The 72,089-nt window shown below is 36.4% G+C and overlaps 1 non-coding gene and 1 pseudogene across 1 annotated transcript; both read left to right on the plus strand.

Annotated features, from left to right (window-relative positions):
* The first annotated feature begins 23,513 nt into the window (after positions 1–23,513).
* Positions 23,514–47,672, plus strand: LOC143682675 (uncharacterized; annotated as a pseudogene).
* On the plus strand, positions 41,073–41,143 carry TRNAE-UUC (transfer RNA glutamic acid (anticodon UUC)). The gene has a single exon. It is a non-coding gene; the product is annotated as a tRNA-Glu (tRNA).
* Positions 47,673–72,089: the final 24,417 nt, after the last annotated feature.

The following is a 72,089-nucleotide window of genomic DNA, read 5'->3' on the forward strand; positions in this document are numbered from 1 at the left end:
GGATGGGGCCACTGTGGCTCAGCAGGCAGAGTTCTCACCTGCCATGCCAGAGACCCAAGTTCATTTCCTGGTGCCTGTCCATGCAAAAAAAAAAAGTACGAAAAAACATATAAAGATGGTCTAGGAGAGGATAAAGATTGTACCTACCTCTACCTGAATCCTCATTTGTCCATTAAGACAAGCTGGTTCCCTGCCCCTCACTGAATCTCAGCTACCCTCATTGTAACTGAGAATAGAGGTCCGTTTGAACATCAGGTGTCAGGGCCAAGTTTTATGAGTGAACACATCTGCAGAGAAATATAATCTGAGTGCCATGATTCCCAGTTGTCTAAAAGCCTTTGGGGCTGTCCTGATCGAAGCCATCATAAAAGAGTCACATGTGATTAGGTCTGTGGTACTCGTAGAAGTGTAAGCATAAACAGCACTCAAATTCCTGAAGAACTCAGGTACTTGACAGAGGAAGTAGTAAGTGATGAGGATATTTCTTGTTCCTGGGGACTAGGCACTAGAATGTTCTGTTTCCAAAATTTCTCTGGGAGAAGATGGCAGAGGGAGTGGCAGAGAGCAGAAGTGAATGGACCAAGTTTCTCCAGTCTTTTTACAATTTGGTAAAGCCTTGTGATTGAATATACAAAAGAATGGAAACCATATTTTATAATATATATATTTTTAAAATACTTATGCTTTTAACTAGATGATTTATAAATTTAACAAAAAATATTTATTGAGCACCAGACATCGGAGATACAAAAATGAACAAAATAGACATATTTCTTGCTTTCATTTAGTTTGCTTCTAGTTGACTGAAATAAAAAAATAGACACACACACACACACACACACACACACACACACACACAATGGTGGCAAGTTGCATAATGGTGGTGATTGGGAGCAACAGAACTGGGGTTAGGAGGCCCGTGTTGGTGGCTGTGATTACTTTGTGAGCAGAGATCTAAATGAAAGCAGGGAGCAACGCCTGCAAAGGTCTGGGAGGGGTGTGTTTCAGGCAGAGGTAATAGTTGGTGCAAAGGACCTGCGGTTGCAGTGAGCCCGAGGAAGAACAAACACTAAAATTTTAACCCCAAAGTCGTTAGCTAAATGTTTAATAAAGTACTCCAGGTAGTTTCTCTCAGCACCCAACAGAATGAAAAGACCTGCGTTTACATACATAGATGATCGCTTTGGAGGTGATACCACCGAATACTGAATGGGCAACCAAATAATACATTTCATGATACTCTCCTAGGGGCTTTGTAGTAAGCTAAGGCTTGTCTGGGGGGAATATCCTATGTGTGCACACACTGTGCAATCTAGATGCCCCTTCTTTATGCGTCTGTATTCAAGGACTAAGTCCTAAAAGGACAAGGTAATTTGCTTTTAAGGGTATTTGTTACAACACCCTGCAGATGTGGGCACTTAGTAGTTGTGTGCTGAGAATGACAATTAAAAAATGACAAATTTATTGGGTGGAAAGAACTTACTGATCAACTTCTGGAATGACTGGCCAGTTTCTTTTGTTTTAATGTGTATTTTCTTTCTTTGTTAATTTTGATCTTTTGGATCAGTGGGTTCTGTCATGCATTTAGTTAAACAATGAAGGCTTCATTAAAATAACACATTCAATCTTCCTGGAATATGCACATCTGTTTTAGGAGGAGCCCTAAGGGGTCCAGAACTCCCTGCCACATTTTCTGTGTCCTTGGTGTGGTCGATTGTCAGAGAACTGCAGGAGAAGCTGCAAAAGCTTCCCCACAGTGCAGGGTGTCTTGGATGTATTCTGGATGTGCATGCATGTCTTACAAATATTTTCTGAAGGTTCTCATTATATTTCTCAGAAAAAAATACCCCGACAGGCACTTGGCTTACCCCTAAGTCTTGATTCTCTCTCATTGAATCTTGCTGTGATGCATGTGGTTTAAAGAAAAAAATAAGAAAAAAGAACTGGAAAAAAAGTCCAATGTCAGCAAATTCTGAGAGTTGCATGCTAATCAGAGTGCTCTGCCTGCTTTCCAGGTTTACTTTATGTCCTCTGAGTGCTTGAAACATTTCCAAGGATACTGTCACTTTTTCACAATGTATGTTTATGATGGCAGCTCCTGTGATGATGAGTTATATTCTGTTCTCTATACTACTTGAATAGAAAGTGGTAGATTCTGTTGAGCTCTTTCAGGGAATCTAAGAGAGAAAAATAAGAGACTAGAAAATCCTTGCCCTAAAGAGTAAGGATTCAAAAAGAAAGAAACAAAAAGTAGTTTCAATACTGCGAGAGATGGGTCATCAGTCTTTGCTAATACTAAAAAGTAGTATTATATATGAGAGAAATAAATGTAAATGTAAATAACTTTAGAGAAAGTTATTTCAATCAGCTTGGACTTTGGACAACTAAATATCTGATTGTATTTTTTAAAAATAAAAGCACACTAAAACAAAATAAAGTGATACATAGAGAAAATACAATGCAGACTAACTATTCATTATATATATATATAAAAAAACAGCTTCAATATTTTACTAAACCTTCCCATGTAAAGGTCTTTACTGGCATAGACTGAGAAATTTGACCCCACTTTATTGAAACGACAATGCCATATGTGCAAGACTTACTGAACAAGGTGCAAAGTTTAAAGATTTAGACTCTATAGATTTTTAAGCTGTGGGAATATCTGGCATAGGTTATTGTATTTGGAATTCTTAAAGAGATTCCAAAAGCAGGGAAACCCAGTTTAAGGCAAGCAGATCGCTATCTATACTCAAGGAACAGTGTCAAAGGGGGAGAAAAGGGTAACAGGCGTCCGTGGATGGGACTTGACTTAAGATGGTAAATTTAGTTTTCAAAATGACAGTAGCAAAATAGGAATACAGTATTCCTATACTGGGAATGTTACCTGATGATGGCATTTCCCTTAGCCAGAAGTCTCAATAATATTTATTTCTACTTACTTACATTTGCCACAAGCTTGTCAGAGTATATGGACATTAAGAAAGCTCTGACTCGAAGAAAGGGATAGGAAAAGGATAGTGATTTGGGACCAGTGATCCACCTGGAGATGAGGAGTACGGAGCGTAAAGAGATACACACGCAGCTCTCAGTGGCAGTTTATGCTTGTTGGTTGAGTCAGGTGGTTTAGGAGAAAAAATTTTGGATATATTTGGTGAATATTTCTTTATGATAGGAAATTCCAGTTTGATAGCTGGATAAGATGCTTAATGCATATTTGAACAAATGGATAAAGAACACTGTATGAAAAATAATTTATTCTTTTTAGAAAATAACCCTAAGTCTTTTGCAATTAAAGTTTCTCCCAGTGAAGAAGACAATAATTCAATCAAACACCAGGCCACAGATGACCCAAGATTTAGACTTGGGTTATCAGATTTCAATTGGCATACTTGACTACATCATCAGAAACATCACACAATCTTTTGGGTCAGTTTGAGTCATCCAACCTTATTCTGAGAGTGTCAACCATAGTACATTAGTATAGCCATAATACTGATGGTTCAAGAATATAATATAGCACATACAAATTTTCAAATAGTTCAATTAGTTTAATCATTGTCTTTCAGACCCTATTTCCCCTATTCCTAATGATTCCTGATTATAATGAAATCATGATTTCCCTTGGGAAGAAATTTTCTATATTTTAAGGTGCTTTAGTTTGTGATAGTTATGAGATTATTTTAGACAAATAGTTATGTTTTACTTTCCTCAGCTGCTTAAAGCATAAAATGGCTTGACTTAAACAAAGAGGATTTATTAGCTTACAAATTGAGGCTGAGAAAATATCCAAATCAAGACATCATCAAGGTGATGCTTTCTTCCAGAAGATGGGCCGTTGGTGATCCTGGCTCCTCTGCCACATGGCAAGGCACAAGGCAGTGCCTGCTGGTCTCTCCTTCTCTTCCGGGTTTTGTGCTATCAGCTTCTGTGGATCTCTCTCTCTCTCTCTCTCTCTCTCTCCATCCATTTATAAAGGAATCCAGTTTGGGTATTAAGACCACTCTGGGCCATGACTACTGCAGAAATCACATCAAAAGGACCTACTTACAATAGGTTTATCTGCACAATAATGGATTAGCCTTAAGAACATATTCTGGGGTATATATAGTTCCAAACCACCAAAAGATATTATGTTTTGCCCTTAAGTTAGGAGAATTTTATGGAGAAGGCATCCATTCTAGCATGGGGAAATGTATTTGGTTTTTCTGTTTCAGTTATATTTTATAAATATGTTACAAATATCTAAGGTAGGAAGGGATGAAAAGAAGATAGGAGTTATGCAATGCTTTTGCTTCCTTTGTGATCTTCTTATACATTTGCTGAATTAGGGTGAGTTTAGCCAGAGTAATTTTGGACCCAGCACTGTTGATTAAGTCCCGTCCATCCTCTGCACAGTGACTGCCATAATAAGAGAACACATAGAGTCACAGGGTGTGGTTCTAGGTGCTATAATGTAAACTATTCTTGTGTGTGTGTGTGTGTTTGTGTGTGTGTGTTCTCCCTTTACTCCAAGAGTATTTGGGGAAGGATAGTCATTAATATAAGGGTGGCTAGAAGATAAAATTTTATAAGGGAAATTAGCAGCTAGCTTAGCAAAAACTCATTAATATCGGGAAGTAATCATTTGTCAGTTTGGTACTAGACGGCATGGTACATTTTGAGAAAGAATGTTAATTTTAGTTCCTAATTTGGCTGCTGCCAAGACTTAAATTCAATTTCAAAAATATTCACTGACTGTATCTTATGCACCAATAAATGAAGTTGATAGTCTCGCTCTAAAGACATCAGAATGTTCACCTGCCCAAGGAAGAACAAATTGCATCAATGGAAATAATAATGCAATCACTTTACATTTATACAGTGTTTGAATTTTCAGTATATTTATTATGATAGGATACTATCCAGATTTATATAGTGAGCAACCAGCTTTCTCAAATTTCATGTTTGGATTGGTTTCACATTTTTAAAGTAATTAAAATGTGCAGGTAAGTTTGAAATCCTATGTTGAACACCCAAACACTCTCTTCTCTCCCCTTAGAGGTAACCAATATCTTGGCGTTGTTGACTGTCACATTTTACACTACATTTAGATATGTGTGTTGATAAACTTCAGTGTTGTTTTACTTATATTAAAATTTGTGAAAAAAATTTGCGTTATCACACTGCACATTACACCCCCTAAATGGTGTTCTTCACAGCATTCTGTGCGAATTGTTTATCTTATTACACGACTAATCATTTTAGCAGGTTATATAGTATTTTATTGTGTAAACATTCAACAATTTATTTTTCTCGTCTCTTACTATCCACTTTTAGACCATTTATAATAACAGCACTGTAGCAAAAGATCTTATGTGTGCCAAAATTTTTTAGGAAGATAGACAGATAGAGAGATAACTAGATATAGGAAACAGGTGGATAGATAGATGGATAGATAGATGGATGATGGATAGATGGATGGATGGATAGATAGATGGATGGATAAATAGGTGGGATTCCTTGGTGTGAATCCAATCACAATGCCGCTTCCCAACACGAGCACATGTACACTGATACTATAAGCTCCTCCATTAGAACAAGAAGCCCCAGACAGTGGTGGTTGCTCTTCTAGCTTTGACCCCTAAATGAGAAGACAAGAGGAGCTCAGCAGGACTGTAGCCAATCAGCATATCTCACACAGCATGAGCAAGGAATACATGCCTGTTGCAGCCGCTGAGATTCTGGGATTATTTGTGGCTGCATCTTCCAAGCCAAATTTTAGTGCATAACTTCTAAATATGAACAAGTAGTCAAAGTTCCCCAACACACCAAAAGTGAGGATGCATTAGGCATTCTCATTAATGTTAAGATCCCCACAGGATATTATTTTTTTTTCAGGAGGTACTTAAATTTATACACAACTAAGATTTTTTTTTAATCATCATATTAGTTGTGCGAATGATATGTTACTATACTAGGTGGGGTCTTATAAAGTATGTCAGAATTTGGGGACAAATTAAATACTTCCAAAGTGGAGTAACATGATCCTCTGCCACAGTTAATAATCAGAGTGGATTAGACCGGTGATCTCTCACAGCTCAGCCCTCTTGTTCCTGTCTGGACTGTGGCTCCTAGATCTGCTATTTAACAGTCATTCTGGGAGCCTGTCTCCATAATTATCCTGGAAACTATTTTCACTTTTCAACACTGTAGAAAAAATCCACATCTCTCTATCTCTTGGTTTTATTTCTGATCTTTGTTCAACTTTCTGGGTTATTTCCTCATTTTCATCTTCTAACACTTTAACACTATTTAAAAAAAAAAACTCTGCTCTCATATTTCATGTCTAAAGCTCTTTGTGGTCTGATTCTTATTTTTTTCTTTTCTTACATTCGTTCTGTTCTTATTTCAAGAAGGCAACATTTTGACATATTTCTATGGATATTATAGGTTTTTTTATAAATAAGATTTCCTCTGCTTATTTTTAATCTCTGTTTTCTGAAGTTCTCTTTTATATAGTTGGCCTATTTATTCTCTTTTTAAATTATGTTAGAAATTTTCCTCAGATATTGTGCTGGTTTGAAACCATTATGTACCTCAGAAAAGCAGAAAAGCCATGTTCTTTTTTAGGGAGGTCCATGGGCTAGGAATCGAACCTAGGTCTCTGTTTGCAGGCGAACATTCTACCAGTGAACTGTACGTGCACACTGAAAAGCCATGTTCTTTTAATTCTAATCCACTCTTGTAGGGCAAGCCTATGTGGGTGGGATCTTTTGATTAGTTTGTTTCCATAGAGGTGGATAGACCTTCACCTCTTGGACAACTGATTTTTCTTAAGGCTACTTAATTGTGAAGAAATAGTCTCTTTAAACAACGATGTTAGGAGAACTAGATTTCTATATGCAAAAAAATGAAAGAGGACCCCTATCTCACCCATATACAAAATACACTCAAATTGGATCAAAGACCAAAATATAAGTACAAGGACTATAAAACATTTAGTAGAAACTATAGAAAACTACCTCCAGTTTCCTATATTAGTCAATGGTTTTTTAGACTTTATACGCAAGCATACTACAACAGAAACAAAATAGATAAATGATACCTAATCAAAATTAAAAATTTTTATGCATGAGAGGACTTTATCATGATAATGAAAAGGCAACCTACTCTTTGAGAGAAAGTATTTGGAAACCACATATCAGATAAGTTTTAAAATTCAGAATATACAGAGAAATCTTATAACTCAACAACAAAAAGATGATCAAATTTACAAATGGGCAAAAGACTCGAATAGACATTATTCCAAAAAGATATGCAAATGACCAAAAAACATATGAAAAGATGCTCAACATCATTAGCTATTAGGAAAATGCAAATCAAAACCAAGAGATATGATTTCCTATCCTCTGGAATGGCTACTATTAAAAAAAAAATTACAAGTATTGCAGAGGATGTGGAGAAATAGAACAACTCATTCATTTCTGCTGGGAATGTAAAATGGTGCAGCTGCTGTGGAAGACAGTTTGGCAGTTTCTCAGAAAGCTGAGAATAGAATTACCATATGATCCAGCAATCCCTTTATTGGGTTTATACCCAGAAGAACTGAAAGCAGGGATTTGAACAGATATTGAGCACTGATGTTCACAGCAGCATTAATCACAATTGCCCAACGATGGAAGCAACTCAAATGTCCTTCAACTGATGAATGGATAAAGAAAATTGTGGTGTGTATTTATGTATATATATATATATACACATTGGAATATTATTCTGCATTAAAAGGAATGAAGTACTGATTCGTGCAACAACATGGATGAACTTTGAAGGCATTACGTTTAATGAAATAAGCCAGAAACAAAAGAACAAATATTGTATGATTCATTGATATGAATTAATTAGAATAAGGAAACTCATAGAGTTAGAAACTGGAATATAGTTTACCACAGGCAATATTGGTATAGGGAATATGGAATTATCTTTAGATGGTAAAGCATTTATGTCTGGTTGATTGTAAAGTTATACAAATGGATAATGGTATTGGTAGCAAACTATTGTGAGTATAATTAACACCTTTGAATTATATATGTGAATACAATTAAAATTAGAATAAAAATTCAAACATAAAACAGAGGACTGTGCTTTATCATGAACTCTAATGTAAAGAATTGACTATATGGATAATAGTACAGCTAATAGAAAAAAGTATAGTTACATAGTGATATTATTTACTATATAATTAATGGTACAATTATAAAAATGTTCTTTAATGAATTATACCAAATGCACAACACTAATGTAATGTGTTAATAGTAGGGTGGTATATGGGGGAAAATGCACCCTAATGTAAACTGTGGATTATAGCTCAAAGTATAATTATAATATTCTTTCATTATTTGTAACAAAGGTGCCACACTTAATACAAAGTGTTAATAACCAGGGGAGGAGGTATATGGGAATGCTGTATTTTCTACATGATAATTCTGTAAATCTAAAATTCTCTAATTTTAAAAAAACAAAAAAATCAATAGCTTAATTGAGATTATTATTATTGATTTGTATTTTATTTATATAAAATATTACATATTTATTTATTATTTATTATTTTACTTTATTTTTAATATTCTCTTCCTTCTGTGGGCACCAGTCTGAATTCACTCACAGCATATCCTGAGGTATCTCCTTCTGAGTTTGGTGCCTACTATTGCTCAGCTGTCTCAGCTGTGCTTTATTGTTTTTAATTTTATTTTATTATTATTTTTATTTTTTGCAGGCTTGCATGGGCCAGGAATGGAGCCTGGGTCTCCCACATTGTGGATGGGCATTCTGCCACTGAACTACCTGTGCACCCCTGCCTACCTTATAATACACCTTCAAGTAGAATAGTACCCTCTACATACGACTTGGTCTTTGGTTTGGCAGGAAATTACTGACAAACCAAGTGAAAAGGGAACCTTTAGTATAAAACCAAGTAAATACAAAACTTTAGCTGAGTGAAGGAAACCAACTTGTAAAATAACCTTATTGAGATAATCAACTGCCCCAAACACAACAGAAAATCACAAAGCACATGAAAATCCAGAAAGAAATGGCCAGACAGGAAAAACATAATACAGAACAACTATTCAAGGAGATTTATAGAGAAATAAACTATATCAGGAAGACACTAGAAGAGCATAAAAAAGAATTCAAAAGATTAAATAGAAAATGGCATATCTCACAGAGATGAAAGGTATAGTAGACCAAATTTAAAATAAACTAGACACACACAATAGCAGATTCAAAGAAGAATAGCAGATTCAAAGAAGGAAGGGTAAGTGAGTTAGAAGAAAGAATAATTGAACTAGAGTACACAAAAGAAGAAATAACAACAAAGATTGAAAAAATGGAACTGGATCTTATAGAAATGTTGGACAATAAAAGGCATGCAAATATGAGTCATTGGTATTCTAGAAGGAGAAGAGAAGAGAAGAGAAAAGGGCCAGGAGATTTAGTTGAAAATATAACCAGGGGAAACTTCCCAACCTTTATAAAATATATAAATGTACAAATCAAAGATGCCCAATGAATCCCAAATAGAATGAGTCCAAACAGGCCTATTTCAAGACACATACTAATCAAACAGTCAAATGTTGAAGAGAAGCAGAAAGTCCTGAATGCAGCATGAGAAAAATGATCCACTACATACAAGGAAAAACAGATAAGAATGAGTTTGGACTACTTAACAGGTAACATGGAGGCAAGAAGGCAAGTATGATATATTTAAGATTCTGAATGAGAAAGCTTCTAGCCAAGAATTCTTTATTCAATGAAGTTGTCCTTCAAAATTAAGAAAGAGATTAAAATCTTCAAAGACAAACAAAGACAGAGAGTTTTAGTCCAAGAGACCTGCCTTATAAGAAATATGAAAAGGAATCATGTCAGCTGAAAAAAGACAGGAGAGGGAGGTCTGGAAGAGGACGCAGAATTGAAGAGTACCAGTAAGAGTAATTTAAAAGATAAAAAGTGAGAGAAGGAAAGAATATATAGACCTAACAAATAAAAACTAAAAGATAAGATGGTAGATTCAAGAACTTTTTTACAGTAATAATTTTGAATGTTAATGGATAACTCACCAATTAAAGAAACAGATTGGCTGAATGGATTAAAAAATATAATCCATCTATATTCTGTTTACAAGAGATACATCTTAGAGCCAAGGACATGAATGGGTTGAAAGTGAAAGGATGGAAAAAGATGTTATATGCAAGCTGTAACCAAAAGAAAGCAAAGTAGCTATTATAATATAAGATAAAGTAGACTCTAAATTTAAAGATGTCATAAAGAGACAAAAGAGGACACTACGTATTAGTAAAAGGGCCAATTTTATTACTAAATAAATAAATTAATAAATAATTAAAATTAATTATTTAATAGAAAAGAGAAAGTAACAATCATAAATGTTTTTTGCTCCCAATCAAAGAGCTCCTAGTACATGAGGCAAACATTAACAAAACAGAAGGGAGTTTAGACATTTCAACAATAATAGTGGGAGACTTCAGTATGCCACTCTCCACTATAGATAGAACACATAGACAAAGGATGAACAAGGAAACAGATAATCTAAACGATGGATGAATGGATTAGACCCAATAGACATGTATAGATCATTACATCCCAAAACACCAGGATATGCATTCTTGTCTAGTACACAAGGAACATTCTGTAGGATAGATCATATGTTGTGTGGTGGTTAGGTTCTGGTGTCAATTTGATCAAATGATTATGCCCAGTTGTCTGGTCAGGCAAGCACTGACCTGACTGTCACTGCAAAGATATTTCATGGATGGTTGATAAACCAAAAGCTGATGTATTAAATCATTGATCAATTGATTACATCTGTGGCTGATTACATCTGCTATCAACTAAGATGTGTCTCCCACAATGAGATATTCCAATCAGTTGAAGATTTTTAAAGAAGAGATACATTTTCATTGCTTCTTCACACAGCAAGTTTCTACTGTGAAGTTTATCCTGACCCTTCCTTGGAGTTGCCTTCACAGTCTGCCCTGCAGATTTTGGACTTTCCATTCCCATGGTTGTGTGAGATACTTTTACATATTTCATATTTATGGATATCTCCTGTTGGTTCTGTTTCTTTAAAGAATCCTGACTAATACATACTGGGACACAAAACAAGTCTTTAAAAATGTAATAACATTGAAATTATGCAAAGCACTTTCTCTGACAACAATGGAATGAAGGTGGTTATCAATAATCATCAAAGAACTACAGCTTTCAAAAAGATATGGAGATTAAACAACACAGTCTTAAATAATCAGTGGGTCAAAGAAAAAATTGCTAGAGAAATTGGTAAATATCTGGAGAAGAACATAATGAGAATAAAATATATTAAAACTTATGGGATATGGCAAAGGCAGTGCTGAGAGGTAAATTAATAGCCCTAAATGTCTATATTAAAACAAGAATGAGCAAAAATTGAGGAATTCACTGATGATCTGGAGAAATTAGAGAAAGAACAGCAAACTAACACCAAACGAAATAAAAGAAGAGAAGTAGCAAAGATTAAAGCAGAAATAAAAAAAAAATGGTAAACAACAACCACACACAGAAAAAAATTAGAAAGACTCAACAAAACCAAATTTGGTTATTTGAGAAAATCAGTGAAATCGATGGACCCTTAGCTAGACTGACAAAGAAAATAGACAGGGGATACAAATAAAATAAGAAATGAGATGGGGTCATTAACATGGATCTTGAAGAAATTTAAAAAATCATAATATAGTACAATGCAAAATGGTATACCAATACACTACACAGCTTAGATGAAATGGGAAAATTCTTAGAAACCAATGAACTACCTGCACTAACTTGGGATGAAACAGAAAATCTCAATAAACCAATTACAAATAAAGAGATTCAATCAGTCATCAAAAATCTTCCCACAAAGAAAAGCTCAGGACCAGTGGCTTCACAAGGGAATTTTATCAAACATTCCAAAAAGAACTAACAGCAATCCTGCTCAAACTCTTCCAGAAAACTGAAGAAAAGGGAATGCTACCTAACTAATTTTATGTAAAGTAGCATCACTCTAATACCCAAATCAGATAAAGATGCAAAAGAAAGGAAGACTACAGACAAATATCCCAAATGAACATAGATACAAAAATTCTCAACGAAATACCTGCAAATCAAATCCAATGACACATTAAAAGAATTATACATCATGACCAGTTGGAGTTTATGCACAGACTGCAAGGGTGGTTCAACACAAGACAATCAATCAGAGCAATACAGCACATTAACAAATCAAAAGGGAAAATCACATGATCATATCAATTGATGCTGAAAATGCATTCAACAAAATTAACTATCCTTTCCTGATAAAATCACTTCAAAAGGTAGGAATCACAGGAAACTTCCTCAACATCATAAATGACATATATGAAAAATCCAAAGGCAGCAACACACTTAATGGTGAAAGTTTGAAAGCATTTCCTTAAGATTGGGGATGAGATAAGGATATTCATTGTCATGACTATTATTCAACATTGTACTAGAAGTCTTAGCTGGAGTCATTAGAAAAGAGAAAGAAATAAAAGGCATCCAAATAAGAAAGGAAGAAGTAAAACTTTCATTACTTGCAGATGACATGATCCTATACTTGGAAAACCCTGAGAAATCTATGACAAAGCAACTAGAGCTAATAAACAAATTCAGCAAAGTGGCAGGATACAAGATTAATGCACAAAAATCAATAATGTTTCCATACACAAGCAATGACCTATCTAAGGAGAAAATGAAGGAAATAATTCCATTCAAAATAGTAATCAAAAGAGTCAGTTATCTAAGAGTAAGCCTAACCAGGGATGTCAAGGGCTTGAACACAGAAAACTACAAAACATTGTTAAAAGAAATTTTATAAGACCTAAATAAATGGAAAGACATTCCACGCTCATGCATGGGAAGGTTGAATGTTGTTAAAATGTCAATTCTACCCAAACTGACCTAAAGATTCAATGTGATACCAGTCCACATCCCAACAACCTATTTTGAAGACTTGAAATTTATTTGGAAGGGAAAGAGACGTTGAATAACTAACTTATTCTAAAACAGAAGAGCAAGGTGGGAAGACTAACTCTTCCTGACTTTATGTATAAGTCTTTTATGTCCCTAGTTAAGTTCATTCTTAAGGGTTTAATTCTTTTAGTTGCTATTTTGAATGGAATTTTTTCCTTAACTGACTCCTCAACTAGGTCATTTTTTGTGTATTGAAATGTTACTGATTTTTGCACATTAATTTTATATCCTCCACCTTGCTGAATTTGTTTATTACCTCAAGTAACTTTGGTGTAGCTTTCTCAGGATCTTCCAAGCATAGGATCATATCATCTGCAAATAACAAGAGTTTTGCTTCTTCCTTTCCAATTTGGATGTCTTTTCTTTGTCCTGCCTGATTGCTCTAGCTAGAACTTCTAGTACAATGTTGAATAATAGTGGTGGCAGTGGGCATCCTTGTCTTCCTGATCTTAGGGGGAAGCTTCCAGTCTGTCTCCATTGAGTATGATTATGGCTCTTGGTTTTTCATATAATCCCTTTGTCAATTGAAGTAGTTACCTTTGATTCCTATCTTTTGGAGTGCTTTTATCAGAAAAGGATGCTGAATCTTGTTGAATGCTTTTTCAGCATCAATCTAGATGATCATGTGATTTTTTCCCTTTTGATTTGTTAATGTGCTGCATTACATTAATTGATTTTCTTGTATTGAGCCAGCATTGTATTCTTGGTATAAACCCCACTTGGTCATGGTGTAAAATTCTTTTAACAGGCTGTTGAATTCAATTTGCTAATATTTTATTGAGAATTTTTGCGTCTATGCTCATTTGGGAGATTGACCTGTAGTTTTACTTTCTTATAGCATCTTTACCTGGTTTTACTATTAAAATGATATTAGCTTCCTAAAATGAGTTAGGTAGAGTTCCTTTTCCCTCAATTTTTTGGGAAAGTGTGAGCAGGATTGGTGTTAGTTCTTTCTGGAATGTTTGATAAAATTCCCCTGTGAAGCCATCTGACCCTGGGCTTTTCTTTGTAGGAAGATTTTTGATGACTGATTGAATCTCTTTACTTGTGATTGGTTTGTTGATATCTTCTATTTCTTCCTGAGTCAGTGTAGCTTGTTTATGTGTCTCCAGGAATTTGTCCATTTCATCTAAGTTGTCTAGTTTGTTGGAATATAGTTGTTAATAGAATCCTCTTATGATTTCTTTTATTTCTGCAGGGTCTGTGGTAATGCACCACTTCACATTTCTGATTTTCTTTATTTGCATCTCCCCCTTTTTTGTGTGTGTCAGTCTTGCTAGTGGCCCACCAATTTCATTGATTTTTTCAAAGAACCAACTTTTGGTTTAACTGATTCTTTCTATTGTTCTTTTGTGCTCCCATTCATTTATCTCTTCTTTCATCTTTGTTATTTCTCTTCTCCTACTTGCTTTGTGGGGGAGAAATAAGTTTGTTGTTCTTTCTCAAGCTCCTCCAGGTTTGTTGTTAAATCCTCAATTTTGGTTCTTTCTTGTTTTTTAATGTAGGCATTTAAGGCAATAAATTTCCCTCTCAGAACAGCCTTTGCTGCATCCCATAAGTTCTGATAAGTCATATTGTCATTTTCATTCATCTTCAGATAGCTACTGAGTTCTCTAGCAATTTCTTCTTTAAACCACTGGTAATTTAAGAGTATTTAATCTCCATATATTTGTGAATGTTCTCATTCTTTGGTGATTATTGAGATCCAGCTTCATCCCGTTGTGATCAGAGAAAGCGCTTTGAATAATTTCAATATTTTTAAATTTATAAAGATCTGTTTTGTGCCCACAATATGATCTATCCTGGAGAATGTTCCATGAGCACTAGAGAAAAATGTATAACCTTGTGCTTTAGGATGCAATCACCTATATATGTCTGTTAAGTCTAATTCATTTATCAAGTTATTTAACTTCTCTATTTTCTTATTGATCTTCTGTCTGGTTGTTATATCTATAGATAAGAGTGGTGTATTGAAGTCTCCTACTATTATTGTTGAAACATCTATCACTCTCTTCAGTTTTGCCAATGTCTGTCTCATGTACTTTGGAGCTCCTTGATTGGGAGCATAAACATCTATGATCATTATATGTTCTTGGTGAATTGACTCTTTTATTAATATATAGTATCATTCTTTGTGTCTTATGATGTCTTTACATTTAAAGTCTGATATTAGCATAGCTACTCCTGCTTTCTTTTGGTTGCAACTTGCATGGAAAATCTCTTTCCATCCTTTCACCTTCAATCTATTTGTATCCTGTGTCTAAAATGAGTCACTTGTAAACATTATATAGCTGGATTATGTTTCTTAATCCATTCTGCCAATCTGTATCTTTTAATTGCTAAATTTAGTCTGTTAACATTCAAAGTTATTACTGAAAGGTATTTTTTGATTCTGTCACTTATCTTTTTTATTTTATTTGTCAGATCTATATATTCTTTTTCCTCTTTCTCTTTGTATTATTTAAATTACCCTTAGTGGTACTCTTCAATTCTGTGCCCTCCTCCAGAACTCCCTCTCCTATCTTTGTTTTCAGCTGGCAGAACTCCTTTTAGTATTTCTTGTAGAACCAGTCTCTAGTTGATGAATTCTTTCAGGCCTTCTTTGTCTGTAAAAACTTTAATCTCTTCCTCATTTTTTTTTTTTTTTTTTTGCATGTGCAGACACCGGGAATTGAATCCAGGTCTCTGGCATAGCAGACGAGAACTCTGCCTGCTGAGCCACCATGGCCCTCCCCTCTCCCTCAATTTTGAAGGGCAGTTTGGCTGGGTACAAAATTCTCTGCTGGAAGTCTTTCTCTTTCAGGATCTTGAATATATCATACCACTGCCTTCTTGCCTCCAGAGTGCTAGTTGAGTAGTCTGAACTCAATCTTATTTGAGTTCCCTTGCATGTAGTAGGTTGGTTCTCTCTTGCTGCTTTCAGAATTTTCTGCTTCTCTTCAACATTTGACAGACTGATTAGTATATGTCTTCAGGAAGACATATATTTGGATTTATTCTGTTTGGAGTTCTTTGGGTTTCTTTGACTTGTATATTTATGTCCTTTATGACAGTTGGGAAGTTTCTCTCATTATATCCTCAAGTACTCTTCCTAGCCCTTTACTCCTCCCTTCTCTGGGAGACCAATGATTCTTACATTTGTGTGCTTTGTTTTCCTGAGTTCCATTCAATTTTTTCCATCTTTTTTGCCATTTGCTATTTTAAGTCTCTGAAGTCAATTATCCTATCCTCTATATCACTTATTTTTTCTTCTGTCTCTTCAAATTTGGTGTTGTATGCCTCTCGTATTCTTATTTGTTCAACAGAGTCTTTAATTTCTGTGATTTCTGCTATTTTTCTATTTATTTTTTCAAATTCCTCTTTGTGCTCTTCTACTGTCTCTTCGATCTCCTTTATGCCATTTGCGATCCCATTTATATTATTAAGTAGAGTTGTATGAACATCTTTGATTACTTGTTCCAATGTCTGTGTCTCCTCTGGTGTTTTAATTTGGTCATTAGGCAGGGCTATATCTGTCTGCATTGTGATGTGCTTAGTGATCTTCTGCTGTCTTCATCACATGTAAATATCTTGATTGATTTACTTTGGGAATTGATTTCTTTTAGTAGTTTAAGGCCTTGTGTTTGCAGGATGGTTGCACAGCAGGTGGCAGGGCACAGGGTGGAGCACTCAGTACAATAATTTATTTCAGCGCAGGTATGGGCAAAGGTTGGGGATGTTATGCTGATGCTTGTGAACATGGGTGCCCAGCAGCCAGGGAGGATGTAACTGTGTGGGTGTACCAGTCTGGGGGTTGTAACCCTGGTGTGGTAAACAGTTTGGAAATTCATCAGAAAACTAAATATTGAGTTGCCCTGTGCCATGACTAGTGCAGCTCAGTGTTGGGACTGAAGGGAGGCAACAGGGAATTGAGAAAGAAACACAAGAGACAAAGATATAGTTAAAGTTGGGACCAGGTGGGATTCTGAGCTCAGATGGAGACTCAAAGACCCCAAGTGGTTCAGCACAGTTTATTTTATAGGGTTGTGAAATAAAGAAAGTAAAAAACATAACTAAAGAATGGGAAAGGTGGAAGAACGAGCTGAACCATCTGCTTCCTTGTGGCTCAAGGAGTCAAAAGTTATATGCTTCCCAACATCTCCTTCAGCACAGACTCAAGCAGCTTTGCAACACTTTAGTCTTTTCAGGACATCAGGTGCCTATTCCCACAGAGACAACTTTGCTATATCTCTGCAGTGAGCATGTGACTTCAGTCTCATCTGTGCCTGACAGTCCTATGACCCAGCAATACCAATACTCGGTATATACCCAGAAATGCTGAAAGCTGTGACATGAACAGACATTTGCATACTGATATTCATAGTGGCACTATTCACAACTATCAAAAATTGGAAACAACCCAAGTGCCCATCAACAGATGAGTGGATAAATAAAATGTGTTATATACATTCAATGTAATATATACAGTAGTAAGACAAAATGAGATACCAAAGCACATGATGATGTGGTTGAACCTTGAGGACATAATGCTGAGTGAATAAGTCAGACACAGAATAGCAGATACTGTATGATTTTGCTATTATAACCCAGGTAAAGGTAATCCCAGAGATTATGCTATAGAATATAGCAGACCTAGAGGTACACAGAAGCTAGAGATGTGGAAAAGGCTACTCAGTGAGGTTGAACTTAAATATGCAAGGGAATGGATAGAAGTGACATTAACTAATTAGTGATGTTATAATTAACATTGTCATATTGAAGGTGAATATGATGTAAAGGGGATGAATAATGCCATGTATCCCTTTGATTAAATCTACAATTACAAGTAAGTTCTCACACAAACTATTTCAAAGATTTGATATTGGACAAAGAGCCAATAGTAGAGGGGTATAGCAGGAAATCTAAAATTGTATGCTATGGCCAATAGTTAATGAGGTAACAACAATATCAGGGGCAACAAATTGGGAGTGAAGTGGAGGCAGTGAAAATTATCTAAAATTGAGAGTGCTACTGTTTATACAACCAAGTGAGGATACTGTAAGACAGGTTCATTTACTTTGGACATTATTTATCATGTTAAATAGACAGAAGGGTACAATGACTAAAAAGCAGAATGGCAAACTCAGATACATTTATACAATGGAATATGGTGTGGCTACAAAAAGAAGGACATCATGAGACATGCAATGAACCTAACAAACCTTAAGGACAAGGTGTTGTTCAAAATAAGCCAGAAACAAAAGAACAAATACATGCTAAATTCTCTTTCAGAAAATACTTATAAGAAAAATGGAGCCTAGATTATAAGCCCTTATAGCAGCCACATTTAGTCTGTGGTTGTACGTCTATTTCTAGATTTTGAGACTCTTAACTGTATGAAAATCAGCTAATATTTCCATGGAATTTTGAGTAACTCTGTGACACCTGAGACCCAGAAATGGAGTGCTGCAGCCCTGAAAGTTAGCATAGCTCTATAAAATAATAGTTACAATAATCAAAAAAAGAGATCAGGCCTCAATTAGAAATAAAAGCAAAGCCCATCTGGCTGAGACTAAGGTAAATCAGAGTAAAAGATAAAAGATGATAGTGGATGTTAGACCTTCATCTAGTGTATGAGACCAAAGGCAAATAGGTTTATTATGTCTAGAACCTAAATTTTCTGTAACACACAATCTAAATCAACTTGTTTGGATAACTCATTTGAACAACCCAAACTCTTGGGGTCCAGAATGGGAATGAGGTATTATAATTCTGTATAGCTTAATATAATACCAGGATACATCTTAGTCTATGGTGGGCTATAATTAAAAAGTATTGGCAGCATCCCTTGAGTGTCTGAAGGAAAAAAGAAATGGAGTTATTCACCTTTCCCATCTGGGTAAGCCCAGGTACCCTCTTAGCCATTGGATACTCAAATATATATATACATAGGCCAAGCCCTGGATTTTGAGGCTTGCGCTATAAACATATTTCTTTTGTGAAGAAGTTAAGACTAACTATTATGAGACATAACAGTTGCTTCCATGAAACCTCCTTTGTTGCTCAGATGTAGCCTCTCGCTCTCTAAGCCCAACTCTACAAGGAAGATCATAAACCTCCCTCTACATAGGACATGACATTCAGGGGTGAAAGTCTGCCTGACAATGTGGGACAAGGCTTCTAAGGGGAAGTCTGGCCCTGGCACCATGGTATCAATGACACCTTCTGGACCAAAAGAGGGAAAAGAAGTGTAACATAATAAGGCATCAGTGGCCAAGGGAGATCAAATAAAGTCAAGCAGCTATTCTGGAGGCTACTCATGCAAGCTTCAGTTAGTGCTAATTGCCATGGGTTGCCAAACCCCAACCAACATCACTCCAGTTAATTCTTAAGAATACCTAGGGCTCTAACTGAGACTCTATAAAAAGTTTCTTGCACTAAGTTTGTTTTCTTGGAATCTATAATTTCCAGAAGTTTCCTAGGCCAGATAAATCCTGAAACCCAGAGGGACCAGCTTCTCCAAGATTATCAACTAATTGCATGCTCTTATTCTTTAGTGTCAACATCCCTCTCAACATGAAAATATCAGAACAGGTATTGCCTAAAATTCTTTATAGATTGGGAAATGGATCAAAGGAGGGGGAAGAGTTATAATAGAGAAAATAGGATTTAACAAATGAGTATGATCAGTATATTAATATTCCTTTTAGCCTCCAGTATTTTGGAGCAGTTAGAGGGAAAAATCTGAAATGGTGGAATGGTAACCTGTAACAAACTCTAAAAAATCTATTCTGTTACCACTTGTTGGAGTGTACTTTAAAAATTATTGCTTTTTCTTCCTTTTCACTGTGTGTGTGTGTGTGTGTATATATATATATATATATATATGTTATATTTCACAATATAAAATGTTTAAAAATAAATAAAGTGTACAATTTAGTATTTTACTTAGCATGCTCACACAGATATTTACAGTCTACTTTTGAATATTTTCATAACTTCAAAAAGAATTCCTGTAACCTTTACCTATCAGCCACCTAAACTCTTGCACATTTACTGAAGAAATTATTCTTTCCACAATGAATGATTTTGGCACCCTCTTAGATGATTGATTTTTTAAAACTTTTAACTTTAAAACAACTTGAAACTTACAGGACAGTTACAAAAATAATATAAAGCCCCCATAGAGAACCCCAATATGCCCCTTAACCATATACCCAGATCCACCAATTTTTAATCTTTTGCCACATTTGCTATATCATTCTGTCTATCCATCTATTCTAGCTTGCTAGCTGCTGGAATGTAATATACCAGAAATGGAAAGGCTTTTAAAAAGGAGAACTTAATAGGCTGTTAGTTTACAGTTCTAAGGCTGAGGAAATGTCCTAATTATAGCAAGTCTATTAAAATGTCCAAATTAAAGCATGAACAAGAGGTTACCATCACTCAAGAAAGGCCAATGACATTCAGGGTTTCTCTTTCAGCTGGAAGGGCATGTGGAGAAGTCTCTCAGCATTCTCTCCTGGCTTCTTGTTTTATGAAGCTCCCAAGGAGGCATTTTCTTCCCTCATCTCCAAAGGTTGCTGGCTAGTGGATTCTCTACTCTGTGGCTCTGCTTCGCTCTGCTGTAGCTTTCTTGTGACTCTAAAAAAGGACTCTCTCTAAAATGTTTCCTGTTTTAAAGGATCAATGGATGGAGTCACAACTCCATAGGAGTCATCTGATCAAAAGTTATCACCCACAATTGGGTGGGTCACATCTCCATGGGAACAATCAAAATGTTCCCAGCGAGCAATGTTGAATGAGGATTAAAGAACATGGCTTTTTGGGGCCCAGCACAGATTCAAAGTGGCACACCATCTGTCTATCTTATTTATTTCCTGAACACAAGGGAGTTTAGGAAATATCCTTTGGGCATTTTCCTTCCCCAGTCTCTTCTGGATATGCATTGTGTCATTGTGTCCTGGACATGCCTGAGTAGCCTTAGGAATTCCTTTATTTACATGGATCTGAATGTCCATTTTCCCTAGGAAACAATGTTTCCTCATCGTCCTGAGCATCACACTGTATGTCCCACAGTCAGCAAACCCTGGACGCAGACAACTGAAATTTGACTGTTCTTCAGAGTTTTGTAGGAGAGCTCTGTGAGGTGTCTTAGCATGCTGGGCAAGTTTTGGGACAGTGAGCATGCAACAAGTGTCCTTGCTCAGTCCTTCAGGCTGCTACCAGAGGAACTGACAGAGACAGATGTGCTCCCAGTTTGTACACTATGTTTGCTCTCCTCTGTTCAGAAGCATGATAAGTGACCCACTCTGAGAGTGTGGGCTGGTTCTGTGTCCCGCCCGTGCAGGGATGGAGAAAGGGCCAGTAGAGCACCATAAGAGCCTACAGTTGCCTTTTTGATTGGGTGCTCGCCTTGTTAAGGCAACTCTTAAATTGCTTTCCAGATATTTAAAAAGGATGATTCTTTAAGCAACTTGTAAGTTGCTTAAAGATTCTAGGGGGAGACAGAATCCTGGAATGGCTCTTTTGGCCATCTTGATGACTGGATATGCCAATGTCTTGCTGATTGATTTTTATCTAGATTTTTCAATTGCACCAAATCAGAACATGTTTACCATTGTCATATATATACATACATGACAAACTCTCTCATCAAATACTAACACTTCGTTACACAAATATAAAACTTTTTTTTAATAGGGCAAGATCGCTGTTTAATAAATACTTTCATTTTTGTTATTTATATTAATATCTGCTAGACATTAACTTCAGAAAAGAAAGAAGTCATATTGCTATTTTAGAAAACTTACTAGATGAAAAATGATGTCTTTGTCAGTTTTGCTTTTGTTTAGAGCTTTACTCTGAAATTGGATATGAATTTCATCAAGAATATTTACTTTTGAAGACATTTTTCTCTTCATAAACTATGTGCATTGAAAAAAAAAAGAGGAATTCTGGTGGGAAAAGGGTAATCTACAGTAAATTGATGCTGAGAAAAAGAATTCCCTTGATGGTGTTACAGTAATTCCTGTATTTATCTGACTAGACAAAGGTTTTCTCCAAAGCCATATAATTTGAATATCCAAAGGATACAGAGTGTGCAGTTTTGAAATGTCCAAGGGGAACATGAGAAGAGAACAAAAATATGAACTCATGTTAAAATATAATAGGCTTTTACTCTATAATAACAAGTGCAATTTCTAAGAGGAGAATCGTTAGAAATGTAATTTGTAGAATGTGTGTCTTAAACAATTTTAAAAATATTAACCATTTCCATGTTTTTCTTCCAAGGACATCTATTATGGTACTTTCTTGTTAAAAATCAAACTTTTCAATAACGGATATCACTGAAGGATAAAAATTTCTGATACAATTATCACTGAAGGATAAAATATTAAAAATCTCATTGTAAATCCAATAACACCAGATGATTAAGAGCTAAAATAGACATGTTTGAAGTTAAAAAATTAAAACACCTCTTTTTATAAGGTCAGTGGCTTCGGGCTAGTCACATCATTTAGGAGTTATGGTGCATGGGGCAACAAACTCAACTGAAACTAGCATAAGAAAAAATGGGAACCCTTAGCTTATGTAACAGGCAGGTCCATAGGAGGACATCGTTTTGGTTTGACTGGATTCACACTTTGAATGTTACCGAGATCCAAAAATAATCACTTACGTCAAGCTAGCTTTCCTCCTTCATGTTTCTCGTTCTCACAACAACAAGCCCAGAGGAAGAGTGAAAGCTTTGTTTCCCTAGATGTTTCAGCAAACATTTTCTCATGTTTGTTCGACACTTACTGTGTTTTTGAATTAGTCATTAGTTCAGTCTTTGAACTAGTCATTAGACTCAGGAAGGATGGGATATGTTGATGTGTTTAAGCCAATTTATTCCATCTCTGAAGTTTGTTGGGGAGACTATCCCATCTGTGGTGGTTTGGAGCTGTATATACCCCAAGAAAACATGTTTTTAAACTTAATCCATTCCTGTGGGTGTGAATCCACTGGAAGTAGGACTCTTTGATGTGGTTACTTCAGTTAAGCTGTGACACAGGATGGGTCTTAATCTTATTACTGGAGTTCTTTATAAACAGAATGAAAATCAGGCAAAGGAGAGAAAACCACAGGAAGCAAAGTTGAAATTCAATAGAAGCAGGGAAAGAAAGAAAGGAGAAGCCAGGTGAGGCTGTCATGTGCATTTCCATGTGAGAGAAGAGCCAAGGATTGAGGGTGGCTGGCACCCAGTCCCAGAATGCCAGGTTTTCAGAAGAAATCCTCACCTTGACAATGCCTTGATTTGGACTTTTCCCCAGCCTCAAAACCATGTATTAATCAATTTCCATTGTTAAGCCAGCCCATTGCATGGTATTTGCTTGAGAAACTGAGGAAACTAAAACACCACCAAATTGGAAAGGAGGAGTTGTTTCCCTAAAGAAGTTTTGGCTTCTTTAATTAACAGAGGTAGGAGGATGGTTGGTGACCAACTAACAATAAATGTTCTTAAATTGAGGTTCAAGGACCCTAGAGCTCCACGAATGCACTTCAAGGAGTCTTGTAAGTTCCTTGAAATTGTACATCAAAACTTAGCCTCAAAAATACATGTAACTTACCTATCCATAATTAATAGCCACTACTATAGTCTCCTTATATGTTTAAAATATGATATGCAAGAAACGCTTTAAACATACAAATAACCCTTCAATGGCAAAGGTATATCATTCTCAATTACCTAGATTTCTTTTTATTTTTTTTAATAACTCATGTTTTTCTAAAGGTATTAGGATTAATATTACTTTACTAAACATATTTAGATAAAAAATCAACCTGATGTTCTTATTCATTTCCTATAAAGATAGATTTACTAAAAAATAAGAGCTTATTGAGATACATGTTTCATATTCTATGAACATGCTTTTGATAGGTTATTTTTTCATTAGTGAGAACTAAAAGGTTATAAGAGGAATCATAAGCATTGGAAAGACTAAAAAGAAGAAATGCAAGACAGTAAACTTGTAAAAACTGCCTTTTAATGAGACGATTTGACAAATACTTTAATAATAACAATAATGGTAATAATAATAATAATTTGGATATTCAGTCAGTAGTGTCTTTCTGCCGAGGCACATAAAGCATTTCAACAAAATGGGATAATATCCATGACAAAGAAATAGTCATAGCCATAAATGTCCACGGCACTTAAACACTAATGAGGAGCTTTGGCATTTGATAACTTGTAAATGCATTTGCTCTAAGTGCTTCTCAATGGCAGGAACATTATCAGTGACAGCTGGGAAAGAATATGGCAGGAACACTGAATTAGCTCATGAAAATAGAGTAGTATTTTTCATTGGTGATCAGCAATTGTGCTACCTATGGTGCTGATAAATTCTTATTATAACCAACTCTTTTACATCTAAAATCTAAACAATTACTATTTTATTAGACACATCGGATGCTCTGAAATACACAAGTATTTCATGTCAGTGTGCTGACCTCTCTATACTCAGTGGGTCATCACACCATTCCTTCCTCCCATCCTCCCTTGTTAGCTCTGACCTTCAACTTTTCTTGCTTGGGTTATTCCAGTAATGGACCGTTGTATTTCCCAGCTGCTAAAACAAATAACATAAAATGGGTTGCTCTAACAGCAGGAACTTTTTGGCTAATAATAAATTATTATTACTCAGTTAGGACATACCTCAACAAAAGTAACCTCATAAAAGGTTGCATTTACAATGGGTCAGCACCCACAGGAATTGATTAAGATCATGTTTTTATGAAGTATATAACTCCAAATTACTATACCAACTAATGGGTCTCTTCAATATACCCTTACTCCAAATTCTAATTAGAATGATAGTTCTAAAATATAAAATGGATCTTCTCCTACTTAAAAATGGTGAACTTCATTGCTCTTTATGATTCTGGCACTACGTATTTTTCTAGATAGTGTTATTAAGAATCTCTGCTCTGAAGTCAGTCAGATCCTAGTTCTGCCATATGACGTAGCTCTGGGACCTTAAGACCATCACTTAGCACATTTATGCCCGAACTTTATCATCTATGAAATTGGGGTGGAAATAAATCCTACTTTGTTGAGTTGCTCTGAGAATTAAAACAGAAATCATATGCTTGAGGTTGCAGGGGTATAAGTATTAACTTGAAATATTTGATTTAGCTTGGCCTCCCAGAAGAGTTCAACAGAAATCTGCTATAACTAGTGCTTAAGGCAATCAATTTTCATGTAGTTCTGAGCTGATGCATAGGACTGGAGTCCACTCATCTACCAGTTCATATTGCTGAAACTTCAAGGTCCCTGATCAAACTGGAGAGTTACTGGTATTCATCCAAGTGATGAATGTTGGGTTATAGAATGGAGTAGGAGGCAATGTTTTTGCTATACAATGCTGGTGAATTCCAGACCCTGAATATTCCAGTAAGGAAGCTCATCATTCATCTTGAATCCTACAAGGATCAAAGTTTCAGAGCTTGAATCTGACCCTACTATGCACTACTCTACATAACTCCGTGAATTTCTGTTACCGGACAAAGGCTGTGGATTCTTTTGCCCGATGTGCTCAATGACCAATTCCTGAGACACTAGGTTTCAAAGAGAGAGTTTCTTACTAGGTGTGTTGTAGGAGAGCAGATGGCCTATAAGTCTGAATCTTACTCCCCCAACTGCAGTAATTCTGATAGTTTTATTAAAGAAAAAGATAGGCAGAGTTTACGATAATGACCACAGTGGCCCCAGATGATGTAATTAGAGGTGATCTAATTATTAGACATATGCAGATTGATTACATGCTTAGTCACAGGTAAGAAAGTGGTGGAGTGTTGTAATGAAGTGTAAGTGACTTGTAGGTTAAAGTCTAAGCTACTAAGCATGTCAGGCAGGCCCATTTTGATTAGATCCAGTCTCTGTAATCAAGATAACTTTAGACGTGGGGTGGGTTAGTTCTGGACTGACCCAACACCCTCCGTTAATAAACGTCAGGGCTATCTTTAGTGATTACAAGACTCTAAAGTTGAACAATGGAGTAACTGGTTACAAATGAAGTTTAGTCACAGGGTATTTGCAATCAGAGGGGCAGAAGATAAGAGCTATAAATCAGAGATCAAGGCAGCTGGATTACAATTTAGAGATTTCAGGAATTTCCCTCTGTCTACTCCAATACACCAGAGAGCAAAAAAGGGATATCTATACAATGACTCAGCAATCAAAATCATCCCTTAAATATCAATCTATTATATTTCTTCCAATAAATGCTGTTCCAGAAGGTCTTGTGCTGTCCATGGTTGCCCTTGTTTGCTTGAAAAGCTGACACACAATAAGTGCTCAAAAATAGAATTATGTAATAAACAATGACTTGCATTTTGTACTACAGCACTACTTTCCTACTTGAATCTATTTGCCTTTGCACATGCCACTTCTGACTGGAACACTCTTCCCCTATTCATTAACCTGTCTAACTTTAATTTTCTTTAGTTCAGTCATTATCACCAAGAAGTATTTACTGACGAATAGCCTCCCAACTCCCTGTCCCTCCACTCAGCCTGAACTAGTCTAGGGGCTTCTCCTACCTGGTTCTGTTATAACATGTATTATGCTCTCCTATAGGCATGGAGGTTTTGATGCTGCTCTATTTTATTGTGAGCAACTTGAGGTCACAATCTTTCTTGATCCTTTCAACGCCTACAGTATTTATCTATACATTGTAGATTCTCAAGGAAAGGAATAATTTCTAAAATAATTTGTCACTCTTTGGGTATTTTGTTTCCCCTCCTGTTTCTTCCCAGCATTGTATTTTTTTTAACTTTTAAAAATTGTATAATATGACATACATACAAAGTAAAGAAAAAAAAAAAGCAATAGTTTTCAAAGCTGTCTTCAACAAGTAGTTATAGGACAGATCCCAGAGTTTGTCATGGGCTACCTTACCATCATCTCAGATTTTTTCTCCTAGTTGTTCCAGAATACAGGAGGCTAGAAGGAATAAATATTTTCTAATCATCACAATCAGCTTTTTTTCCTTTATATGAAAAATAACATATATACAAAAAGAAAAAAAATGCAATACATTTCAAAGCACAGAACAGCAATTAGTTGTAGAACAGATTTCAGAGTTTGGTATGGGTTACAATTCCAGAATTTTTTTCTAGCTGCTCTAAGATACTGGAGACTAAAAGAAACATCAATTTAATGATTCAACAATCATATTTGTTTGTCCAGCATTCTATTTTTGCCTCATTTGGTTCTTTTGAGGTTTCTCTTTTCTCTTTTCCTTTTAATTGTAATTTCCTCTTACCATTTCATCCCTAACTCCTTTCTGATTCTGCCAAGTGAGCCCTTTCACTCTCATGTTTTTGATCCAGTCCAGACAGAGTCCATATCTAGTTCTTGGACTTCAGAGAAGTAAATTCATGCCAGAGGTCATCACAAGTTCTGAGCTGACTCACTGCCATATCCCATCCCCACATCTGTTTCTTTTTTCATTCCACTCATCTTGATAGATAATGGCATCACACAATCTCCCAAAACAGAAATTTAATTGTTAACCTCCACTCCTCCCTCTTCCTTCTCTCCTCCTTTCTCCTCCCCTTATCCTATGCCACTAGTTTAGTTCAGCTTCTCAACCTGCCTTACTGAATTATTCCAACATCCTCAGGCTATTTCCTCTTGTTACAAATGTTGCCTTCTTTAGGTTCATTACCCCTTTAGCCATCAGCACAGTTCTTAAAAATGCAGATGGTACCTTGTCTTTCCCAACTTCAAAGGATGCTTGGACTCCCCATTGTCTTGATGGTAAAGTTCTCTCTCCTTGTTGTGGTAAGCAGGCTTTGGGATGTTGCTTTTGCCCTACTTCTCTGATGGCACCTCTGACAATTTCCTCAACTCTTCACTCTGTCTAGATTGACTGAACTACTACTGTCTTTCTTAATTTTATGCCTTACAGTGAATTTCACCTGTTAAGAGTGGATGTCCACCTTCTTTATTACTCTCCACCCCTGTAAAAAAAATAGATATTATCACCAAGTACCATTGGTACTTGATGGCGTCCAAAAGCAGGTTTAGTTTCCTTGGTAGAAAATAGGCACAGTTCCTACTGATATGCAGGAGCCCTCAAGATGTGAGAACATATTATGAGTCTGAGGAGAAGTGGGTAACATTACCTCTTTTGGCTCTCTCTCTATTTTAGGGTTCTGTTTCTTCCTAGCTTGTGTCACAATGTCTAGCATTTTAGTGAAAAAGCTTTTTAAATTTTGATCCATTATTGCACTCTTCCTCCAAAGCCTTCATCAAACCCAGACCTACTTTTGGGCTTCCAGAGGACAAGTCTAAGCAGTCAATAACAAGCCACTGAGCAAGGTCTGGTGCCAGAGTCCTGCTCAGGGTAAGAGCACTCACAGGATCTGACACAATGTTTCAAAGAAACTGACCCCTGGGAAGCTAGAGGACCACCATTTTAATTCAATCCCATCCTGTCCCTTTGCCAAATTAGGAGGCCCTAGTACTTGCTGTCTGCTGCTTTGTTTCCCTAGCTAGACCATGATTTCCTTTAAGCCAGACCACAAGTGTTAGATATTTTTAGGTTGTAAGAATTTAGCAAGATACCTAGAATAGAACAAGCACCTAGAAAATGCTGGTTGAGTGCATTAATTCATTTCCACTTTTTAAATTTTATTTTATTTTTGTATGCTATGTGCCCAGGGTCATATTTCATTCTTTTTTCCTTGCATATCCCGTTATTGTAGCACCATTTCTTGAATTTTTGTTTGTTTGTTTTTCTTTATTTCTTTGCTTGTTTGTTTTTGGGAAGTTCACAGGCTGGGAATTGAACCCAGGTCTCTGGCATGGTAGAGGAAAATTCTACCCCTGAACTAACCTTCCTTTTCTTCATTTCCTCTTATTTTGTTTTTGTCCAAACATAGCAATAATTTTACAACTCATTATTGTAATTACTAGTTTCATTTTTCTGTGCATTAGAGATCTAAATGATTTTTTCCCCCCAAATTGTTATGTGGAGGGAGTTAGCTGGACAGGTAAGAGGTGGTATCCAGATGTATGAACTGAGATCATGATGGGGAAATTGAGCAATTGTTCCTTACTTATATTTTCTCCATTATTACTCCCAACAACAAGATGAGGCAGATGTTATTACTATTATCTCAATTTAGCCTATGAGGACATTGAAGCTCAAAAGACCAAGCGATGTGCCAGGGAGCACTTTTAGGCACTGTTCTTTGATAGCGGGACCCCACTTCTCTAACCAGTATTGTAAATTTCAGGGGCCCTGCAGGATATTTATCTGCTGAGATGATTCCACCCTGCTTCATAACTTTATGCAAAGTATTCTGAAGTGATATTCCAATATATTTTCAGTTCCCTTAAATCAAAGTCCCTTCAAACTATTTTCTGAGATGGTGTCTTTTCTATTTAACATCTTACCCCAGCACATTTCCCACTAAGACAATGTCATTAAACCTGATCATATTCAGTAGTCTTAAGAGGGAAAGCAAAACCCATCAAAGGGGGCTAGTCTATACACAGTTCTGGGAACAGAGATATCTCCCGTGAAGTAATTTCAGACAGCTATCAATCTAACTTGCTCAAACTTTTACTTCGTGTTCTGAAGGAATATTTCACCAGATGACACTCAAAAACACGTTTTAGGCCTTGGTTTTTCTTCTTCCTTATTATCTGAAGCTTTACTAAGACTTTGTTCAGTGATATACATGTAATACAACATATGTACTTAGAAGAGGCTACTGGAGTACACATTTCAAAATCCTGCTCTAGTCTATCAGTGAGTACTTCGTGAAATTCTGGATGACTTTTTTTTCCTTTCATGCTCTCTCCTCATTTAGTCAACATTTTTTTTGATAAAACCAATGTTGATGGCAAAATTTGAAGAAAGCAGTGAAAAATGAAAATATGGGACCCCCTGGTTAGAAATCTGGGAAAAAAAGCAGTATTAAAGGTATATATGAGTTTTTCCTTTCTTTATTCCATTGTCTCTCCTTTTCTTTCTTCATTTTTCATGCTGTTTTAAAATTTACTATGTAAAGACAAAAATAACATTTTTAATTATCATTATACATTTTACCATTCATCTTTATATTGTGCAGAGCCAGTTTTAAATACAAATATCAGAGACCTCACATCCTAGGTGGTATACCAAAATGGCAAAATTCTATTTAGTGGCTATTGAGGGTGCCCCAAGCTGACCGGAAGTGACAAACACAAACCAGATACTGGAAGATGGGAAGGTGGAAGAGAGGACTTCCCCCACCATGTCCCAGGCTCAAAGCTGGCTAAGGGGACAGTCCCAGGGACAGAGATACTCACTGGGGTCATTGCAGAACCTCCCAAGGGCCAGATCTGCTCATAGGGGCCTCATGGCCTCTGGCTTCTCTGTGGGATGCTCTAGCACCAGTCAGGTATAGGAGCTGTGAAGTTGCAACCAGCCATTTCCTCTTTCCAAGGCCCGTAGCCCCAGTGCATGGCAGAAGGGCAATCTTTGAGAATCTTTAAACCTCTGTGCCAAACCTCACCTACTTAGTCCACATCTGGTAAGGGGGAGCCATCAGCTAACTGCCAGCCAGATGTACCCTGTGTGGGACTGCCAGTTGGTAGCAGGGATGGCACTGCCATGACCCTCACCAGACACCATGGGGTGGGAGTGCCAAACACAACCCTTTCCCACCCTCTCCCCTCAACCCTTCCCCACCGTCTCCCAGGCAGAAGTCTGTGGAGTAAGCAGGGAGATAGGGCAGGAACCAGGAGCAGAAGGTGGGATAGAAGACAGGTGTTACACATGAGCAGAGCCCCTACACACTCCATTGCCCCATCACACTTCACTAATAGAACACAAAGACAAGTTTTTAAAAATTTCAAGATGACCTGGTCTCATGAAAGTATAACCAGCTCTAGGTAGAGCATATATACTTTTGCAACAAAAAAAATACTTTAACGTATGTTGCAATGAATTTGTTCAATGCTTTATAGTCTTCTACAACATAACTACAATTCGTTTCTTTTCATTAGTTACTAGGAAAGAAAGTAATTATTAAGTAGTATATTATAACTATTAAGCCCATTAAAACAAATTAAAGCACCAAATATTTCAAGTTAAATATAGAAATTCATATAAAGAATGTGACTTTTTAAAAGTGTTATCCAAGGGGGTTTAATTACTAAAATACATATATATATATATATATATATATATATATATATGTATATATAAATATGTATGTATGTATATCCAGTAATTCCAACAGTAATACAAATCATGTTACAGTACAATTCCATTTACGGTCAAAGCCACTTCTGAGAAATTTGAAAGGCAAATAAAATGTTCGTAGCAGATTATATGACACTGTTAACTTAAACTGAACTGCAGCCATCAGTATATTAAAAAGTATGCTTTGACCTTGGATAGTAGAAATGAATATTTTTTGTACTTTGAGTTAAATTTAATAATACAGCACAAAACATAAAAATTAAAAAAAAAACCCACAACTATAATGTCATCATGAAAGAAAATGTGGGTGAGGAGAATGCTTTTTTGAAGAGCCCCAATGGAGGAAGTTTCTTCCTGTGAAATGATTTTATTTTCTCACATTCTCATATTTGGAGTATGGGAGTCTCAAAATAGTTTATGATATGTGCACAACTTTGAAATATTAATTACAGTTGGGATTTTTTTTTTTTTTTTTTAGCTTTAATGAAAGCCTTATGTAGAGTGAGATTTTCCAAAAATGTGAGAATTTCTCTCCATTCCCCCCTCCTCTTCCTCTCAATCCTTTGGAATACTTGCAAAAACACTTCTAAGTACAGAACGTACTTTTGTTCAGTGCAGTCAATTTTTCCTAATGACCATTTATATAAACCTCAGTAATGTTGAGAACAGAGAATTCCTGCAGCAATATAAATAGCTTGCAAGAACTCTGCCCTTGACCCTATTGCACCAAGGGAATAAGTGTTTCTAATTACTGTATTCTGTTAGTGACCCATAGCCAACACGCTCTAACATGGTCATTCATGTTTAATTCAGCTGTTCAGCAATTACAGTATTGAGTCACTGTGAGAGTTTAGCCTCAACGTTATACTATGTATGGGGGCATTCTAGGGCTCACTGTATTGTGTAGTGGGAAAACTGATGTTCACAAAAAAAAGGGGGGGGGGGTATTAAGCAGGATAAGGCTGTCTACAACAAAAGCAACATTCATCACCAAACCAAGATAGAGAAACTCACAAGTATCTATAGGCTTGTCTCTCTAAAGCCACATTTACACAAAGTACCAGTGTATTCTCACTGGGCTGTGCATTGCTTAATTGTCTGTTATTAAGCAAGGATGTGGAAATGGCCCCAAGGATAACAAAATATGTTTGACTTCTCGAGTTGTGGGCCCAGAATAAACATAAATTTCCTGAAAATCGAGATAATACTTTCTGTTCTACCCTTTTCCCGAATCAAGATTTGGACCACTGCAAAATAGAAATTGTCAGCCTGTAGTAGAAGCATTTCATTTTTCATTCAGGCCCAGTTTTTAGTGGTAGGTGTTAGCATTTTAGCAAGTGTTCCGCAGGGAAATGATTCCTAAGGCTTTGCTATTAGCAAATAAACATCGAACAATTATCTTCCCATTAGCATTATGATGAAAAAGTCAAGTTGTGCAAGTCTCTCTAATAACCGCCAGAGGACTGTATTCCTTTATTATGATGAACTTATTGCTGGGGTTCTATTATCCTGGCTAAGTGAACCATTCCCAGGTTGTCTGGTTGAAATATGTGTTAAGGTAAACTTAGTTCCTTCTCTCTTTGTTGACTCACTGCTACTTCTTTACTGTGACATCTTTACTTTGAATACCTGTTAATAAGCATTACTGTCTCACAGGTGCTGTATTTATGACTGAAAAGAAAAGCCGGGCTTTGCAATGCCAATGTTCACAGGTTAATTCTGTGATTTATTTTGTAAACATGGTATTAGGGAAAGAGTTTGAGCTTCCTTCCAGTGTTGAGCTCTCTGCACCAGCCTGCGGGAGCTGCTCATTGCCACCCACTGCTCCCGCCTCCACCATAAGGCTGTGACCCTTTTCTTGAATCTGTATAATAATTCCTGCTTAAGTTTAATTCCTGAAGAGGACAAGTCTCTCCGCAGGTGATCATAATGTGTTCTCTCTCAGTAGAAAACTTGTGGAATTTGACATGCTAAAACCCAATTGAATGCCCTGTTGTAGTTTCTAATATTGTTTTATCACATGAAAGTATCTTATCCATCAGCTGCTTTTAGATGATTCCTCGGCTCTCTCAAATCTTCAGATTACATGTTTAATGACACTGCATTGCATTTTAGCAAGTAAACAAACTCAATCCCTTTCAGAATTAGAAAAAGTGTAAAGCTTTCAAAATTAAAAGGGTTAGTTTCATTTATGCCATGCTTAACTTATTTCATTATAAAAACAGAACAGAATTTTCTCCCCCCCACCCCAATGCTCAACTAACACTTAGCATAGACTATTCTTACTAAACACTGACAAGTGGCAGAAGGTAATAGGAAAGAACATCCTGAAGTCAAGAGCTATCAGAAGTATTAAGAGCAGAAAAAGAGAAAGGAATTAAAGGAAGTAGGAATCCAGCACACATAAAAATCATTTCTGTGTAGGTATCACCCTATCAGCTTAAAAACAGCTTGATGAGCTTCACATTTGCTTTCAGGTCCCAAATTTTTCATTTCAGGGTGGTCAGAAGTAAGCAATGTTTTCCCTATTTCTGACTTTTCAGAAGTTTTTCTTCTAGAGCAGGAAGTTTGCTTTATTGTCATAAAATATTCAGAATACAAGAAGATGTTCTTTTTTTATCACACTCTCTGACCTGCATTCTTTTCAGGGATTTTTTTTTTCTTTAACTCTCAAGGAAATGACTCCCGAGGGTCATTACTCACTCTGCATTTGCATAGTTCTCCTGTGAGGTCTGAATCATTGTTTTCCACTCCACTTTGCAGGGCTTTGCTCCCTCTTTATCTCTTGCTGAAATCAGATCACTGCTCTCAAAGCTCTCTGTTTTGAATTTAGACTCTGCTTATATAGTGAAAACTTTGTCTCTCCCTCAGCCTCCCTCCCTGTCTCTCTCTCCCTTCCTTCTCAGTCTCTTTCTCTTTCTCTCTCTCTATGATAGAGGAGGGAACATCTGATACAGGGAGTACAAATACAGACATAAGGAGGACAAAAAATGATCACTCCTTTCCTTGCATGTGCAGAGTCCCATTGCTGCTCTCTACATCTTAAGCTGTCGCCAATTAGTGTGGCTACGTCACAGTTATAGTTGGATTGTATTTTGATTTAATACATAATTAAAGTAGCATTATTGCTTTTTTATGTATACAAATGTTTTCTTTCTTTGTACTGCTTTTTCCTCCTGAGCTCATTGAGAAAACTCTCTTTCTTGTCAAAATCCAAAAGGAGAAAAGGCTAAGTTGGCATGATCCTATTTCTGTTTTTTACCACATATAGCATGTAAAATGTACTTTGGAAGTCCTTCCTTGGCTCTGCCCCATGCTCTCACTGCCATCCGTCCATATCAGCACCTAACATTTATAGAGCATTTACTGTGTGCGTTTTGCATGAGTACAATTAGCAAGAATCTATGTTCTGCTGCAGAGATTAAATACTGAATAATTTTTTTTTAATGTCCAAGCAGAAGATGACTCTGACTATTCTGAATTTGTCAGTCGAGGTGCAGCTGGGTTCAGTGTTTGTACTGAAACTGAATTCAGAGTCAGCCACATTTTTATCCTGTAACTAAACAGTTTGGGGATTAGGGTAAGCACCTGCATCCATGACAGCAACCTAGAGCCTTGCCTGCAATCTATAACTTCTCAAGTAAACAGATGCTCTAGAACATGGGATCCCTTCAGGAATCTGAACTAAAAATAAGAGAAAACGTGATTTCTAGCAATCAAGGTTGAAATATTAACAAAAACAATGATTTTTTAAAACTATGCATTTAAACTTTTGAAAGTACAGCTATTCTTGTCTTCAGAGATACTCATTTTCTGGATTGTCTTTTTTTGTTTCTGAAAGGAATTGCTAAACTAAAATAGCACTATTCCTAAAATGTGACTTCTCTTTCAAAGTGTTTGAGATCATTTTCTTAAGAAAACTTGGCAAGAAAAATATTGAGTCTAAATTAAAAAAAAATCTTTCACAAAAGATATATCTAAAGAAACAACCAGTTAACTACAACAACTTTTCCTCTGACATTTAATATCTACCTTGAACAAAGTTTCCAACCTGCTCCACAGCTTGACTCTGATTGAGTTCAACGATTAATTTCTCTAACGAAAGGTACATGCTTCACTATATCCTCCTCTAACCAAGAGAAAATTGATTCTTCCATACCATTGTTTTCACGTGTTAAGTGGCACCTCAAATGATTCATTCATAATTCTCTGCGCATAAACCTCTAGTGATGGCATGTTATTTAAGTACTTGAGGCTATTTATCATGCTCTCATGGGCAGTACTCAAACAAAGAACTAATCTTATAAATTCTGAAGTTGAAATATAAGAACAAAGCAAGGTGACTTTCATTTGTACATTTGGTAAGTAAAATATGGCTGTCTAGCTGGATGGATAAAACTCATTCAGCATAGCTTATTTTTTTTGGATAGTGTATTGTCACAGACCATTGGCCATTTCATCTTCATAACTAACTAATGATTGACCCCTGATCTTGGGTGGTTGATCTAGTCTAAAGTATTTGAATTTCAGTGGGTGCTTGTATCCAATAAAACACATTTTAATCATATGTACTACAATTGGCATAATGTGTGGAAATGAATGGCTTTTTCTATATGAAGTTAATATATGAAGCTATACAAATCTTAAAAAGAAACCTAAATCTTGACATACAATTAAGTTTATTGAGTATATCTCTCTTGCATTGTCTCATTATAGTCGCATATGTCTGCACACACATTTGAACTAATGAATGGAAAGTTTGTTGAGGAGGTGACAAGCCAAGTAAAACAGAATACAACAAAACAGAAACCAGTAAAACAAAATAAAATAAAAATGCATAGAATCAAGGCAGAATAAAAGATGCAGTTTATATCTGCTTTGTCCCTTTCTATCCTTCTTCTTTATTGCATTACTTTGTTTAATAAAACCACAGAATCAGATGCCCAATTTTGAGTCATTTTTACATAATGAATTCTAAATACAGTACTAAAATCTGTTTTATTTTGGTAAATTGCATCTATGGCTGCCAACAACAACAACAACAAAACTTTATCTGCATTTTTTTAAAATCCAGAAAACATATCTTTGGATGCATGTTTATGTATGTATGCAGGGATGATGTTAAAAATGTTCAATGACTGACAGACATGGGTATTGACGAATCAGAAAAAACAATGTCAGAAGAGTCACATCAGGTGGGATTATATATGTTTATATTTGTATATGTATGTAATATGTTTATACTAGATTCTACTTTAAAAAATATGTTTATAGTACTAGTAGAATGCTGAGCTTATGAATTATGAGAAACATCAGAATGGCTGTTTAATTGCTTTGGTATCCTGGATATTCCTTAAAGAAGGGACTGAGTCTTCCTTACTGTTGCATTCTTCAGAACAAATACACTTCCTGTAAATGTGGTGAGTTATTAAGCATTGAGTCTGTGAATAAAGGGCTTTGTAAAATTATTCTTTCTATTTGGGTTACTATGTCCTTCAGTCTTTGTAGAATTTTGAAGACAGGTACTGACCGTGCCCAGCATTTTAGCATTTTTCAATGTGATGATATTTTTTCTTCTTAAAAATAAAGACTACAGGAGATGTATGGGTAGTTCAGTGATAGAATTCTCACTTGCCATGCAGGAGACCCAGGTTCGATTCCCCATCCATGTACTTCCCCAAAACAAACAAGCAAGCAAGCAAACAGAAAAACAAAACCAACACAATTCAACAAATGGTGCTGCAATAGCAGGGTACGCACATGGAAAAAGAATGAAATGTGACCTCTGCTATACATCATACAAAGATAAACAAATAAATAAAAATAAATAAAAACTACAAAGTATAAGTCTTTAGAATTATTTTTCTCATTAAAAACACATGTATTTTAAAATACTTAAAAGTAGAGAGGCATCAATATTTAACTTCGGTTTCAATATTCTGCCCAAACTTGCTACTCCTCGTTTGCTATATAGGAGACCAAATAGCAAGTGCTTACTTTGTCATTTCAGGCATCTCTGAACTTGAGTGTGATTAATGTTTGTGATCCTTTGGTTTCCATCATATCTAAGCAGTGTAGAGATATCAGAAGTTTAAACAGGGATGCCATTCTGATTTATTGTTAGTATCTGAATATTGACTGTCAGATACAGTAGTAAACTTTAGGAGAATGTCTTCTACGTGCTTTATATACAAAAAAACTGTCTCAAGCACTTGAAGTATTGAGATATGTTTATTACTGCTAGATGAAAAAATGCACTCTAATGATAATTGTAAAAGCTATTAATAGCAAATATGAGTGCAATTTGTAAGAACTTTCAAACAGCTAAATAGGAAAATAGATTTAAAATAATACAAATATTAAGGGATGTGTGTTTGGCATATTCTTTTATTAAGACCATTATGACTTTAATAGTGATGTGGCTAAGTTATAGGCCTCATATCTTTAGAAGTGTTTAGTGTATTGGAATGCATAAAAGAAAATGAAATAACCATTAAGATTGTATTGAATTTGACTTATTTAGGCATGAATCTCTCAAACAAACAAATGAAAATCACCCTTTTGGGAATGTGTCACATCTTGCAAGGATGAGTTAAAAACATAACATTTTTGCCACATCAATTTTTCCCAAAGAGGAAAAATTCCACAATTATTCACACCATTCATGATAAATCAGCCTTGAGCAAAAAAAAAAGAGTATGCTCTATATAAAGTATAAGGAAAGGAAGAAAATGGTTGAGAAAAAAGGAACTTATTGTATTCTCCCAATCAATCCCCTTAAGTTAGTCTTTGCAATCATTGTAGGAAGAAGATTTCTCATAGTTTAAGTAAATGAAATACATTTTAAATTATTGATTGTTATAGACCTCAAACCATCTTCAGTAGTTAAAGTACTTTTTTAAAATGCCCAAGCAGCAAACCTTAAGTACAAAATTCCTTCTGGAAAAATGATTCTGAAAATCTTTTTCCTGAATTGTATTCAGCTGTGCACCAAAAGACTCATAACATCAATAAATGTGCCAGTTAGAATTGAGACCCTATTGGGTGCTGCAAATGTGAAAAATGAGTAGGCAGGAGCAACTCTGCAGCTGACAGTGTTGGGAAAATCATTGCTCTTACATTGCAATATCGAACTTTAAAAATTTGGGTACAAATCATTAATAATAGATTTGCAATGATTATTATTGGGTGGATGAAATTTCAGATTCAAAATTGTGTGCCAGAGATTCATTCTTTCATGGTAATGATTATCTTCAATCTTGATGTGAGTTAAGATTGTACCATTCAGTATTAGTCAAAATGTACATTTGATTTGCTTCTACTTAAAGTATGAAGTTACAATTTGATTTTAGCTTTTATATGACTCTTAATTCTCCTTCCTTCCCAAATTTTGAGACTAGGCAATAAATAATGTCTAGGTAAATTTTCATTTTATTTATTCAAAGACTTTCTGTATCTTAGGAAGAATTGGTATCAGTGGGAATAAATTTCAGGATTAATTTAACATAAGGAGGAATATTCTCTAAAAATTAGCTCTGTTCCCCTCAAAATTTTGAACTACAAAATTGGTAAGTCTCCCACCTAAGTTGTATGATTTTTGGTCAAGGATATTTTAGATGGGATTCATAATTAGGCAAGGAACTCAGCCATGAAGTTTAAAGGTCCCCTTCAAATTTAAGATTCTAAGATTGTAGTTTTCATTTCTTAATCAATGTCACTTTTGTAATTTACCACTAATCTTCATCAATTTGTCTTTAATGAAACCGACCAGAGGTTTAATGTGTGTTTAGCCTTGCCCTGTACACTAGATGGCTTTGTATTATAGTTACAGGTATTTCTGAGTGATGTGAAATACACATAGAATGGGCACAATACATATATACTATAATAATTGCAAACCAAACAGGTGTAATCAGGTCAAGAAAGAGAAGATGAACGGAACTTCAGAAGCACTTCCACTCCTGAATTCCTTCCAGATTACAATTATCCCTCTTTTCCCTCCACTGGAGGTAACCCCTGCTGACATTTATTGTAATTGGTCCTTAGCTTTACCTTCTAGTTTTACTACCTATATTGGCATTCCTATACAATTTAGTTTACTTTCCCCTGTTTTTGACCTTTATATAAATGGAATCATATGCTTGTTCTCTTTCACATGTTTATCCTTTCAACACTAAGCTTTTTATATTCAACCATGTTGCCACCTGTTCACTCTATAGTGTCCCATTGAATGAATAGTCCATAATTTATGTATCTATTCCACAATCTTCATACAACTGAGCTGTCTTTTCTTCTTTGCTTAATATTAACTTTGCTGGTATAAACATTCTTTGTACATGTATCTGACTACAAAAAGGCATAAGTCTCTCTGGGGTGCATACCTAGGAGTGCAATAGCAGGGACATAGGACGTATCCCTGACAATTGTAGATAATATCCCACTGTTTTCAAAAGTGAATGTGCTGATTTGCATTCCTCTTAGCAGTGCATGAAAGTTTCCTTTGTTCTATATCTTTGCACCCTTGTGATGCTGTTAGGTTTTAACAGTAGTCTTCCATATTGAAATCCTGGTCCTGGCAATCTTGAGTAGGTCAGCTTTCTTTTCCTAATTGTCGCTTTTGAAATTAGGGATAATGTTAAGAGTAAGAAGAATAACAGGTTTATTTAACTAAATAATGAAATGCATGAATGTAAAGTGCTTACAATAAGATATGGGTATGGAATAAGTGCTAGTAAATATTAGTTATTATTATTATTATTTTTTTTTATTTATTTATTTTTTTACATGGGCTGGCACCGGGAATCGAACCCAGGTCCTCTGGCATGGCAGGCGAGCATTCTTGCCTGCTGAGCCACCATGGCCCTGCCTGAATATTAGTTATTATTAAGCAGGGACTTCTACTATAATATGAGGCAGGTTAAAATTAAGTTCCAGAACAAAACATACAGGCAATATATGGTAGAGATATTTACATAGCAAACAACGTGTGGAACAGCTAGGAGGAAAGGCTCATTAGAGAACTTGGGTCATTAGGCAGATTTTAAAGGAAGATTTTATTTTAGGGCAAGCACGACATTTACAAGCCTAAATACAAATATAAGCAGATGTATTTTGGGAGATCTGTTTATCTTTTCCAACAAAAATGTGTCATCTTGATTGAAATTCAGCAAACACTTCAAAAGCACAAATTGTAGGATAAATAATATACAGAGATCATATTTATTATGTTCAAAGAAGAGAAAATCACAGTTATGATAATAACAGAAACTATTGAAAATAGCAAGCAGATCCAATAAAAAACTGAACAAAAATTCCAGAAATTATTAAAGTGATTATTGAAACCAGACATTTAAAAAATTAAAGAGAAGATTAAACCTATTGAATCAATAATTATGAAAGTGGGAAGACAGATCTGGGGAAATTTCCTGAGAAGACAGCACAGAGAGATTTAAAAAAATGTAGGGGAATTTGAGAAAAAATTAAATTAAATTTTAAAAAGATAAACAAAATAAAAGAACCCTGTTGGAACGTTCATAAGTTATGACCACTACATGGACACATTATTGGATTTTATTCATATATTCTGTCTTCCCCTCTGCAACTAAAGAATAAATATTTATGATCCTATCCAAATGCAATTTCTACTCTTGTGCATTATATTCTAAACCCTCCCAACTATTCAATTCTCTAATCCCTTTAGCATTTTAATTCTTTTTTTTTTTCCTTTCTTCTTGAAGCTAACATACTCCTAATTCTCCATCTTAAAAATAAAAACTGGGTGCATGTGTGGTTCAGTGGTAGAATGCTTGCCTTTCAAGCAGGAGACCTGGGTTCAATTCCCAGACCATGCACTGCCACCTTTCCAAATAAATGAATAAATAAAATTAAAAAAACACCAAAAAAAAAATCACTTTAGACTCCATTTGCTCTACCACTAACTGGTCTATTTTCTGTTACCCTTTGCAGCAAAACTCTGTGTTACCTATATTGGGTGTCTCCAATGCCTCTCCTCCTCCAATTCTCTCTGAAACCTACTTATACCCTTCTTTCTCTTATCCCCACTAAAACTGTTCTTGAAAGAAGTCACGAATGACCTCTGCACTGCTATATGAAATTGTCAGTTCTCAGCTCTCATTACATTTGTCTTTTTAGCACCTTTTGACATATATGAACAACACTTTCTTGAAATATTGTCATCGCTCTGTTTCCAGGACAACATAATTCTTTGGCTTTCTTCCACCCCTACTTTTCAATCAACTTCCCTGATTTTGTTTCATCTTCCAGAGCTCTACATTTTGGTATGCTCCATGATTCATTCAATCACTCTCTTGGTTATATTATCCTGCCCCATGTCTTTAAATAGCATCCATAATTTGAAAATTTCAAGATTTATATCACCAGTCCCAACTTTGACCTAGACTCCAGGCTTAGAAATACAACTGCATTCTCAACGCCTGTGCTAGAATTTCTGGAATTTAACATATCTAAACCTGGACTCATAATCTTTACCTTTGAACCTGCTCTTCGGTTGTCTTTTCTTTGTTAGTTAAGGAAACTCTAAACTTTGACAGGTATATCGGACAAAATCTTGTAGTCACAACTCCTCTCTCACACACTGAATCAGATTCATTAATAAATCTTTTTGAGTCTACTTTCAATATACTTCCATTATTCATCTGTTCCATTCTGGTACTAGTTAACATTACCTCTTGCCTGAATTATTTACTTCCCTGCCTCAATTTCTTTCAACATATCTGCTAGAACCTTCTTTTTTAAAAATAGGTCAGTTTGTATCATTCCTCTGTTCAAACACCTTCAGTGATTCCCTGTCTCAAAGTGAAAAAACAAAGTCCTTTCAATAGCCTCAAAGGCCACGCATAATTTCTTTCTCATTCTTCTCTGCCCTCAAATCTTATTATTCTTCTCATGGCTTTTGACACTCATAAAAATTTGATTCCAAAATTGAAGTGAAAGTTATAATGTCCCTTCATATAAAAACTTCCTGCATACAAATTTCCATGTCCTTTCTCTATCAAGTGACTATAGGTGAAGGATTCTTGATACCTGTAAGAAGGTCCATGAAATAAGATGGAAATCACTGGGTGTGTGAATCAGCAAAAAGGCAACTAACTAACATCCATATTGGACTGCTATGTGGACAAGAAATAAAATACAATTGTGGTAAGACATTAAAATTTGGAGGTAAATTTGTTACAGTAGCAAGAATTCCCCAATAAATATATTCCTCAGCTAATTCTGTATTACTATTAGAGTTGCATGCCATTCATTCTTATAAACTGAACCAATCTATGTATTGAGTCAGCCACCGAATAGATGCAACAGTCATGGAAAGATGTTCATGGCTGGTCAGTCTATCATTCTTCACTATTTCTATATTTAGGTACTGTGTTAAGCCATCTGACACTTAGAATTCAGGTGTAAAAGAGGCTTTTGAATTCAACCAAGCTTTTCTTCTAATTTTATGGATGATAATATTAAGTCAAGTAGCCATAAATAAGCACAGATAAAAGTCACCGCAAGACACCTGAATCTGCTGTTCTCTCATCCAAAAAGGGTTCCTTTATCAAAGATAAACAATATTTATATGTAACTTAGAGTATGTATTTATGCATGCATATACACACAATTCAATATTTAATCACTATTTTTCTTGCTTAGTTTTATGTAATTTAATTTTTAAATTATTTTAAATTTTGTTGTATAATAAACCAGGCATATTTAAAGTATACAATTTGATAAATTTTGACATAGAATACATTCCTGAAACTACCACCACAATCAAGATTATGAATGTATGCATCATCTTCAAAATTTTCTTTGAGCCCTTTCCAAGGAATTAATTTATTCAAATGTTCAATCGAACTTGAAATCCAGGGATAAACCCCACTTGATCATAATGTACTATTCCTTCTATATCATTTTTGGCTTCAATTTGCTAAATTTACATTAAGAAAATTTTCATCTATTTTCTTGAGGGATAATAGTAGTTTTGTTTACCATAATATCTTTGTTTTTGCTTCAAGGTAACGCTGGCCTCATACTTTCATTTTCTTAGTGATCTGTGTGCTTTGCTTTTACATTTTTATATTTATAGACTATTTCTCTATTTAGCATTCACAATCTTTCCTTTAATTTCTTGAACATATGGGATACAATTAAAACATATTGTTTTAATGTCCTTGTCTGCAAAATTCTATAATTTTTAACGTATATTTTTTTCTCCTCAATATGGGTCATATTTTCTTGCTTCTTTACAATCCTAGTAATTTTTTATTGGATGCCAGGCATTGTGAATTTTACCTTACTGGGTGCTAAATATTATTGTAATCCTATAAATATCCTTGAGCTTTGCTCTGGAATGCACTTACATTAGTTGGAAATAGCTTGATTTTTCTTGTGGTTTCATTCATGCTTTTTTGGGTGGGACCAGGCAATCTTTTCTCTAGGAGCAATTTTTCTCTGAAAATGAGGCAATATCTTTCTTAAATTCTGGTGACACTATTCCCCATTCTGGTAAATGGGAATATAAAGTATTCTTTGCTCTATGCTAGCTCCAAGTGTCATTTCCTCTGCTCCATTTTGTTTTTCCTCCCCTTGTGTAGCTTTCTTACATGTATGAGATGATCTGAACTCAGCTGAAAACTGGAGGAGAGTCTCTCTCTGTATAGCTCTTTTTTTTCCTTCTGTTTTCAGTATTCTGATCTACAAGCTCCAGTCATCTGTGCTTCCCTGGAATCCCAGTTCTGTCTTCTCAGTTCACAGAAATGTCTCTGTACCAGGAATCGAACCTGGGTCTCTGACATGGCAAGAGAGAATTCTGCCTGCTGAGCCACCGTGGCCTGCCCATCACTCATTTTTTCAGTTGTTTCAGGAAAAGTGAGTAAAACTGGTCCCTGTTACTCCATCTTTGCCAAAAGTGGAATCATTCATCTAATCTAATTTTATATTTACTCTATGACTACTAATTTTCCACATCTAACTGAAGCCTATCACTCTGGTGATGTTGCATTCATCTATGAGACTTTAAAAACAAATATTTGTGTCGCTGAATTTTAGACCTTGGAAGGTGGGCATTTCATCCTGAATTCCATCCAACAACTCCTCAGCACGAATTTTTACCCCTGTCAAGGCAGGAATGTGATAGTAATAAAATGGCAATGCAGGGGCGGCAGCAGCCACCTCATTTAGGAAGTTAATCAGGACATCTTTGTTCCATGGCTTGAGAAAGAATGGTGCAATGACAGCAATGCCATCAGCTCCTATTTCTGCTGCGTGTTGAGCCAGTTCTTGTGATTCCTTCAAGCTCAGTGTTCCTACGTGAATTACCAGAAGCTGGAGGATATCTGCTACAACATCAAGGCCAGAGTGGAGGAGGAGGAGGAGCACTGTCAGTACCTACAGACAGAGAAGAAAATGCAGCAGAACATCCAGGAATTGGATGAGCAGCTGGATGAGGAGGAGAGTGCCCACCAGAAGCTGCAGCTCAAGAAGGTCACCACCGAGGTGAAGTTGAAGAAGCTGGAGGAAGACCAAATCATTATGGAGGACCAGAACTGCAAACTCGCCAAGGAGAAGAAACTGATGGAAGACAGAATAGCCACCACCAACCTCATGGAAGAGGAGAAGTCCAAGAGCCTTGCCAAGCTCAAGAACAAACATGAGGCCATGATCACTGACCTGGAAGAGTACCTCCAAAGGGAGGAGAAGCAGCGCCAGGAGCTGGAGAAGACCTGTCAGAAGCTGGAGGGAGACCCACGGACTTCAACAACCAGATCATTAACCTGCAGGCTCAGATCGCCGAAGTTAAGATGCAACTGGACAAGAAGGAGGAGGAGCTCCAGGCTGCCCTGGCCAGAGTGGAAGAAGCCACTGAGAAGAGCATGGCCCTAAAGAAGATTTGGGAGCTGTAATCTCAGATTTCTGAACTCTAGGAAAACATGGAGACTGAGGGTGCTTTGAGGACTAAAGCTGAGAAGCAGAAACGGGATTTCAGGGAAGAGCTAGAGGCTCTGAAAACAGAACTGGAGGACATGCTGGATTCCACAGCTGCCCATCAGGAGCTCAGGTTCAAAGGAGAACAGGAAGTCAACATCCTGAAGAAGACCCTGGAGCACAAGGCCAAGACCTTCGAAGCCCAGATCCAGGAGATGAGACACAAGCACTCACAGGCCATGGAGGAGCTGGCCGAGCAGTTGGAGCAGACGAAGCAGGTGAAAGCCAACCTGGAGAAGGCAAAGCAGGTCCTGGAGGACGAGATGTGAGAACTGGCCAGGCAAGTTAAGGTCCTACTACAGAGCAAAGGTGTCTCGGAGCACAGGTGGAAGAAAGCAGAGGCCCAGTGGTAGAAGCTGCAGGCCAAGTTCAGTGAAGGGTGAGAACGTACACGGAGCTGGCCGACAAGGTTAACCAAACTGCAGAATGATCTGGACAATGTCACAGGTCTCAACCAGTTCAGCAAGTTTCAAGGTCTTCTCCTCTTTGGAGTCCCAGCTGCAGGGCACCCAGGAGGTCCTGCAGGAGTAGAATCAGCAGAAGCTAAGCCTGAGTACAAAGCTGAAGCAGATGGAGGATGAGAACTCCTTCAAAGAGCAGCTGGAGGAGGAGGCCAAGGGGAACCTTGAGAAGCAGATTGCTGCACTCCATGCCCAGGTGATCAACATGAAGAAGATGGATGATGGTATGGGGTGCCTGGAGATTGCAGAGGAATCCAAGAGGAAGCTCCAGAAGGACCTGGAGGGCCTGAGCCAGTGCTATGAGGAGAAGGTGGCTGCCTGTGGCAAGCTGGAAAAGACCAGGATGCAGTTGCAACAGGAGCTGGATGATCTACTCTTCAACCTGTAGCACCAACAGCAAAACATCTCCAAGCTGGAGAAGAGGCAGAAGAAGTTTGAACAGCTCCTGGCAGAGGAGAAGACCATCTCAGCCAAATATGCTGAGGAGCGGGACCAGGACAAAGTAGAGGCCTGAGAGAAAAAGACCAAACTACTGTCACTGGCCTGGGCCCTGGAGGAGGCTGTAGAGCAGAAGGAAGAGCTGGAGCAGCTCAACAAGTAATTCCTCACAGAGATGGAGGACCTCATGAGCTCTAAGGACGATGTTGGAAAGAGCGTCCATGAGCTGGAGAAGTCCAAGCAGGCCCTGGAGCAGCAAGTGGAGATGAAGACCCAGCTGGAGGAGCTGGAGGATGACTGCAGGCCACCGAGGATGCCAAGCTGTGACTGGACGTGAACCTGCAGGCCCAGTTAGAGCAGGACCTGAAAGGTCCCAATGAGCTGAGCAAAGAAAAGAAGCAACAGCTGGTCAGACAGGTGCAAGAGATGGAGGCAGAGCTGGAGGATGAGAAGAAGCCGTTCAATGCCAGTGGCCACTAGGAGGAAGCTGGAGATGGACCTGAAGGACCTGGAGGCCCATACTGACCTAGCCACCAAGGACCAGGGCGAAGCCGTCAAGCAGCTGTGGAAGCTGTAGCCCCAGATGAAGGACGACATGTGGGAGCTGGGCCACAAGTCAGCTTCTTGGGAGGAGATTCTAGCACAGGTCAAGGAAAATGAGAAGAAGCTGAAGAGCACGGAGGCGGAGATGATCCAGCTGCAGGTGGAACTGGCAGCTGCAGGCGTGCCCAGCGTGCCCAGCACCAGGCCAGCGGGAGTGGGATGAGCTGCCGCCAACAGCAGCGGCAAAGGATCCCTGGTATTAGAGGAGAAGTGGCGTCTGGACGCCCGCATCGCCCAGCTGGAGGAGGAGCAGGGCAACACCGAGCTGGAGAAGGACGAGTGAGGAAAGCAAACCTGCAGAAGGACCAGCTCAGCACCGACCTGAACCTGGAGCGCAGCCATGCCTGGAAGAAGCAGGACTGCCGCAGCAGCTGGAGCGCCACAACAAGGAGCTCAAAGTCAAGTTGCAGGAGGTGGAGGGCACCGCCAAGTCCAGGTCCAAGGCCTCCATCACAGTCCTGGAGGCAGAGACTGCGCAGCTGGAGGAGCAGCTGGACAAGGAGACCAACGAGCGCCAAGCGGCCTGCGACCAGCTGCGCAGGGCCGAGAAGCGGAGGGACGTGGTGCTGCAGGTGGAGGACGAGCAGGGGGATGCTGAGCAGTTCAAGGTCCAGGGCCCAAGGCATCCACCCACCTGAAGCAGCTCGGGCGACAGCTGGGGGAGGCCAAGGAGGAGCCCCAGCGGGCCAGCGCCTACCGCCCGAAACTGCAGCATGGGCTGGAAGACGCCACGGAGACCCCTGGCGCCGGGAACCGCGAGGGCAGCTCCCTCCACGAGGAGCGCAGGCCCTCCCCGCGCCGAATGGCCCGGAGAGGTGCTGGCCACTGCCCAGACGAGGGGATGGATGCCGAAGCGGGGGACTGAGGCCAGAGCTGCCGGGTGAGCGCCCGCCTCCTGCCGCCCTAGACGGAGGGGCGACGACCCCGCCCCCGCCCTCCCCGAAGAGGGCTGTGACCGCCCCCCTCCCCCAACTCCACCTGGCCCGCCCGAGGCCCGCCCGAGGCCCGCCCGAGGCCCCCAGACGCCCAGAACGCCGCGCCTGGCTGCGGGCCTTTGGCTTCCTGCGCTCTCGGCCTTTCCCACCTCCCAGAATCCGCCCAGGAGAAGAGGATCTGGCGGGATCGTCCTCCTGCTCAGGCCCCAAAGCAAAAGCTGGCGCTGCAAGCCGGGCAGGCCCCCGAGGCTGGGCGAGAGGGTTTTTATTAATCGATTTTTCTTCACCGTAAGGACTTCTGATAGCTGGACACCCCAGAGAAGGCCTCACCTCCCCTCTCGGCCACCCTCGCTCCCTCTCCGCCACCCTCTCTCCCCTCTACCCCACCTTCTCTCCCCTCTCCCCTCTCCCCCACCCTCTCTCCCCTCTCCCCTCTCCCCCACCCTCTCTCCCCTCTCCCCTCTCCCCCACCCTCTCTCCTCTCTCCCCTCTCCCCCACCCTCTCTCCTCTCTCCCCTCTCCCCTGATAAACGTGAAAGGACTGATGGAGAATCACCATTTGGCAATCATCATAGAAATAACTGATTCAGGCAAGGTCACCAATGGATGTAAAATTAATACATGAATGTTAGTTGAAGAACAGAATCAAAATGTGTCCCTACAAATTACCTTTTAATTACAGAGAGAAAAATAATTTTATAAAGAAGAAACTTGACAGACATCAGTTTGATCAAATGACCAAAGTTCCCCTGATAAGTAATAAGAGAAATTGCCATTTATGCCTCCTGACATGGAATACTGAGGCAAACAAAGCCTCACTTACGTTTGTGATATTTCTGCCCCACATGCATAAAAAAACAAAAACAAAAACAAAAAACAAATATTTGTTCTCTCCAACTTGGTACCTTGAATTCTCTAAAGAATAAATACATATGGTTAAGGAACTGACTGTATTTATATATACTGACATTCCTCTGTAACTTCCTTGTTTAATTTCCCCTAGAATTGTCCTTGGAATAGCCCTTGCTTGTGCAGCATTGTAATTATTTGTGCTATAGGTAAATAGAGCCAAGTTCCTGGGTTATCATCAGCATGATTTGTCCTGTTAATTATGATCTGGTGTTTTAGAAAAGAATATCAGTCATCTAGTACCCACAGTATTTCATTGGTTTCATCTTAACATAATGCAGTATTATTTTCTCTGTTTCTTCTTCCAAACTACAAATTAAGAGCAGTCTATTAAAGTGAGTTGTAATTATACATATTAAACAATTCTTATTTGCTTGCCTTACATATTACATCATAGTTGGATGAAAATGCAGACTCTTATATTTGAAAGTGTTGTCAGTTCATAGCAAAACACTTATATTTTTATTATAATATGTCACTGCATATATTTAGAAATCCTCTAGGAATTTTTTAGAACTTGTATGAGCTTTTGGACTTTTGTTGAAAATAGATAGATTTAGAAAAAAAATAACTTAAAAACCTCTTGTATTCATCCCTCTTGCTAGTGAACATGAACTTATTTGGAATGAATTGTTTGCAGAATTCCATTAAACATGAGTGTCTGCTCTGTTAATCATCCTTTCCAAGTCTAGCTGCATTCTGGCAAAAACCTTTGTTGAGGATGAAAAATCATAACTCATCTACCTTGAAGTCTTCACAGCTTTAATAAGTGTGATGTGTCAGCTACTTCATTTCTGAAGGATTTTTTTGCTTCCTATAATTTTCTCAGAAGTAATAAAGTTATAAAGGAGCCTACTCTCATTCAAATGAATTGCAAATTTTGGCTCAGGTTGTCCTGCTAAATTTTACACTTAATAAATAATAAATGATGATACTAGAATTTTGAAGTGTTAAGTAGACAGAATTTCCTTCCCTAGAAAGAGCTTTTCTCTGGGAGAACTATGCCCTAATTTCATGCTGGTGGCTAGAAATCTAAAATGCAACATTAACAACTATGATTTAGTTTAGGAAATGATTTCGATAATAAATGTGTCCAGTGACATTTTCTTTTTGAGTAGTAGTTATATTTAGTTACTTTTAAATGGAATAATTTAACATCTTATATAAAACACTGTGTGATGCTTTTGGAGACTGAACACAGAATTCTCATGTTTTTTTTTTTTTTTTCATTAATATACTAGCCTTTAGTTCAAGAAAACAGTTGGCTGTTTATGTAGCCTGTTATGCTCAGTTAATAATCGTAAATGGGATCATTTTAAGAACTAAAACTAACATAATTCATCCAAGGTCCTACTTGGGATATTGTTTAGAAAAATATATGAGTTTTCAAACTCTTAAATGAAAAGATAATCCTCTTACAATGTCACTGTTTTATTTTAATATCCGCTAGACTCTCACAAAAATATTTGAATATTTTACTGAGTTGATATAATTCTCTAACTAGTGATGTTTTTCTTTATAAGGATAATCTAGATAAATAATCATGATGTGTTCTTAAGCCTTCAGATGCTACTTTGAAAGGAGGTGAATTAAGACTTTTACCATGTTTAACATCTCTCTTTTTTTTCCTGAGAATTTGCCTGACTTCAGTGAAAAGAGGTAAGAGAAAACAAATTAATATTTTCAATTCACTTTATATGGGATGTTAGAAAGTTGACAGAAAGCAGGTTGCTTAAAGTTTTCACCCTGGCTAGATTACAAAACTTCAGGAATTGAGCTGTGCAGCTTTTGAATTTTTCTTTATTTCCTGTTCGTGACTTCATTGAACTTTGCCTTTTTTTATTTTTATGTTCTTTCACAATTCATTTTTAAGTAATCTGAAGTAAAGACTCTGAGGCTAAAGTTCTTTCTAAGTCAATAGGGTTCAACTTCATCAAATGACAATTTCAGACTGACGTATTGTTTTCATTTATTTAAAAATAATACATTTGAATTAGAAATGTTGTTCAAAACCAATTAATTTGACTACTTAGACTCATTTTGTGAAAGAATACTAAAAACACGTATATCTGCAAGTTTATTTTTATCTTTTGATTAACAACATAGGCATTGAATTATGGCTCATTAATATAGGTTTATGAAGTCATGAAGTATCCTCATATTGATTGATACTCCAACTTTATTTTATTCTTGAAAACATAACATAAAATATTCAGTTTTCACTGTTCTGGACTCATTTTTTTCTTCTGATACACTTCCATAAGCAGATCAGACTCATCTTGCCTGAAGCAAGCAGTTCTTCACATTTCTCTTGAAATAAATCCTGCAGATTATTCTCCAAGACTGGAACTGAACTACCCAGTTTGACAAGCCATTATTTGGGCTTCATCCTTGACAAATCTCACATGCTCACCCCTATGCATGTGCTCCCCAAGTCTTGTCAATTTTATCTCAGCTTCTTAATCTGCCCGTTTCTCTTCACTAATACTATCATTTAATCCATTTCTCTCCTTTGCACTATCTCAATAGCCTTCTAACTTACAGCCTTACATCCACTCTTGCCTCCCACTCATCTATTATCCAATTGCAACACAGTGAGCTTTAAAAAATCAAGATCAAATAATGTCCTCCTTCAGCTGAGAAAACTCAATGAGTATTCATTTCTCTAAGAAAAAGTAAAAAAGTCATAACTGGTATTTCTAGGTCCACTTTAACAGACTAATTGCCTGTTTTCTCCCTGTGTTTGTGACCTCTAACCATATTTCTTTTCCTTTCTTTGAAAGCACTGTGCAGTCCCATTCTTTATAACCTCATCTGAGCTATTTTTCAAACCTGGAACATGCACCTCCCAATTCTCCCATATTTTCACTTTCTCCTGATAAACATCTATTTTTGTTTTAATTTTCAGATCAATTGTAACTTTTCAGATATATTACTAATGATTTGTCGCCCCATATTCCTATTATACACTCTTAGAGGACACTTTACTTTTCCTAAGGAGATGTACAGCAATTATAAATAAATAAATGTGTAATTATCTATTTGATACTTGTCTTCACTGATAGAATGTGAATTCCACAATGGCTAGAACCTGGTCTGTCTTCCTACATATTAGAAACGTAAGAAAATAGATCTCTGTCACCAGATCTAATATGTACCACCTGTCATGGAACGAATACATATGTAAGTAATTAAGACGAGTAATAAAAATTTAATTTGATTTTTCTGATTCATCCCCTGAAAATTTTCCTCCTTATTATGAACTTTACTGTGAGTCTTAGACCATACAGGAGTGCCAGAGGATTTAAAACAATCCACTGTCTTGAAGACCCAAATCTTGAGAGAGATGGTTCTTATTTTTAAACCAATACAATAAAAGAGAAGATCTCTAAGATGGAGATTAGGGTAGCATGTATCTTAATATTTGAGTATCCCCTGCACAACCCTCCTTTGCTCCTGCATTGAGAGTATACCTGAATCTGTGACCATTTTTAATGCATAAGAAAAAGAGTAGCAAAATGCAAATAATTTGTTCTGAAAATAGAATTATAAATAATTTACTGAGTATCAGAAGCAAAAACTATACATAATGTACTTCCCTAATCTACTCAGAATTCGGGAAACTGTTCATAATAGAATTGATACAAGATGTTAAAAAATAGCACCAGAAAATACACACCACTGTAAGTGGCCCTGGTGAGGCCCTGTCAGTGCTACTGTCCCACTTTACACTGATTAGTTTTGGCAGTTCAGAGCTGTGGATGAGCCTTTGTGCAATGTAGCATTTTCTCCAATTTCTCATCCACTTTGTTGCCTTTTAGAGAAAAGGATGGTTTTCCAGAAGAACACAGCCAGAGACCCCCTTCTATAAATAGCACAACAACTTGGACTTTCAACCAATAGGACAAGATTTTTCATAACTTGCCTATTTCCTAGAACCTCAGTATCCTTCATTTACTCATTTCTAATATTTAACTCTAATATGTTCTAGGCAGCCATTGGTTAATAAAAGGTAAAGCCTATCTTAAATAAAATCATAATGTACATTTTTGAGAACCCTTTCACCATTGTTAGTGACTTCCCATCTCCTGGTAACTAGTGATTATTTGATCTTAATTTGTTTAATTTTTCTCAACTGTAAATTGGGAATGATTATTTCTTTCTGCTCAAGATAGTTGTTGTGATGAGGACTTACCCAGCCATATAGCAGTCAATAAACTGAACTATTTGTCTCTCACACTCTGCTTTTTTAAAAAAAAATTTTTTTAATATATACATTTTAATATAACAATTTTAATATAACATATATACAAAGCAAAGAAAAAAAAAGTAACAAGTAGTTACAGGACAGATCCCAGAGTTTGTCATGGACTACCATACCGTCATCTGAGATTTTTCCTTCTAGCTGCTCCAGAATATTGGAGGTTACAAGGAATAAATATTTTGTGTGTGTGTGTGTGTGTGTGTGTGTGTCTGTGTTTGGCCTGCACGGGCACTGGGAATTGAACCCAATTCTCTGATATGGCAGGCAAGAACTCTGTCAGTGAGCCACTGTGGTCCACCCAGAAAAATATTTCTTTTATCATTATCATTACAACTGATTTTTTTTTCTTCTTTTGTTTATTTATTTTTTTGCATGTGCAGGCACTGAGAATCAAACCCGGTCTCTGGCATGGCAGGTGAGAACTCTGCCACTGAGCCACCATTGCCCACCCGTTTGTGAAAAATAACGTATTTACAAAAAAGCAATTAATTTCAGCATTGTGCAACAATTAGTTGTAGAACAGATTTCAGAGTTTGGTAAGGGCTACAATTCCACAATTTTTGTTTTTTACTTCTAGATGGTCTAAGATGCCGAAGACTAAAAGAATCATCAATATAATGATTCAGCAATCACTTTTATTTATTAAACCCTAATTTCTCGGTATAAATGCACCATCTGTTTTGGTTTTTCTCCCACTCTTTAGGGGTATTTAGGCTATACGCATTCTAATTTTTTGTGTTGGAAGGGGCTCATAATATTGGGTAGGGAGATGGAACTATCTCATTTCTGGAGAGGCTGGCCCCTGTGGTTTTCAGGACTTATCTGGTCCAGGAGCCCATCTGGAGGTCATAGGTTTCTGGAAAGTTACCCTAGTACATGGAATATTTGTAGAATCTTATATATTGCCCTAGGTGTTAGAACTGGCTGGACTGGTTTTGAGTAGGGGTTGGCAAGTTATGATAGGTAGCAGTGTCTAACTAAAGCTTTCTTAAGAGTGACCTCCAGAATAGCTCTTGACTCTGTTTGAACTCTCTCAGCCACTGATACCTTACTAGTTACCCTTCTCTTCCCCTTTTGGTCAGGATGGCATTGTTGATCCCACAGTGCCAGAAACAGACTCATCCCTGGGAGTCATCTCCCATGCTGCCAGGGAGGGATGCACCCCTGGAAGTCATGTCTCACATAGTGGGAAGGGCAAGGATTTCACTTGCAGAGTTAGGCTTAGAGAAAGTGAGGCCACATCTGAGCAACGAAAGAGGTCCTCCAGAAGTAACTCTTAGGCATACCTATAGGTAGGCTAAGATTCTCCACAACCTACGTAGGCTTCAGAAGAGCAAGCCTTAGATCAAGGGCTTGTCCTCTGGATTTGGGTGTCTTTAATGTTTGACACAGTATCAGGGGTTTCCCCAGTGGTTGAGTTTGATAGTTCCATATTTTTCCTCCCATCCCTCAACGGACCTTGCCAATACTTTTTGATTATCTGTTTAATATACTGTAGGATATATCCACACATTACATTAAAGTATGCAGGATTAAAGTCCCTCCTTCTTATTCTGGGTTCTCTGTGTTTCGGTTGTTTAAATGAGCTATCCAGACATGTTGAGTTGAGTATGTGTTAACAGAAAATTTCACCCTCTACCCCAAAGAACATGGACTATTTGCATCACACAGGCAAAAGCTAATTGCACATACCCACAAGAAAATCTTTCCTTTGTCTCCTGCTAGGACCTTCTTTCCAGTTGATTTTCTCATCTTTAAACTCTTTTATATTTAGGTTGTATGGACTTCATTTCTGTTACTGTGCACATTAAATTGTGTGCAGTTGTGCTTTTTTAAAGATGGTTAAGATGTTTCAGAAATGATGACTAACCATCCTGCCTACCCAGTAGCAGCATTATCTGACCTTTGTGAGATTTAGTGTAGAACAGGATATAGAATCTACTTAGTGTGTGAGTGGTTTTTTTTTTGTTTGTTTGTTTGTTTTATGGTATAGAGCTGCTAGTTTACCTCTGAGTGTGTCAAAAAGAGAAAATTGGAGCAACAGTTCTGTCTTGTGTGAAATATTTGCTAGTAATAAGTTTCCTTGAAAACTCTGCCGATTCATATTGATTATCTGCTTAATACACTCTAGGTTGTATCCACACACAAAGAATCTATTCCATTACTCAGCTTTGAGAATGAGAGCATACTTTCTTGAGGATTACTCACCTCCTGCCTAAACCTTTTCTCTCTTGGAAAACAATTAATTCCTTCTGATAATCCTTTGGGAATAATTCTGTAAACTTAGGAGATCAGAAGAAAAAATTGAAGTTCAGAGCCCCATTTCCACCCAATTTTCTTGATTTTATATCAAAAATTTGTTCAGCAAATCTGGTAACATTTCCTAAGGAAGTCTTCTGATGCTTTGAATCTCTTACTTCCTTTTTTGTTGCCAGTCAGAAAAAATTCTCTTCTTTTAAAAGACTCACTTGCGGAGTTAATGCTAAAATTGTACAGAGTTTCTATTTGGGTTGATCTTTAAGTTTTGGTAATGAATGGTGGTGATGGTAGCACAACATTGTAAATGCAATTAACAGCACTGAATTATATATGTGAATGGGGTAAAAGGGGAACTTTTAAATTGTTTATATATGACTAGAATACAAATTAAAAAAAAAAATAGGAGTGGATGACACAACCAGTAAACCAATTCTAAGTGGATAGACTGTAAGAAATTGTACAATTACACAATGTTCTTTCTTGAAATGTAACAAATGTGCCACACTATGCAAAGTGTTAATAATAGGTGTTATATGGGAACTCTACATTTTATGCATGGTTTTTCAGTAAACCAACACTTCTATAATTAAAAAAAATTAAGGGTGGGCCACTGTGGCTCAGCAGGCAGAATTCTTGCCTGCCATGCCAGAGACCTGGGTTCGATTCCTGGTGCCTGCCCATGCAAAAAAACAAAAACACAAACAACAACAACAACAAAAACTTAAAAATTAAAAAAAAAATTAAAAACTCACTTGATCAGGTATACCCACCCACATAATCTCCATATTTTAAAATCAACTGATTTAAGACTTTAATTATATTTGTGAAATGCCCACACAGCAGTACTTGGATTATTGCTTGAATGAATAACAAGATGAGAATTTTTTTTTTTTTTTGGTGGGGAGACATCTTTGGAATTCTGCTGACTGGTTAACTTTCACCAAAAGAAATTTTGTTGGGGGATGTGGGGAAGCCCTAAGAAATTGTGGGAAGAGTGCATAATCAGGCTCCAGAAATTATAGGGAATAATATAATTTATATAATATTATCTAATATTATATATATTAGTTTGTATAATATAAATTATATTATGACAAGAACTACTCTATAGCCTTCTATGGTTCAACCATCAGAATCTTTAGAATCTTCAACAAGTTTCACTGTCTTTGTCACACTGTCATAAAACAAATCATAGATATGGAGTATCTAATTGATTACCTCGGGTTACATTCCAACTCTGTGGCACTGGGAAGAGCAGAGTGCCTAGGATGGCAATATCTAGACACTATCAAATAGGTAAAAGTATATTTAATATACTCAAATTGATAAGAGCATATTTATTTTTATTTTTAATTTTTTAATTTTTTTGCATGGGCAAGCACCAGGAATCGAACCCAGGTCTCTGGCATGGTAGGCGAGAACTCTGCCTGCTGAGCCACCGTGCTCCACCCAAGGGTATATTTAAACAGAATGAGGGGGTGAACTGTTCTACCTCACTCTGGTTTCACTAGAATGAAATCAGTTCCTACAATGGCTTATATTGATACCATTTTAATGCAGAGCTGTGCTATCAAAACACCTGCATTAAAGTCCTAAATGCATGGGCAATTGAACAAGAGATTTTATCATTTACAAAATATTGACTAAGATTTCTACTACACATGTATTCAGTAGGACAGCAGAGGCAAACATTATCTAGGATGGTGGTTGACCATAGTAAACCCTTAATAACTGTCTAGTACATCTCTTTATTAACAATGCAGACCTAATCCACAGACTTATTCTAAGTATGATTATTTAACCTTTTCTAAAATAAAATTATGTCAAAATATGCATATCATAACTTTGAAAATGAAACATTATATTGTATGCTCTGCACATATGGTTGGTTATATACTATAGAAATCTTCTCTCTAATAAGTGCTCAGATGGTCACTGTCATCAGATAAACCTTAATCTAGTTCCCACCAACTCTGTCATTTATTCTGGTTCATGTCAGTAAGTTACCTAACCTCTACACTTTTTTTTTCTCATCTGCATCTTCATACATTGCCTGTGAAAATCAAAATTTTATATGATACTGATTTTAAAGTCATTTGTCCATTATCCGATGCCAACCGTATACTAAACTGATAGTAGATATTTTTAATATTATAATCATTAATGCACAATGTATATAATCTAACCATTCAATGTCTGAAAAGGGAAAGCATTAAGACAACCAACAGTCTTGTTGCAAGACTATTTTTAATTACAGCATTTTAGAAATAGCTGCTACAATTATTCTGAACCTGACAGTGATCTGAAGCTGAAGACATGCTGTGAGGTGTTATGCTAATCAGGAGAACTTTCAATCCAATGAGATATAACATTAGGCTAACAAGAAGCAGGAATTAAGATCCCACAGTATGAAGCCTTATATCTTGAAATTATTGTTGCTGTTATTTGCAAGAATTTAGCATAGGAATGGAATGCATTTCTTACTTGCTAGTGAATAATGTTGAGGCACATGCTAAAAATGATACAGGGTCTCCAGACCCTTTAACTTCTGCAAAAATCTCATCTCTGTTACTTGTACCTATTCACTTGCATTTCTTCTGCTTCCATACAGAAGGAAGGGAACATCAGAGCTATGTCCAAACTTGGCTAAAGTAGCTCCATTAACCTAAATCCAAAGTACTAGTTATTGTGTAGCTGGGAAATATAGTAGTATATCTTTTTCAGTGGTTGACAAAAATATTTTTTTCTGACTAAATTAAAATAATTTTTCCTTCATTTACTCAGGTCTTTATCTGCTTCCATGTGGAATATGTACACACACACACACACACACACACACACACACACACACACACACATTATTGTTTCATGTCAAGTGTCTCAAAACCATTGACCACACTGCCACTGGAATAAATCATCATGAAACAGAGGTTGGATTACATCACCTCTCCATGATGTTCCTCACCAAATGCCAAATAAAGTCTGCCTGTTTAGATGCAATATAGGTGTGATCCCCTAAAATCTACATTCCAGCCACAACCTACCATATGACCACTTCTCTTTGACTTTATTGATATCACTTCTTAAAATCAGCTCAAATGCCTTATTTTAATGAGTCCTTTTTCCCTAGTCTTGAATTTATGTTTTATTCTTTTTTTATAACCTGCATTTAAGCTCACATAATACTTTGCATTCAATAAATAGATTTATAGTGTGACTTGGCAAGGGTGCTGTCACAGCTCTTCATTCATTCAATGCTCAAAATAAGCCACGAACTGAGTAGGATAGACTATTCAACAAGCAGGAGCATGTCTGGAGGAGCGAGGCTAAGAGGGAGCTCAACAATATATAAAACAAGTAACAGGTATTTAAAGATGATACTTTTGATTCCAGGTGTTTCCTGAATAATACTTCATGAATAGTATTGAAAGAGTGTTTTGTGGATCAGGTATCCAACTCTCAAGTATTTTACATTTGTGTACTGTTTGCCATTTCTAAATTGATTTTTCATTTGATGCCCCATGGCAATGTTGTGAGGTAAGTGGAACAGGTGTATGATAAGTCATCTGTAATCAGTCATTCATTAAAAAAAAGGCATTGAACACCTGCTACGCTGTGTTTTATAACTTTTCATCAAATATTAAAAGCAATGGTGAGTAAAACTACTGACATAGTGCAATTCAAGACTAGGGACCTCCAAATTGTATTGGTTGTCACTATAATTTTTAATGCTCTATACTTACAAGGGGAAAAAGATAAATCAGTAAAAATTATTAATTTCATTCAACTTTAGCCTTGAGTATGACCACCCCTCTTTGACTTTATTGATATCACTTCTTAAAATCAGCTCAAATGCCTTATTTTAATGAGTCCTTTTTTCCTAGTCTTGAATTTATGTTTTATTCTTTTTTTATAACCTGCATTTAAACTCGCATAATGCTTTGCATTCAATAAATAGATTTATAGTGTGACTTGGCAAGGGTGCTGTCACAGCTCTTCATTCATTCAATGCTCAATGAATGAATGAATGTATGCTTTTTATTATTTGGGGTGACAAGTTGGGAGATTCCCATAAAGCACTTCTACTGCTTAACAAAAGACCATGGTTGGCGTGAGGACAGGCACTCCTGCAACTGAGTTGAAGTTCAAGCTTTGCTCATGGAATATAATTTTTACTTTATATTAAAAGGATGACTGACAACGTTATTCTAAATAGGTGTTCGGCAGACATTTTCTTGGAAATGAACTAAGTCTGTCACTTAATGGGAAACCACTGATGATATTTGTAGCCAATGATACAATTGTAGCTTTCAAGTGAAAATTAGAATATTGGAAAACTTGCATTCATTACTGTGATCTTGAGAACTTTCCAGGGCTTAATGATTTTTCTGATGAGATCAATATTCATATTAAGGAATGTAATATTTTTGAATTTGTATAATGAAACGCTTCATCATTTGAAAGATCATTATAAGTCAATAAAACCCAATGATTCCTAATGGCCAATGCACGGCATCACAAAATAAGATCCTATAAATTTTTGTTTAACAGAGTATAAAAACTTCCTTGATATAGTTTCAAATTCCAAACTGCAATGAAACTTTAAGAAATGGCCACTTTTTAAATTTTGTTATAGTATCTTCTTTGACACTATACCAAATTCAGAATATGGTGAAGTGCATTCTTTCTGGTTCCTTTATAAAGTAAGTGGATCATTGTATGGAGAAGAGCAACCGTATTCCAGGATGATCAGCTAAGGGGGAAGAGGATGCCGAAAGGAATTGAACAAAGAGCTGTGGGTACTTGCAAAGAATATGCTTCATACCCCTGCAGTGCTTAGCTCCCAGTCAATCCCAAAGAGAATACTGAGGATATACGATTTCTTTCCATAAGGTGTATTGTAATTGTTTACCTCAGATTTTCCTCCTCTTTACGTTCACCATTTAGTCTTTTCAGTACAGTTTATTATTTCAAGAAGTTTTTTCTGTCATTATAGATTCCAAAGTGTACCATGATACACATTTCAAATGTCCTTTAAGCAATCTCCATTTTAGTAATTTAATCTGTTACCATACAAAGAGTCTGAGACATTAACAGTCCTCCCTTTCAATGCTGTTCAGCCAAATTTTCACTATGCTTGGTGAAATTTGGAGTGTTAACTGACCTTGGCCATAGCATATAGAACCATCTGATGAAATCAGTACTAATTCTTTGTTTAAATATGTTATTGAAAATGTAATCACCCATATATGATAGCAACCTGTAATTGCTCATTTTAAATATATCTGTAACTCATCCTTCCACAAGGATAAAAATGTATTAGTTTTACTTTCATTACATAGAAATTAGGCTTTCTCAAATTTTGAGAATCATAAAATTAATCAACTACAGAACCCACAAAATGCGCAAATGATGAAGAATTAATTGTTTTAAAATTAATGCCCATTACCTAACAACAAGTGATATTTTAAAATCACAAAATAGTATATGTTTATAGTAATATAGTATTTTATATAGTACTTTAAATATAGTATTTTAAATTTAGTATTTTAAAATTAGTTTAGGCTTTATCTAATTAATTTTTCTATCTAACGTTCTGATTAGAAAATTTTAAAGAACAGAGTTTGGATAGTTACTGCATTAGAGAATAATGTAGCCAATGCAGTGTGGAAGAAAACAGGAATTTAGAATTAAGATATTCAAATATTAGTTTACCATTTATTCATTATGCCCCCGACTACTATATTGAAATATACCAATCCAATACAAATATGTATTTATGTACATCTATATGACTTTGAACAAGTTACTTTTGTGAGACTTACTTTTTTTGCCCATAAAAAAGAAGAGCTACTAATTTTATTCTTGTAGATACTTACCAGTGTATGTGTGTAGACTAGAAGATAAAAAGAGATACATTTTGAGCTTAGTGTATAATAGGCTCAATAAATACTATTTCCCTGTAGCTCCATTAGTCCCAACAAGTTAATGGGGAGTTTAATATGTATGCATTGGACAAGAATATCATGAAGCTTAACGTGTGGCTTCATTTTGTTTGTTTATTTATGTTCATATGGTTAGAGTCACTCTATAGTATTAGACCAGATAGCCAGATAATTTGTGAGTATGGTTTTGCGTGTGTGTGTGTGTGTGTGTGTGTGTGTGTGTGTGTGTGTGTGTGTCAGAGAGAGCTTGGGGAGAGGAAAGTGGGAGGTGCATGAACTCAAATCTGCATAAACACAGTCAAATTATTCCGGGTGTTGTTGTTTTTTTTTTCCTGAAACAATCAGGCAATTGTGTCTCTTTTTCCATGCTGCTGTTCAGTAATGTGTTTACTCATTTCTTCCCAAGATTATAGCTTTGCACTGCAGAGTCAAAGGGAAATTGCCACTCTCTTGTGTTTTGACTGGAAAGCAAATGTAAGAGAGAGCCAAATCGCCACTGGGGGTTATAGATTTTTTGAGAGAGTAAGTAGATTTTCACAGCTTCCAGTTATGGAAGAGTATTTATTAAACATTTTTTAGGTATAATGCCCGAAAAAATTTTAAAAAGACTATTTCTTTCAGTCAAAAGAAAAACAAATAAACAACACAAATGAGACCGAATGAAAATACTTTCATACGTGAAGATTGTATTTGTTGATGTTTTTTCTTTAAGGTATTTGGAGTATTGAGCTAGCTGGGGGATATTTTAGTCTATGCCTCAGGTTGCTTTCACCCCTGGGGGTGGGACATGCCACTTACCCTCTTTGTCCCTCATTTAGAGATACCATCTTGTATTTCTCAAAGTTTATCCTTATTTCTGATATTCACTGAACGTATAAAGCACTTTTCATTTGCAGTTAGCATACTTTAGATCTATAGGTGCCTCTATTTTCTGTGGTCCCTGCTAAAAGGCAAGTCCCAGGGAACTACCTTTCTTAATCTAAGGAGAATTTTTAAGAAACAGATTATATCTTTAAAAAAAAATTAAACCACTGAGGCAGATCTGAGGCAGGGAACCAACTTTCGAGGATAACTGATAAAAACCTGTGGTGGAATTGACCAAAGCTACTCTATACTCAGTCTCTCTTTGTTCTCAGAATATTTAAAATGTTTAGCCAGTACTGTCAGTATGTGTCAGATGAGCAAGAATGGGTAGTTGAGGGAAAATATATATATATTGGTTGTAATATGGCTTTGGATAACATTCATGAAAATAGAACCAAATGAAAGCAAATGCTTAGGTGTTATGAAGGAGGGTTTGTGAATAGCAGAGGGTTCGGTGGAGATTTCTTATTCAAATCTTGCTTAACTAAGGGGAAATGGGACCAACTACAGAATACCATTCCCATCCGATTACCATTAGCTTGTGAATCAGTGGGCCTGGGCATCTGAACAAAGGACACTCCAGAGAGTCTTATTGGAATAATAAGTTTCCATGTGTTCAGATGACATCACCCTCAGCAAGCAGGAAGGAAAAGAAATGGACCGGCGGGTAGCAAGGCCAAAAGATTTGTTTGATTTCCAGCAGGCGCCTTCAAACTGGGCAGTTTTCTCAAGGCATTAAAAAAAACAAAACAACAAAGCATCAAAATAACTAGCATGAGGTAGTGCTTCACTTTTGGGGAACACCAGGCCTTTTTTTAAAACAGCTGCGCGACTGCTTGTCCTTGTTTTTTTCTTCTCTGCTGCTATTAGTTCAGCAAGTAAATAGAAATGAAAGGAGGATCTTGCTGTGAATGTAGAAATTTGAAACAGAACTTCAGGTAGGGAAAAAAAAAAGGCTGTTCCCAGAAGGATGGGTTTAAAATGTAGATCAAATTTGTCTTTGGTTTCTACCCATAGCTTATTTAAAAATCTCAACGTACTTCAGATATTCAGGATTTTCAGGGGTAAACTATGACTACTCCTCAACTGGTCCTTTTCCTTTAGAGAACTTCCCCACCCCCACCCCTAGAGGCTGCTTTTTCTTCTACTCATTTCACAGCTTTCCTACTTTATACACTAAGCCTTCAAGGCCTTAACAGTTACCCTTCAACATTATACAAAGTCAATTAATATATATTTTTTTCCAAAACAAATATCTATTAATTTAAAGTTTTCATTGAGTTATAGTGTATACACTGAAAGGAACATGTCAAGTTACAGTTTGATCATTATTTTTGTAAAGTAACCACATGGTGAGCCTATCACCCACGTCAAGAAAGAAAATATTACCGCACAGGAAGTCTTTTGGTCCTCTCTTCCAGTTCCTAATTTCGAAGCCTCTATGCGGACTTATACAATCAAGGATTAGTTCTGCTTCCTTTTGATCTTCACATAAATGGAGTCACACACTATGAACTCTTTTGTTCCTGGCTTCCTTTCCTCAAGAGGATGTTTATGAGATTGACTCATACTGTGACGTGAGTTTATTCATTTTCATGGTTTTTCACTTAAAATAATTAACATACATTATTATATGACTATGATACACTTGGGCTCTTTCCAGTTTTGGGCTATTAAAAAATAATGTGATTATGGGCAATCTTTGGTTGTTACATATCTAGGAGTAGACTGTTAAAGTCACAGAGTATGTGTAATTCAATTATGATAGAAACGATATGATAGTTTTCTGTACCCCCATCATATGGATATAAGAGTTCCAGGTAATTCATATCATTGTCAACACTTGGTACTGTCTGCCTGTTTCATTTCATTCTTGTGACTCCATAACAACTTACTTTCTAATGTTCTATCTAAAATAAATCAACCTCTGATGGTAGAATATTAAATCCAATATTGAGTCTTTCCTAGAGGTTTTAAGTAAAGCAAAATTAATGGATTGCCTTAAGAAGTGCCATAAAACAGGAAGAGAAAAAGCAGAATTATTTCACAATTTCAAAGAAGTAAATATAATGTTACAGATAATGTTCACTAAATTCTGAATAGTCTGCTCTGTGGAGAAAAATCATTAGCTATGATCTATATGTCAAAGAAATGGATTGTTTCTTTCAACCAGTCCAAAATGCGATGCTTCTGAATGACATCCATCAAGTTTCTCATCCTTGGTATATCCATTAAGATACAATCTGGTAACCATTAGCAGTGTGCTGGAACTGATTGCTATGGTGTAATCCTGATTTAGTATTCAAGTCATTTAAGAAATGTAATTGAATAAGAGCAGTTGATCAATGAAAAGGAAATTATTAGATATCCATGTACAAAATGGATACTTTATATGTGTATTTAAATAATGATAATAAGGTTCCTTCTTGTTTACTATCAATAAACTTCCCTCTCTAAATCATTTATTGTTTTCTTAAGATTAAAAAAAGTGAAGAACTAAATTTCCAGTTATTGTTAGGAAGAGCATGATTAAGTATAATATTTTATTCTGTGATGCAATTTTTCCTTTAACCTTTATAGCAGGAGGAAAAAGAGCAGAGATATGGGTGTCTAACTGCCTGGATATGTTAAGAAATTCCCCAAAGGAAGAAAGAAACAGTTGTACAATTTGAGCTTTCTTGTTCTTTGTATCACAAACCTCATTTCTATAAGAAACATCAAATAAAAGTCTTTGAATATCAGAATCTGTCATTATTGTTTCATATATTTTGGGGCTCAGCTGTTAGGTGCACATATATTTACAATTGTTATATCTTTTGTTGAATGATCATCCTTAGCAGTATATAATGACTTTTTGTGTTCCACATAACTGTTTTTTACTTAATATCTATTTTATCTAAATACCCCAGTTCTCTTTTAAAAGACGCTGTTCACCAAAGGATTTTCTCTTCTGCATTTTCAAAAATCTTACCAATTTCTCTGTACTGTATATTGTTCTACAGCACATTATAATTTTCCCCAGTGAACATGAAATTGTGGAAGAAGTCCTGGAACCCACTGTAATCACAAACTTCTTCTGATTTGCTTCTTTGAATTGTTAATGCAACTAATTCTACTTGTTTGAACTAAAATTTGGTTAAAATACAGAATTATGTTTTAAGGGGACTGGGAACTTTTAGATACCAACTGAGAATTCATTTTGTTCTTAAATTAGGATAATAACGGATGTTATAGAAAAGAAAAAAATGGAGCTGAATTGAGAGTTATGAGTTCCAAACCCATATTTAATTATAAATTTGCTAAGATAAAAAAATGTACCATTGCCCTAGAGAAATTTCTGAGCTCAAAGGTAAAAAGGATAGTTAATGTCATGAACGTTTTAGGGGAGGCTAAATTCCATGAAAGTGTAGCTTTAATCACAAATTTACTAGCATTTATGTTTAGAATAGTAAATCATCCCTTATAAAAAGTTAAATTTGGTGGAAATATTATAAAAAAGATAGACCTGAGAGCTGTGCTTAAGAACACAAACCAATCTGGTTATACTGAGTTTCTCTCTGAGAGAATAAAAATTTACCTTTAAGCCACCAATGAAATCCATGAAATCTTTCATTAAGCATTTCAGAAAAATAAATATTCAGGTTCCACAGAAGGGTAGATGGCTTAGCCACAGAATCTGCTGTTTACATTATTAGCAGTATATTACAAGGTACCTTACACAAATTATTGCATAATATTATGAGTTAAATTATGTCTGCTCAAAAGCTATACTGAAGTCCTAAACTTTGGCTACCTGTGAATGTGAACTTATTTGAAAATGGGGTCATCAGAAAATGGAATTAGTTAAATGAGACCATGCTGGAGTACGGTGTGCCTTTAATAAAGTTTGGACACAAGCAGATGTGCAGAGAGAAGACAGTCATACAACAATGGAGGCAGACATTGAATTATGTTCCAAGTCAAGGAATGCCTAAGCTTGCTGGTCTCTCTAGAAGCAAAATTGAGATACAGACATTACTACCAACATTACTGAAATAAAAAAGACAAAAGAGGATAGATACCATGGACAGATATATGGCAATAAATTAGATAACCTAGTTGAAATGGACAAATTCTTAGAAATGCACAAACTACCTACACTGACTCAAGGAAAAATACAAAATCTCTACAAACCAATTATTAGTAAGGTGTTTGAATCAATAATCAAGAACTTTCCAACAAAGAAAAGCCCAGGACCAGATGGCTTCATAGAATTCACCAAATATTCCAAGAAGTCTTCACTAATTTTAATTCTGCTCAAAATCTTCTAAAAATTAAAGAGGTGGGAAAATTCCTTAATTCATTCTGTGAGGTCAACATCACCCTCACATCAAAGCCAGAAAAAGATACTACAAGAAAAGAAAACTACAGACCAATTTCTTTTATGGATACAAATGCAAAAATCACTGATAAATACCAGCAAACAAAATCTAAAAACATATTAAAATAATTGCATACCATGATCAAATAGGATTCATCCATGGTATGCAAGATTGGCTGAATATAAGAAAATCAATTAATGTAATACACAAATTAGCACAATGAAGGAAAAAATTCGTATGATCACCTCAATTAATGCAGAAAATGCTTTTGAAAAATCCAGCAACGCTTCTTGATAAAACTTTTAAAAAACTAGTAATAGAAGGAAATGACATCAAAGTGATAAGGGCATATATAGAAAGCCCATCAGTAACATCCTAGTTACTGGGGAAAGACTGAAAAATTTCCCTCCAGGATCAGAAACAAGACAAGTATGTCAATTGTCACCACTTTTATTCAATATTGTACTGGAAGGTCTAGCCAGAGTTATTATAGCAAGGAAAATAAATAAAAGGCTTCCAAATTGCAAATTTGGGAAGGAGTAAATTTTTCCCCATTTTCATATAATATGATCCTATGTACAGAAAATCTTGAAAAATTCACAGCAAATCTTAGAGTTAATAAATGTGTTTAGCAAAGTGGTGGGCTACAACATTAACAAAAAGAATTAGTGGTGTTTATATGCGCAAAGGGTGAATATTGGAAGAAGAACTCAAAAAACAAACTCCAAAGCCCGAGGACCCGGGTTCGATTCCTGGTGCCTGCCCATGTTAAAAAAAAAAAAAAAAAAGCCACTCCACTTACAATAGCAACTGAAAGAGTCAAATATCTCTGAATAGATCTAACCAAGGATATGAATGAATTGCACTCAGAGAACTAAAATGTGCTGCTAAAAAAAAATCAAAGGAGACCTAAATGCAAGGACATACCATGGTCATGTATTAGAAGACTGAATATCATTAAGATGTCAACCCTGTTCCAAAGAAATTTATAGATTCAATGCAATTCCAATAAAAATTCTAACAACCTTCTTTGCAGAAATGGAAAATTAATAATTTAATAAATGAAAAGATAAGGGGCCCCAGAGAGCTTAAGCCACATTGAAATAGAAGGTGAAAGACACACGTTTCCTGAACTTAAAATTTATTACAAAGCCAAGTAATCAAAACAGCCTGGTACTGGCACATGGACAGACTTAAGATCAATGGAATTGAATTGAGACCTCTGAAACCCAACCCCACGTTTATAGCCAAAAGCCACTCAATTGGGTAATGAATGGTGTCTTCAACAAATTGTGCTGGGAAAACTGAATATCCATTTGCAAAAAAGAAAAAGGAGGACCTCTACCTCATACCCTATACAAAATCTCAAAAAGGATCAAAGGCCTAAATACAAGAGTTAGAACTTTTAAACTCCTAGAAGAAAATGTACTGCAGCATCTTCAGGACCTCCCATTAAGCAATGGTTTCTTGAACTTTACATCCAAAGTATAAGCAACAAAAGAAAAAAAAAAAAATAGATAAGTGAAATCTTATCAAAATTAAAAACTTTTGTGAATCAAAGGACCTATCATGAAGGTAAAACAACCTAAACAATGGGAGAAAATATTTGGAAATCACATATCTGATAAAGGCTTAATATAGAGAATATAAGAAATCCTTCATCTTAACAACAAAAGGGCAAACAGTCCAATTTTAAAATGAGTAAAAAACCCGAACAAACATTTCTTCAAAGAAAATGTACAAATGGCAAAAAAACCCACATCAATAGATGCTTAACATCATTAGCCATTGGGAAAATGCAAACCTCAAAACCACAATGAGTTGCTATTTCACACCCTTTACAACGGCTACTATTTTTAAAAATTGGAAAAATTTAAGTATTGGAGAGGATGGAAGAATCGAAACACTCCTTCATATTTAGTGGCAGTATAAAATGATCCAGCCACTGTGGAACACATTTGGTAGGGGGAGTCCCTCAGAAAGCTAAATATAAAATTACTAAACAACCCAGCAATTTTGCTGCTAGATGTAAACCCAAAAGAATTGAAAGCGGGGACTTGAATTGATATTTGCACACCAATGTCCATAGTTGCATTATTCACAATTGCCAAAGATGGAAGTAAGCCAAGTGTCCATCAATCAATGAAAGGATAAATAAAATGTAGCATAGTCATTCGACGGAATATTTTTCAATCATGAAAATGAGTGAAATCCTCATATATGTGGCAACATGGATGAACTATGAAGAAATCCGGTGGAGTGAACTAAGCCAGAAACAAAAGTTCAAAGGTGGCATGATCTCACTGATTTGAAATAATTAGAATAAGCAAACTCACAGAGTCAGAATCTAAAATAAAGATTACCAGGGGACAGGGTGAGGATAGGGAATGGGAAGTTAAGGTTTAAAATGTGTAGGGTTCTTATTTGGAATGATGGAAATGTTTGATAACAGGTTGTGATGACGGTAGCACAAGATTGTGAACAAAATTGACAACACTGAAATATATCTGAATGTGATTAAAAGGGGAAATGTTAGGGGCGGGCCGCGGTGGCTCAGCGGGCAAGAGTGCTTGCCTGCCATGCCGGAGGACCCCGGTTCGATTCCCGGCCCCAGCCCATGTAAAAAACAAACAAACAAACAAAATATAATAAAATAAGAAAATGTTTAAAGATGTTTCCCTTCCTTCCTTCCTTCCTTCCTTCTCTGTCTTTCTTTCTTTAAAAAAAAAAAAAAAAAGGGGAAATGTTAGATTGTATATATGGTAACAGAATAAAAATTAAAAAAAAAATAAATCCACAGAACTTCACAAACACTGAACCTTAAGTTAAACCATGGACTATAGCTAACAGCACAATAATAAAAATGTGCTGTTATCTATTGTAAGAAATGTTCCACACCAATGCAAGTTATTAATAACTGGGTGGTATATGGGTATCCTGCATTCTACGCATGCTTGTTCTGTAAATCCACTACTTCTCAAATAAGAAAAAAATGTAAAAAAATAAAATAAATAAGTTGCACTGTATCAAGATGAAAAAAATACACATAGAAACAAACTAATCACACCTTAATATTCTTTAAAGGCAATGAAAGAAATAGAATGGAATTCCCTTTCCATGGACATGGGCTCTCAAGATTAGGAATGGGCTTACATATCCTGCACTTCTAATACCTATGATCTATGGCTCTCAAATAGCCCACTGCTTCATTATTTTTAATTTTATTTGATATATCAAAACAATCTGCTATTATGGTTCATTTTGCAGTCTCCAATCTTCAAAGGTATTAATATTGACACAAACATATTTTTTCCAATCATTTTGGACTCCGCTAAATCCTTTTTATCATCCTTTAATGGTTTTCTGGTCATTTAAAATTGATTAATTTGAAAATTCCCACTTTGTGATTTTCATCTCATGTCCCATCGCCAACAATTCCTGCTGTTCCTGTTATATGGAGTACACTTAAGCATCAGGGATTTGGAGAGGGAAGAGTTGCTGCTCTGTTTTAATTTTCCAAACTGCCTTGCCAGCAGAGAGTGCAAGGGGCAGGGGCACGTGTGATCCTCAGATACCGTCCCCACCAACTTTTTTTTTTTTTTTTTTGGTCTGGCACTCTTACGTTGCAAGTCAGAAGGGGTTTAGAAAAGGGGCAAATCTCTCCTACTGTGGAGTCTACTCTCTGGTGCTTGTCACTACTGCTCTAACTCTGATCTGACAGTAATGCCCTGAGATGCAAGTCATGCAAATTGTTGCAGGACCCCATGACCACTTCAGGTTCCCCAAAGTCTCCCTCTGTTTTGACTTCTTGCCTGGGCCTTCTACTCCCAATGGGGCAGCCCACAGCTGTTTAGTGGCTGTGGACTCTGCTTCTCAGGGGGTCCTTTGCACGCAATAATAGCAAGATGATGCAAGCTTTGTTCTGAGGGGTGCACTAGATAAACAGGAATCTCATGTGATTCTGACACCCCAGCCAAGCTTTCTCCTGTTTCCTTTTCTCTGATAGAGAAGCAGATCAACAAGCCTGCACTTCTCCAAGAAGAGGACGCCAGTTGATTTTTAATCTTCACATCTGAGAGTCTCCCCCCACTCCCCGCCACACATACACACACACTTAATTTGGGAAAGTAAAAGAAGCAGTCCCTTTGCCTTTTGGCAAAAGACCTTAGACAAAGGCACCTGTAACTTCCTCCCTCTCTCTTCCATTTCTATTCTTGTTCTATAGAATGGAAAGGAAGAAGGGAATTTGGGGTGATGGTTGGGAACAGCAGGGTTTATTCCTGAGAGAGGTTTGTGTCCCTATTTATGGATGCTTCTCTTTATAATGTGGGATTCTTAATGCCTCTTTGTCCCCCAGCTTTGGGTACTAGCCATCAAGTCTAGGAACAAGAAAAGTCCCACTCGATATCACATTACAAAAGGTTTGGAACTATCCTGGAGGGATTCCTCAAATTCATGCTGCTGCTCTGAAACATACTACAGTCTTCTGTGTTCTCCACAAAAACACTGGCTTCTCTTATGAAAATGAAAAATACAACCCTCAGAAGTCTTATGATACAAAGAGTTAGGAAGACACAAAAGATCAAGACATTTGGACTCTTTGTCTTTCAAATTAAGCTTTCCTTTGGGGACCAATATGGCGGCAGCAGTGGGAAAGAACCAGAAAACTGCGTGGGACAAGGTGATGGCAAGAGGGAGAAAGTAACTCTCCTTTGTTAAGAGAGAGGATCTGTCCAGATCTCTTTTCTTTTAAGATACTGGAGGCATTTAGGCTGACACACTTGAGTAATTTTTCCATTCTTTGAAAATTTTCTGTTCATCTTAACTTTAATTTGGACTTGATTGGTGAGAAATATTTACTGAGCATTTTTGAAACTCAACATATGCTTTTCCTCATCTATTAATAAGATGCTTTGAAATGGTCTCTTAGGGTTACTTTAGTAGTATTTTTGTGTTGTTTTTTATCTAATTGTAACTGTAATAATTCACGCTTATTATAAAAGTTGGAAGGGTTTTCCCACTCTTAGAACATTCTGCATAGTTGAATAATTTTCAGAAACAATTGTAAATCTACCCCTGTTCTAGAGATTCTCAATAAGCTTTACCATAGTCATGGATCTGAAAAGTATTGCAGTTAAGAAACTAAAACATATTAGGCTTAAAGTCAATTTTTCAATGAAATAATTTTAAGTGTTCAAAAATAATTTTGGACATTTTGTTAAAACTACCTTTAACAGCTTTCTAACATGCAACAAAGCTTAGGAAACACTGCCATGATCTACAGTCTGTCTATAGAGTGACATCAAGGAATTTAACATTTGTAAAGATATATATATATATAAGCTGATGTTCCCAGAATACAATTGCAAACTTAACAAAAATAATTGGCACCTAAGATTTTATATCACTGTTTTCATTGAGGTAAAAATAAATCTGTATACAAACACTGTTACATTTTATATCTTTAAATTTTTGTGGGCTGAAGCTATTTTTAAAAAACTTTGTGGTTTGCTTTGCTGTAATCCTATAGGGAAAAAAACAGTTCTTCAAGATGTCAGCCACTTCATAGAAGAGAATGCTGATCGGTAACACAAAAACAGACTTCTATAACATAAATTTTCATGGTGACTGATTCTATTGTAGTGGGAGTTATTAAAATGTTTTAAAACATCTTTTTAAATAACTCTGATCACTTCTTTAGAAGAGTTACTTAAGCACAGTTTACCACTGAAAAAATGTGCTAAA

The sequence above is a fragment of the Tamandua tetradactyla genome, chromosome 1, assembly GCF_023851605.1.
Source record: "Tamandua tetradactyla isolate mTamTet1 chromosome 1, mTamTet1.pri, whole genome shotgun sequence".
Taxonomy (NCBI): domain Eukaryota; kingdom Metazoa; phylum Chordata; class Mammalia; order Pilosa; family Myrmecophagidae; genus Tamandua; species Tamandua tetradactyla.